We start from the raw sequence: 69964 nt of genomic DNA, 5'->3' as shown, positions 1-69964 counted from the left end.
CAGACGGTGCGAGCAACTTTCGGCGATTCCTCGTCGACATGACGCTGAAAACCGTCGCTGCGGATCCTTGCAGCGGCCTCGACAAGTTTGTCGACGAGCTCGACAACTTGCCGCTCCACGCTTCCGCGGCGCAGGTCGAGATGGAATTTGTTCCAAGCTCGACTTCTTCTGGTGTCGCGATAACTTCCCCTGGTTTGGACTTGTTCCAATTCAGGGATTCGCTGGGTCGGACTCAACCCGGCTTGCGCAAATCGGCCACTGATCTTCAGGAGGCCAATGCGCTTGGATCCCTCTGCATGTCAGAGAAGGATCTGGATCTGTTGCTCCGGGACGGAAACCCTGAAGCCACCGCATGTCGGGAGGCTTCGGGTTGTTTCGGCCCCGGTGATTTGGTGATGGTCTCCTCGCCAAAGGGACACATCGTGCATTGGAAGGGCATGAAGCTCTCCAATCTTCTCGAGGCAGAGAGCCGGCTTGTGGCTCACCTCGAGCCATTGCCTTTCCAGGAGGGCAGGCCGTTGGCCACCGTGGCGGAGGAGTCGACGGAACTAGTCGACGAAAGTTCTCATGAGCTTTCCTCCTGCCACGTGCTGATGGCCGAAGAAGGCGAGGACGGCGGGAATCTCCTCATCGACAACTTTGATGTGATATCCGACGATGAGATCACGGCCAATGCCGGTAACGAGAACGACGTCGATCGTGAGGCGCGGAGGGCCAGGAACAGGGCTCGAACAATCCGGCGGAGGAGAGCTAACGAGCGAAGGCGATCTATGCATCGCGAGCTCGACCCCGAGTTTGCTGCCGTAAGCGAGCGGGGCTTCAGGACCCCGGTGGCCAACATTGCCAGGGTCACAGCCATCCTCGAGTGCAGCCACGACCCGGAGGTACGTCAAGCACTCCTCTTTGCGCAGAGGGCTTGGATCCAGTTGGATCAGCATAATCCGGCGTCCATCATCCGGGAGGAGCGCGTGGACGAGAGTCGGAGCCAAGCCCGCAGTCGAACGACCGGCGGTCGTCCTCAAAATCAGATCAGCAACGACAACGCACGCGCGAGCCAGACCCCTGGCGGGAGGCAACAGCCATCGCAAGGGGGTCGTCCGCGACAGGCCAGTCGACGACCTCTTCCGGAGGACCTGCGCCAACACATTAATGATGGTCGCGACGCGCGCACTGTGATCTCCTCCAGGCGCAAGACTCGCGAAGAAGTCGAAGCTGAAGGTACTGATTGTAGTGATCGATTCCCTGCTTTCTCTACTCGTTTCAGCAGCTACAAGTACCCGGAGGGCTTCAAGCCGATCGGCATCACCAAGTATGACGGCAAGCAGGCTCCCCAGCAGTGGCTCCGTTGCTACTCCACGGCCATTGATGTCGCGGGGGGCTCAAATATCACCAAAGTCGTCTACTTCCCGATGGCTTTGGACCCTGCGTCGCTCACTTGGCTGGAGAGCCTCGGCAGCAACTCCATCGACTCCTAGGAACGACTTAAGAAGGTCTTCATCGACAATTTCCAGGGAGCAATTACCCGTGCAGGTACTCGGCACGATCTTGCCCAGTGCAAGCAAGAACGTAACGAGCTCCTACGGTCCTACACGCGTCGCTTCTTCGACGTCCGCGCCACCATCGTGAACATCTCGGAGGAGGACATCATCGACTGCTTCTACAACGGCATCACCGACCCGAGCATATACAGAGATTTCGGGCGGAACAGGCCGAAAACTGTTGCGGGCCTTCGTGATATGATGCACGATTGGTCCGAGCAGGAGGAGAAGATGCGGGAGCGGTTCCCGCGGCGCCATGATAGCAATCTGCGGCGCCCAAACGACAACCGCAGCGACAAAGGCCAGCGGGACTTTTCCGGACCACCCCGGAAACGAAAGCCAGATGATGTCATCGCGGCTATCGATCGTCCTTCGTGGGGCAAGAAGTCGACAACTCAGGAGGAGTTCGAGAAGCTCCTACAAAAGAAATGCCCGTGGCATCCAGGCGCCAACCACGCTGCCATCGACTGCTACCACCTTCGGAGGACGTTCAGCAACTCCGGTGGCGGCAGGAAGAACAAGAAGCCTGTTGACAAAGAACCCGAGGACGATGATCAGGAGGATCACGGGCGCAACCCGAAGTTTTAGGATGCGTCGAAGGTGGTCAACGTCATCTTCGGGGGGGACGAGGATTTCTGTTCCAGGCGGGATCAGAAGCTGCTCCTCCGAGAGATTATGTCCATCGAGCCGGCGGTACCACGACCACTCCGTTGGTCGGAGGTCCCCATCTCGTTCTCTCGTGATGACCAGTGGACGAGTTTTTCCGAACCCGGTAAGTTTCCCCTGGTTCTGGATCCTGTGGTGGCGGAGGTCAAGCTTACCAAGGTCTTGATCGATGGCGGGAGCGGGCTTAATCTCATCTTCGTCAGCACTTTGAAGAAGATGGGTCTGGATTTCAAGGATATGCTGGTACCCAGCAAGTCCCCTTTCTATGGCATCGTCCCAGGTAACGCGGCACATCCGCTCGATATGGTGGTCCTCCCGGTAACCTTCGGTACGCGGGAGAATTATCGTACTGAATTCATCAAGTTCGAAGTGGCTACTTTTGACTCTTCTTACCACGCAATACTGGGTCGACCGGCACTCGCCAAGTTCATGGCAGTGCCGCATTATGTCTATCTGCTTCTTAAGATGCCAGGACTCGGTGGCGTGCTCACCCTCCGCGGCGACTTGAAGAAGTCGTACGACTGCAACCAGGAGGCGATCCAGTACGCCTCGACTACTCGCGTGCCAGATGCTTCGGGAGAAGTACTCACGGCCGCGCAGCAGCTCTCCCAGACCGGGCTGGAGATTCCATCCAAGAAGGCCAACAAGTCGAGCATCCAGTCGACTGACGATGTGGCCCTCAAGACGATCCAGCTCCAGGAGGGAGATTCATCCAAGACCGCCATCATTGGTGCGGGCTTGGGTGACAAATAGGAACTCGCGCTCGTCAGCTTTCCTCGGGCTAACCGAGATATATTCGCGTGGAAACCAGCGGATATGCCAGGGGTGCCCAGGGAGTTGATCGAGCACGCCTTGAATGTACACCCGAAGGCTACGCCTAAGAAGCAACGCCTGCGGAGGTTTGCCCACGACAAGCGTGAGGCCATTAAACGGGAGATCGCTAAACTTCTCGTGGCTGGATTCATTAAAGAAGTAATCCATCCAGAGTGGGTAGCGAATCCCGTCCTTGTAAAGAAAAAGAATAATGAATGGAGAATGTGTGTCGACTACACCGATCTCAACAAGCATTGCCCAAAAGATCATTTTGGGCTGCCCCGCATTGACCAAGTCGTCGATTCGACGGCCGGGTGTGTCCTTCTTTGTTTTCTCGACTGTTACTCAGGGTATCATCAGATTGCGCTCAAGGAGGAGGACCAAATCAAGACTGCATTCATCACCCCGTACGGGACCTATGCCTACAAAACAATGTCCTTCGGGTTGAAAAATGCAGGGGCGACATATCAGCGAGCAATCCAGATGTGTTTCGCGGATCAGCTACATCGAAATGTCGAGGCTTATGTGGATGATGTGGTCATCAAGACCAGAGAGTCCGATAACTTGATCGCGGATTTGGAGGAGACATTCAGCAGTCTGCGCAGATTCCGGTGGAAACTGAATCCCACCAAATGCGTCTTCGGCGTACCTTCAGGGAAATTGCTCGGGTTCATCGTCAGCAACCGAGGCATTGAAGCCAACCCTGTGAAGATCACGGCCATCACTGATATGGAGGCTCCGGCCACAGTCAAGGATGTGCAAAAGTTAACAGGTTGCATGGTAGCTCTGAACATGTTCATCTCCCGGCTTGGGGAGAGAGGACTACCATTCTTCAAGCTCCTAAAACGACAGGATAAGTTTCAATGGACGGAGGAGGCCGAGCGAGCTTTACAAGATCTGAAACATCATCTGCAGTCACCTCCAATCCTCACAGCACCGTTGCCAGGGGAGGATCTACTACTTTACATTGCGGCAACAACTCATGTCGTCAGCAGTGCTATTGTAGTCGAGCGAGGCGAAGAAGGCCATGCGTTTGGAGTGCAGAGGCCTGTCTACTTCGTCAGCGAGGTCCTCTCCGAATCCAAGGTTCGGTATCCCGCTGTTCAAAAGCTTTTGTACGCTATCTTGATCACATCCAGAAAGCTGCGCCATTACTTCGACGAGTACAATATCACTGTGATCACGGACTTTCCGCTGGCGGATATTCTGCATAATCAAGATGCCACGGGACGCATATCCAAATGGGCAGTGGAACTGGGGGCTTTGTCAATAGACTTTAAGCCACGCACTGCAATCAAATCACAGGCCCTAGTCGACTTCATGGCTGAGTGGAGAGAGAATCAGGTCCCAACTCCAGTGGACAAGCCAGAGCATTGGACCATGTATTTCGACGGGTCCCTCAAGCTTGACGGCGGTGGTGCTGGGGTTCTGCTTATTTTCCCACGAGGTGAGCAGTTGAAGTACGTCCTTCAGATCCTGTGGGCGGTATCCAACAATGAAGCCGAGTACGAAGCTTTGCTTCACGGGCTTCATTTGGCGATATCACTAGGGATCAAGCGACTACTTGTATATGGCGACTCTCTTCTTGTTGTTCAGCAGGTCAACAAGGAATGGGATTGCAACAAGGAAACAATGGACGCTTACGTGCAGGAAGTACGCAAGTTGGAAAGCAAGTTCTCCGGCCTGGAAGTTCATCATGTATTGCGGGAGCAGAACGTCGGCGCGGACATCCTGTCTAAACTGGGGTCCACGCGCGCCCAGGTCCCGCCGGGAGTCTTCGTCCAGGAGCTCAACCAGCCATCGATCAAGTCTTCTTCGCAAGTAGCCATCGACACGGGTCCCCAACAACCCGACCGAGAGGTTATGGTGCTGGAGGAAGACTGGCGAGGGGCTTTCATCGACTTCATACGAGATCAACGGTTGCTAGCGGGAGTCAACGCCAGGAGCGCTCACACAGCTCGCGTCTTGCGAAGAAGCAAGGGTTTCGTCCTGGTCAACGACAAGCTCTATCGGCGAGGCGCCCGGTCAGGGGTTCTCATGAAGTGCGTAACCAAGGAAGATGGTTACGCCATACTGCGGGAGATCCACGACGGCGTCTGCGGTAATCATGCGGCTTCAAGAACGCTGGTGGGGAAAGCCTACCGAGCCGGCTTCTGGTGGCCCACCGCGGTGACCGACGTGGAGGATCTCGTGCGCAGGTGCCAAAACTGTCAATTCTTCGGCAAACAGACGCACGTTCCAGCTCACAGCCTCATCACCATACCGCCGTCCTGGCCTTTCGCTTGTTGGAGTCTTGACATGATTGGGCCCTTCACGACAGCACCAGGCGGTTTCACCCATGTTCTGGTGGCTATCGACAAGTTTACCAAGTGGATCGAGTACAAGCCGATAGCCAAGCTCACACCGGATCGGGTCGTCGACTTCATCTCAGATATTCTGCATCGTTTCGGCTTCCCCAACTCCATTATCACGGACTTGGGATCAAACTTCACGGCGAACCAGTTCTGGGAGTTCTGCGAGAATGCTTGCATCGATGTAAAATACGTCTCGGTTGCACACCCCAGAGCTAACGGACAAGTCGAACGGGCGAACGGCTTGATCATCGATGGCCTCAAGAAGAGACTCTATGATGAGAATAGCAAGAAGGGAGGAAAATGGGTGCACGAGTTACCACATGTCGTCTGGGGGCTCCGGACTCAGCCGTCCAAAGCCACAGGACAAACACCTTTCTTCCTCGTGTATGGATCTGAAGCTATCCTACCAGCCGATATCATGTGGAAGTCCCCAAGGGTTGAAATGTACAATGAAGGTGAGGCGGACGAGGCGCGGCAGTTCGAGCTCGACTCCGTGGAAGAAGCTCGCTGTACCACCCTTGTTCAGTCAGCCCGGTACCTGCAAGGGATCCGGCGATACCATGATCGCAGCGTCAGGGAGCGGTCATTCAGCGTCGGCGATTTGGTTTTGCGTCGCATTCAGGACGAGTCCGGCCTACATAAGCTCAATTCAAGATGGGAGGGTCTGTTCGTCGTCAAGCAGGTCACAAGGCCAGGGTCTTATCGACTACAATTCCCCGATGGTCGCGAGGTCCTGAACTCCTGGAAAGTTCAAAACCTGCGCAAGTTCTACCCTTAACTCGAGACCCGGTGATCGCTAATTCCCCGGGGGCTCCGAAGATTTTCTTTCCCCGAACGTATCTGAAGGCCGCGAGCCACATCACTCGGGTTGTACATGATGGCAGATGTTGCGTGCAAACACGTATACAGCCAAATCGACTTCTGTCGCCCATGACGCGGGGGCCACGGCCACGGTCATCTCCTTTCGGGTTCCGCAACGACTTTTGATGGTCGCACGCGACAGCAGTCGCACCTTTTCCAACGCAGTCGATCCGTTCGACTGGCCTACACTTAGTACGTTGGAACGGCTCACATACAGAGCTTTATCGACTACAATCTGAGCGGCTGCACTCAGAACAGTCTTGTTTTTGCCAACAGAACGGCAAACTCGCGGCGCTGCCCGCACCTGCTCCTCGCAAGCTTGATCCGTTTGTCCGGGTCCTACCTAGCCTGCGGAGTACGCTCACAGAAGGAGCACTCTCGACTACACCCCGAGGCCTCGAACTCGGGGTAGTCCCCTTCTCGCCCTATGCACAGCAACCCCGCAACGATGCTCGCGTGCTTCCCTAACAAGTCTAGACCCGCTCGATCGAGTTGTGGCTACTCTGTTAGACGAATTCTAGCTGCCCTTCAGGTCGTTGCACCCAAGGACACGTTTCCTACTTGAGTCTCGTACGCCTGGATCCCAATTCAGCTAAGACATGCAAACAAGTAGAGACGTCAAGGGAAGCATTTACATAAAATAATAATTAAGTGGTTCATACACCCTAATCCTGCAGTACATTGTGTACAATTTGTTCTGCTACGGGTTGGGCCTCTTGCAGGTACTCTTCAAACTGCTCGTCTGGGCAGTCCGCCGCCATCCCTTGCGCGAAGATGCTCAGCTGCGCGGTCGGCACGAAGGACTTGACGTACGCGAGCGCATTGCTCACGCACGCGACCGGAGCCTCTGACAGGAACTTGAGCACTTTCTTCGGGGCTTCGCGGAGACGCTCCAGCAGGGGTCGCGGGCTCGCATCGCCTTCTTCCGGTGGATCCACCAGGTCCACCAGCTCCTGGGCGGCTCCCCGGAGCTCCTCCAGCTCCTTGCGCTGCTGCTCGTCCTTCTCGCCCAGAGTTTTGACTTGCTGAAGGCAATCGACGAACTGGCGTTCAGTGTCGCCGATCACCTTCTGCAGCTTTTCGACTTCATCTGTACGTCGATACAGCATATTCTTCACGTCAGTAAGCAACTCCTCTTTGTGTTTCGTTATTCTCCTAAGCTCTGTGATAAGCGTACTTCAGCATCTAATGGGGAGCTACTGAGGGAAAGTACTCGAGGGGAGCGAGGGCCTACCTTGGTGCACCTTCTTCTCCGCCTTGAGCTGCTCTTGGTGTTTTGCTTGTTGCTCCTTGAGCTGTTGTTGGAGCTCGGAGTTGGCCTTCTCCATGTTTTTCAGGTCATTCTTGAGCAGCCAGGTCTCGCGAGTCCTTTCCTGCTTCAGCATATCAAGCTCTCGCTGCAGATAGCAATTCTTCGTCTTCTCCTCAGAGATGCGCTTGTCCAGAGCAGCTAGCTCCCGCGCGTCACTCACGACCGCGCGGAGTTTCTCCGACTTCTTCTGTGATTTGGTGATTGCATGCTGCACAAAAGGAGGAAAGTGAGTCATAAACAACTCGCCAAGGCGCACATCGGGTTCATCACCCGAGTCTTACCATGGAGAAGTCGTACAGCTCCTTGAAAGTACTCTTGAAGGTCTTCAGGTTCTCCGCCGACAGCAGAAGGTCATCCACCAGGTCGGCAGTGATGACGTTCCGGTGCCCGGGCCCGACCCTCAACACCTCACGGGGACTCCTCGAGGGCCCGGCGGCATCCCCTGGCGGCGGCGGCTGGACACCTGCAGGCATACGAAATGGTAAAAACACTACGCCCAGACCCCGGCAGCCAGACGCGGGCGGATAAGTGCCTACCTGCGGCTTCAGTATGAGCGGCGTCAGAGGCCTCGACTTGTTCCCCGCCACCGGGTCTGGCTTCCTCTAGTCGAGGCTCGGGAGGCGGCAAGTCAGGGAGCGCCACATCCACTTCAGGGGCCACCTCCGCGGGTATTGGCTCCTCAGGCGCCGGGGGCTCGGGGGCTGCAGCGGCCGAGGCAGGCGCCGCAGCCGTGCCTGGTTCGATCTGGAGTCTGACGGCGCTCGCAGCCCTGGTGACATCGACAACATTGTTACCCGAGCGGGCACGAGTAGGATTTTCAAGCGTTCGAAAGGAAACTTACAGTGTTGACTTCTTCTTGGCAGCCTTCTTAACCCGCCAGGCCCGGCGGGGGATGCCCGCTGCGGATGGCGGGGCCTGATCGGCCGATGGAGGGGTCCCCGCCACGGTGATTGTCACCGTCGCGGCGTCAGAGGGGCCTTCCTCCACCCCTTCAGGTTCAGTCCCGGGCGGCGGAGCAGGGAGACTGCAAGGGGATGCTGTCAGTACTCAGCACCATGGAAACTTTGGAACTGGCCACAACAGCAATTCCGTACCTGGAGGACTCGACTTCTTGAGCCTTGCGTTTGCGCACCTGGCGCTGGCCCTTCGGCACCAGTGGCAGAGCGCCGGCCAACTCCACGCTCTGATCGGAGAAGTTGTCCCCGCGCGGCTCCCCCACGGTCCCTTCGCTCGCCTGCGAGCCCACGCACTCAGTGGACTCGCTGCTGCCTTGAACCGCAGCATGGCGAGCCGCCTTGGTGGCAATGGCGGCAACAGGGCGCGGACCTCCCTCGGCTTCTTCCCCCGCCGACAAGTCCGCGCGTTCGGCGGACTCGTTGCGGCGTTGGGTCGCATCAAGGCGAGCCTTCTTGGCCGCCGTGACTGCAGAAGGAAGGAGGTGATACGCCCGGGGGAGGTCCGGCTGCGGCGGGTAGCTGCAGTACAGTTCCGAATGCCCCTGCAGAAAGCCCCTTAGTTCAGTACCGGCGCAGTAGTCGATTTCTTCAGCAAAAGAAGTCGAGTACTTACCGGCGGGGGCGGATGTTGCGCGGAGTACAGGGTGGGCATGTACGGCACAGTGTTCACGTCCAGCAGCACCCGCTGAACCCGCTGGAGCGCGACTTCGTCTGGCACCTCCTCTGTGCACATGCGAGAAGGGTCAGCAGGGCCGGTGTACTTGAAGCCCAGGCAACATCTCTGTTGGATGGGTTGGACGCGGCGCTTGTAAAAGGAGAACATGACGGAGGCGCCGGTCACCCCCTCCTTCTTTAGGGCATCGATGGCCTCCAGCAGTTCCTTGACTTGAATCATTTCCATGCCGGAGGGTTCAAGGTTCCATTCCCCCCTCACCACGGGCGGTTTGCTCGACTTCGTTGGCAGGGAGGGAGCATGGTTTTCGATGTAAAACCAGAGGTTTTTCCACCCAGGAAGGTTGGAGGGGAATCTATATGCCAGGTATCTTTCACCGGCCTGCTGTCGCAGTTGGATGCCGGCGCCCCCTACCACAGCGAGTTTTTTCGTGGTTGGCTGGGGCTTCATGCGAAAAAGGAAGCGGAATAGATCCCAGTGGGGTTCAATTCCGAGAAATGCTTCACAAAAGTGGATGAAAATGGAGATGTGGCAGATGGAATTCGGGTTAAGGTGATGGAGCTCAAGCCCGTAGTAGTAAAGAAGGCCGCGGAAGAAAGAACAAGTGGGGAGGGCCAATCCCCGTTCGGCAAAATGGTAGAATGTGACGATTTCGTCGACATTCTCCATGGGGAAAGGTTCACGGAAAGAGGGGCGCCAGTTGACGAGATTTTTCTCTTGCAGCAACCCCTCAGAAACAAGTTTTTTCAGATTGTTGAGGGAGCACTTACTGTGTGTCCACTCCGCGGTTGTTGGCTTCGCATCCTTCTTCATTTCCTTGATCTCTGACTTCTTGGACGTCATCTCCGATGCGCTGGCCACGAGATGCTCGGGGGCTGCGGGGAGAGGGGTGGGGAGGTCGGGGTGGGAATTTTTCCTGGGGGAAGGCGGCGGCGTTTGGCTCGGATTGGGGAATTTGGTGGCTCTTGATGGAATGCAGCTTGAAAGCGTGATTTTTTCCTACAGTTATCGCGGGGTTAAATAACCAGCGGAGTGGGGGAAAGTTACTGTTCTGAAGCTCAAGAGTCATTTCGTGGAATATTCCGAAGATGAGGGGTCATTTGGTGATCTGATTAGATTGAATATTTGATTAATCATTTTTTCAGGGCTAATTAGCCCGAAAAAAGGGGTTTTTCGAATCTTTGGTCTAATTACATCATTTGTACCATCGCTTTGGTCTCTCCTTAAACGTGTCTTTGTTTCGCCTGTATGCCACGATTTTTGGACCCTTATCTCCAATTTTGTGGGATTCGGATTCAAGGGTCGGGGGCTACGGGGTACGTGGCATCGACTACTTATTTTTTAAATTTCTTTGAAGGGTAAGGAAGGCTACAAACAAGTGAGACCCTCAGCCTGATTCTCCGATTCAACCTAAGGCTCGGGGGCTACTCCATATGGAGTGCGATTTTGCAATCGCACATCATATCAGAAATAAAATTCGGGGCATGAGCACCTCATAGCCTCGATGCAGATAAGCAAGTACTCGAAGAAGGACTTCAAGACGAATCGTCAGAAGAAGTCGAAGACAGCTTCGAAAGTACTCGATAAGCCTGCAGTACTCAGCTACGAAGAGCTCGGGGGCTTGTCAGACCCGGGGCCACCGGGCTGGGCATGTCACGAAGTTTAAGAGATTAAGCCCGTCTTATCTCTTATTCATTTTGTTTGTCTCTTGTTTATCCCGTTTAAATAGGAGATAGAGCTAACCAATGGGAAGAGGATCTACTCGAGATCAGTTCTGGTGTGATCCCGCGGAGGGGGTTGGTTAGCATCTTTGTAACTCTGACCTCTTGGATATATAAGGGAGGTCAGGGAACCCCCTCAAAACAGAAGATCATTAGGTCATTCTACACCAAAGAGAATACAAACCACCATACAGGACGTAGGGTGTTACGCTCCGCGTGGCCCGAACCTGTCTAAAGTCTTGTGTTCTTTGCACCTTCGAGTTCCTGATCTCGGCGTTCCCTCACCCAAAACTTACCACCTTGGGTATATCCCTCGGTGGGCAGCCGGTTAAATACCGACAGTAACTTTTCTTAAGCTAAGAGTTTCTTAAGCTCTGCGGTGAAGATTGTTTCAGAACACAAGACCAACTGCTAGAGAAAGTACTCGAGCGAGGAAAGAACTTGCCTTGATGCGCTTTTTTCTGCTCCTCGAACTGTTCTTGGAGCTCGGAGTTGAACTTCAAGATTACGGATGTTGTTCTTGAGTAGCCATGTTTCTCGTGTCCGCTCCTGCTTCAGCTTGTCGAGGTCTTTGCGAAGATCGATGTTCTTTCGGATTTCTTCCTCGATGCATCGATCCTTCGCTTGGAGCTCCCGGAAGCCACCCTCGACTGCCTTCAGCTTCTCAGATTTTTCTTGAGAGCGTCTGGCCACATCTTGTATAAGGGGGAAGACTGAGAAGACAAAACAACTCGACAAAGCATAATGGCAGAAGAGCAGTCATGCCTTACCAGGGTAAACCTGTACATCTCCTTGGAGATCTTCTGGAAATACCTCATGTTGTCGACCGAGAGGAGAGGATCATCCAACAGATCGTTGGTGACAATGTTCTCGAGTCCTCTCCCAGGCATCAATAGAGTTCCAGAGTTGCCAGAAGTACCCGCAGCCTCTTCAGTTGATGGCTGCGGGGCACATGCAAGTCAAAAAGCGTTCAATAAACAAAGCCTACGATCTAGGCAATTAGCCGCAGAGGGTCAGACACTTACCTGTGCCTTCTGCAGGAGTGGCATCGGCGGCCTCGACTTGCTCACCACCACCAGCACTGGATTCGATTTGCTGGGACTTGGGAGGTGGTGGGTCGGGTAGAGTCGCGTCCTTATTCCCCAGCGACAGCAGTTCTGCGCTTTCCACTTCATGTTGTCTGACTGGAAATGCGGTCCCGACAACCTTTCGGCGCTTGGGGTCGGGAGGAGGAGAAGAAGGATTGGGGATTCGGAAATTACTCGGCGGATTGAAGATTGGAAGCACGGGTTTTACCCTAAGTTACCGCAGGGTTAAATAACCTGCGGCCGAATACAGGTTTACTGTTCCGAAGTTGAAGAGTCATCACAAGGAATATTCGAAAGATGAGGGGTTATTTGGTGGATTTTTAGATAAATTATTTGATTAACCATTTTTCAGGGTTAATTTTCCTGAAGAAAGGGGTTTTTCGAATTCCAAATCTAATTTCTATCATCTGTACCATCAAACCAATTATTTCCCAAGGGAACATTTTTTCACTACATGCCACAACCATTGGATCCTTTTTTCCAAGCCTGAGAGATTTGGATTTAAGGCTTGGGGGCTGCGGGATACGTGGCATCGACTACTTATTTTTCAAATATATTCGAAGAGTAAACAAGGAAGATTCCAGACTAATGTGACCCTCAGCCTGATTCTTCGATTCAACCTAAGGCTCGGGGGCTACTCCATATGGAGTGCGATTTTCCATCGCACCCATACCAAAGAAGTAATTCGGAGCATAAGCACCTCATAGCTTCAATGCAGCCAAGGAAGTACTCGAAGAAAAACTTCAAGACAGAGCTTCAAAAGAAGCTGAAGACTACTTCAGAAGTACTCGAGGAGCCTGCAGTATTCAGCTACGAAGAGCTCGGGGGCTTGTCAGACCCGGGACTGTGTACATAACGTAGTTCATACAGGAATAGGGGATAGGACATGTCCTATACCTTATCTGTGTTGTACTCTACTCGCATGCGAAGTAGAAATAGTCGATACAGAAGGAAGCTACTCGAGTTGTACTCGAGTAAGATTCCTAAGCTAGTGTCGGACTAGGATTCATGTAACCCTATCCTTCCGGATATATAAGAGCGGGCAGGAACCCCCTCAAAACACATCAACACCCAAGGCAATACAAAACACCAAACAGGACGTAGGGTATTACGCACATCACGGTCCGAACCTGTCTAAACCTTGTGTTACTTGCACCTTCGAGTTCCTAATCTCGGCGACACCCTACCTAAAACTCACCACCTCGGGTATACCCCTCAGTGGGCAGGCGGTAAAACACCGATAGTGCACTCGCCATCTTGCCGATAATTTGGTTCACAAAGACCATAAGAAGGATAACTTCAAACTGCTTGAAGAGGTGTGTCATGCTGTAGAGGTGAAAATCTTTGAGGAGAAGCTTGAGGACTTGAAAGCAAAGACAAATGTTGTGGGTCGTGAATGGATTAGAGGGTTGATGCCTAAGGTGGAGAAATGGTCTCGGGCTCATGATACAGGTGGTTGGCGGCACTCATTTCAAACTAGCAGCATGGCTGAGATATTCAATGGTTTGCTAAAAGGCGTTCGTGGTTTGCATGTTATTGCCATAGCTACATACACCTTCTACAAGTGTGTTGAATGATTTATGGCCTTTCACACTGACGCCACGAGCTTGATGGCGCAAGGGCAACGTTGGGCACCAACTCAGGAAGATTTTCTAGCTAAAGCTAAGCTGAAAGCTAATGAGCAGGAGTATCGGTGCTTTGACCACATTACATCGGTGTTTTGACCACGTTACAGGGACTTACGAGATCTACAAGCCAGGGGGGGCAGATGAGGCTGGCGAGCTAACAGAGGGCCGCAAGCACAAGCTGGTGATCACCCAATTTACATGCACTTGCATGAGGCCGCAACGGTTCCATTTCCCTTGCTCACACATGGTAACTGCTTGTCAGGCGCGCCGTGTGGATTTAGAATAAAAAACTCCAACACACTTAAGTGTGCTGTCCTTACTGAACACTTGGTCTCTCGGATTTGAGCCATTCAGAGATGAGAAGGAGTGGCCACCGTATGATGGCCCCAAGTACGTGGTGGACTCGAGCACAAAGTGGCACAAGAGAGGTAGTCATAAGAGGTCAAGGTATAAGATGCAGATGGATAGGATTCCCGGCGCGTCCAGACGATCTAAAGCCAATCCATTTGTAGTAGATCTTGAGCATAGCCAATGCCGCACTTGCAATCGATATGGCCACAACTCGCGTAGATGCGGGCATCAAGGCCAGATGTGGTAATATGTACGCTAGCATTTTCTATATGTGGTACATGTGTTACTTCACCTCATCTTTATGTGTTATGCGCCATTTACTTTTGCACTCATTTCATATATTATGACGTACTAACCTTTTTGTGTTAATTAAAATGCAGGATGGCGGGGTACCGGTTGCTGAACTAGTTCTACGAGAAAGACCATAGGGCCAAGATCATCGAGGAGGCCCAGATATATTTTTTACAACTATTACAGCCACCTTCTCTTCATGTGCAAGTTCAAATATTTTGCTTATGTTTGCAGGTCCTTCTTCCTATTCGGACCCATGATGGGTCCCAGGTCATGGTGTACGATGAGCAGTACACCCCACTCCTTCGGCGCACTGGCCTGCATGTTGGTGTTTAACCACCATGCCCACCGAGTGATACCCCGAGGTGGTAGATTGTAGATGGGGTGTCGCTGAGATCAGGAACTTGAGGGTGCAAAGATCATGAAACTTTAGACAGGTTCGGGCTGCTGAGAGCGTAATACCCTACGTCCTGTGTTGTGGTTTGTATTGCCTTAGATGATGTATCTTTTGGAGAGGTTTCCTGCCCGCCCTTATATAGTCTGGGGGACAGGGTTACATGGAAGTCCTAGCCAAATACAAGCTTAGTAGTCCTACCCGAGTAGTACTCGGGTAGTTTCCTTCTGTCCAACTAGTTCTACTCCTATACAAGTAGTTACAACTGGTGTAAGGTGTAGACCATATCCCATCCCTTATCCTAGAATATGTACGTCATCCCTTATCCCTTATTCAAAAATCTCTTTTTTCGGAACGAGATCCTTGAAAAAATGGTTAAACAAATAACTTCCCTAAAGGAATCCTAAATTACCGCTCAAAACAATCTTATCCCGAGAAAATCTCTTCAGCTTCCGCATAGTGATACGCCGAGTTCTTTCCTGCGCCTAGCCCCGAGTATGAGAACTAGACGAGCCACCGAAAGCACACCGAGTGCCCTGTTGCACCTAGCCCCCGAGCACGGGAGCTAGACAAGCCACCGAAGGTACACCGAGTAGCGTGGGTACTGGCCGAGTCAGAGGAGATACACCACATGATCGGCGGCGCCAACCCTTAAGCCTAGGGCCTGGCCGTGTCAGACCCGGGCCCACGGGACTGTACACAAGGCATACATCTTACAGGATAAGGGGTGGAACTTGGCCCACGTCCTACACCGGTTGTAACTACTCGTAACGTAGTAGAACTAATCATACCGTAGTAGAACTAGTCAGAAACAGAAGGAGACTACCCGAAAAGTACTTGGGTAGGCCTCCTGAGCTCATATCTGACTAGAATTTTCATGTAACCCTGTCCCCCTAGACTATATAAGGACGGGTAGGGAACTAGTAAACGGAGCGTTACTGGAAGCATGGGAGCGAGGCCCCTTCAGTAACTTAGAGTACTAGTCAGGAACTAGAAAACAGAATGTTACTAGAAGTATGGGAGCGAGACCCCTTCAGTACCATAGAGTACTAGTCGGGAACTAGTAAACGGAGCATTACTGAAAGTATGGGAGCGAGGCCCCTTTGGTAATATAGAGTACTAGTCAGGAACTAGTAAACAAAACCTTACTGGAAGTATGAGAACGAGACCCCTTTAGTAACATAGAGTACTAATCGGGAACTAGTAAACGGAGCATTACTAAAAGTATGGGAGCGAGGCTCCTTCAATAACATAGAGTACTAGTCGAGAACTAGTAAACAGAGTGTTACTGGAAGTATTGGAGCAAGGCCCCTTCAGTAACATAGAGTACTAGTCAGGAACTAGTAAACGGAGCGTTACTGGAAGTATGGGAGCGAGGCCCCTTTAGTAACATAGAGTACTAGTCGGGAACTGTAAACAGAGCGTTAGTGGAAGTATGGGAGCGAGACCCCTTCAATAACATAGAGTACTAGTCGAAAACTAGTAAACAGAGCGTTACTGGAAGTATGGGAGCGAGACCCCTTGAGCAATATAGAGTACTTGTCGGGAACTAGTAAATGGAGCGTTACTGGAAGTATGGGAGCGAGACCCCTTCAGTAACATAGAGTACTAGTCGAGAACTAGTAAACAGAGCGTTACTGGAAGTATGGGAGTGAGGCCCATTCAGTAACAAAGAGTACTAGTCGGGAACTAGTAAACGGAGCGTTACTAGAAGTATGGGATAGATAATCATGTAGATGCTTTATTTGGCTAATTAATGGATTCCATTAGTCATTGCCGAAGAGGCGACCACTTTTGGTAGTCACATGGCTCGACTGTGATAGGGTTCCCTAAGCTTGGCCTTGAGGAAGTTGAATCATTTTCTTCTTTCCCAAGCCCATCCCCGCTGGCCCTATCCGTAGACCCCGAGTGTCGGTAAAAAGGGCCCGTGATATGAGGAATAGGTGATAAGAGATCGGCTGGAAAAAGGTTGCACTAATTAGACTAGATATTCATTGGGCATGTCTGAGATTAGTATAGCGAGGAAGTCATGATTAACCCGAATAATAAACATAAATGGTGACCCTAACTAAGTGATAAAAAGGGATGCTTTTAGGTTTACAGAACCCCTTGTTTCGAGATATAGTCCCAAAATAATGGTTGAACAAACCAAACACCTAAAAGATCCTCAGAAAACCTCCTTGAATTGAGTACTCAATTTATGAATTAAATCATTATTCGGTTAGTCCCATCGCCTTTCTTCGTAGCTCCCAGGGCCCTCCGAAGGGTATAACATTTGAAGGTGCAATGCTTGCTGTTCGGGTGCAATGGGCATCGCTTATGGAGAGCCTCCTCGAAGCGTTCCTTTGGGCTGAGGGTTTTCTTTCTTCGGGTTGGTTGTTTCCCCAACTTCTGGCTTGTGCTTTCGAGTTTTATCCAGGTAGTCGAGGGGGATATGATAGTTGGTAGGGCTGTAGGCCTCCACCTCATCACGCTCCTGCTGTTTGGCGAGCCAGCTATCGATGTTTAACCTCCAAGCCCACCGAGGGATACCCCGAGGTGGTAGATTGTAGGTGGGGTGTCACTGAGATCAAGAACTTGAGGGTACAAGGAATATGAAACTTTAGATGATGTGGTGGTTTATATTGTCTTAGATGATGTGTATTTTGGAGGGGGTCCCTGCCCACCCTTATATAGTCTAGGGGGACAGGGACATGGAAGTCCTAGCCAAATACAAGCTTAGGAGTCCTACTAAAGTACTACTCGGGTAGTTTTATTCTGTTCCAACTAGTTCTACTCCTGTACGAGTAGTTACAACTGGTGTAGGGTATGGGCCATGTCCCATCCCTTATCCTAAAATATGTACGCCATGTGCGCAGTCCCATCGCCGCCAACCTTCTTCGACATGGGTTGCCCACATTCAACCCCGCGGCACTCACTGCCCTCATCGATAGGTGAGTGTCAAACAAGAGTACCTTTGAATGGCAACTCCGGATGTATATCGAGAATGCAAATGAATCTAACATTGTTCCCACCTTTTCAGGTGGAGGCTTGAGATGCACAGTTTCCACCTACCGTGCGGGGAGATGATGATTACCTTGCAGGATGTCACCATGCTTTTGGGGTTGCCAATCCGGAGCGATCCGGTGATTGGCCCTGTGGTGTCTGAGGGATGGCGTGCTCATGTGGAGGAGTTTCTTGAGACTGCACTTCCAGAAGATGAGCCGGGTAGGAGCCGGCATGTTTCAGGAGTGCGTTTGTTGTGGCTGAGGGCCACCTTTGGCAGTTGTCCCAATGAAGCAGACGAAGCGATGGTCACGTTCCACTTCAGGGCTTGGGTGCTTCACATGTTCAGATCTGTTCTATTTTCGGACGACAACGGTGACTCCGCTTCGTGGATGTACATACACTACCTTAGAGACTAGGATGAGGCGTGGGGATACAGCTGGGGATCGGTGGTCCTTTGGCTTCCTTTACTGTCAGCTGCGCGAGGCATGCTGACGCCTCGCACCAACATCCACAATGTCGGGCTGCACCTTCCTCCTTCAGCTGTGCATGTGGAGCCGACTGCCGGTTGGCAGACCTAGGGTGGTTCAGTCTCAAAAGTGGTTCCCTATGGGTGTTGACGACTTCGCTCCGGCAGTGACATACCTTTGGGACAACATCACCTCTCCTTACGCCACCACACAGCGCACGTACGTCTAGTACAGCAATGAGCTTGACGTCCTAAGCCCATCGTCTGTGAGTTCTGATGCCTCATCTTATTTCTTGTTTTTTTATGTACTTGTTTTCCATGAACTTATTTTTCATGTCCATTTGTCCATCACCAACTTGTTCGTCCATTTTCTTTTGTGACAGGTCGTGTGGGAGCCATACTTGGACGAGCGGGTCCTTGCGATGCCTCTTATTGTGCTGTCGAGATGCGGACATGTGGAGACTTAGGTGCCCTTTGATTTTCTTCTACGCTGTTGAAATTCACTTGCCTCACACGGTGGCACGCCAGTTTGGGTTGGAGCAGAGTTGGCCGCCTAAGCCAGTTTCGACCTCCGCAACCATGCACCAGAATGTGTTTATATACTCGATTCTTTGCCTTCCTTTCGATACTATGCCTTACAATCGCAATTGTGCATGGATGCAGGTTTGATCAGGTTCACCAAAGGAAAGTCACTGACTTTGCTCACCACCATCGTCGCATGGTGGACTGGTGGTGGCGTTTGGATGGGACGGACAGATTTGATGGAGCCTAGCACACTAGAGCTAACTTCCGAGAGTCCTTGGCATGGTACAAGCTGCGCCAGAAGTGGACCGGAGACGACTACGCTGAAATTGCTTCATCAGATGATGAGGACACCATCTACGACACGTGTGCTAGAGAGGGTACCATAGTGGAGATCGCACCCATCCTCGACAGACAGGTAAGGCTCATCTACCTTGCATTGGATTAGTTCGTAATTACATGTGTTCTAACCACCAGTTAAATGTCTCGTACATGAAGGGATCCTCGGTTATGCAGTCCGTCCATGACATCGACAACAGGCTACGTTACCCAACTGGAAGCCCAGGAAACGAGGGATGTATGCGGGACTTGTTGGAGGTGTGAACTTTGAACTATTCCTCGTTGAGTCCCTTGTTTGGTGTTATGGCTCATTTGTTGCCGTCTCTTTGTTGTAGAAGCTGCAGAGGCGCCTTCGTCGAGCTGCTACTCATTGCGGATGCTGTTGTGTGCAAGCGGCGAACGTTGCTGTCCTGCCAGCACTCTCCAACCGCTCTAGGGCCTTCATAGGCTCGGCAGCAGTAGCATCATCCTCCCACAACCGCGCTCAAGAGTCGGCCGCTCACAGCTCATCACATACACTAACTTTCAGCACCGAGTCCGAGGACGACGATGACGACGGTGATGCGGAGGACGATGATGACCACCACCAGCAAAGATTGGTGCTTCGTAGCTAGCAGATGCTCCTAGAGAGAGCCAGCTAGCAGATGCTCCTCCAGGTAGCCAGCTGCAGCCTCACCGTTGTCGTCCCCCTGTTCGTCACACGCCAAGCATTGATGCACTTGGTGGTTGTAGGAGGCGCTCGAACAGGCAATGATGACTAGTTCTGTGTAGTCTTAGTGGCACTACATCTTCCAGTTCTGAAGTTGTGATGTAATGATTGAGACCTTATATGTATGAACGAGTGCTTGTGGACACTATGTTGTGGAACTTGTATGGTTGTCAAACTGATCTGCTATTTCTATCTCATTCATTACATTCAGTGATGTGCTGTTCTATCTTATGGTTGTCAAACTTGTGGACACTATGTTGTTGTGTTGTTGTGTTCTGCTTATTTCTACCGTTGACGGCGCTAAAGGCTATGGCGCCATGCTGTCCCAATATGGCGCTAAAGGCTACGACGACGTGGTGTGGAGGTACGGCGCCGTAGCCTTTAGCGCCATAGTGTGGAGGTACGTCGTCAAAGGCAATGGCGTCGTGCTATACATACGGCGCTAGATTTATAAATGGGTGATCGCATTATGATGCCTCTGCTGTCGAGCATTGGATGCTAGTGCTCCCTTACTTTATGATGCTGAGCTCATCCAATGCTACCGAGCATTGGATGCTACAACATTATGATGCCTCTGCCACCGAGCATTGGATGCTATTTCTCCCTTACTTTTTGACCGTCCATGGAAAGTTGTAAAAGATCCTTGCGCTCGCACACCGGACATTGAAATGACTAGTCACTACCTCGAATAGTGCGGTGCAGATGGCCACCTCGAATCGAGTATGAACCGTGTCTATGCACCATCTCAAATGTTCTATAAATAATGGCAGCACACATCCACCACACCACACAACCACACACCCCCGCCAACACACACGCACAACAGTCACCACACCTTCATAGTGACAATGTTGTCCTCAGGATCGACCTACATTCCAAGGAACAAGGTGAGAGCAACAGTGCCCGAAGGAATCCAGGTGCCTATGTGCTTCGGCGGTTCCTTGTGCAATCTCATGGAGTCCAAAGTTTTGGGTGATGACTTCGGCATGAGGTTTTTCATGTGCGAGAACTACGAGTACGACCCACCGAAGCTTCACGGCAAGGACAAACCAAAGGTACTACCTCAAACACTCTGGTTGTAACTTATGGATGCCGTACTGATTTCTAACTTGAGTTGGCCAAAGACTCCAACTCCTCTATGCGATTTCGTGCAGTGGTTGGACACCAAGCAGTCGCAGCTTGCTAAGGACCATGTTGAACACGAAGGAAAGTGAGCTAGGGAAAGGTGGCAGCAAATGTTGCAAGAGGAACAAAAAGAGGAGAAGCGCAAGAAAGAGCAAGAGGAGATCCGGAGAAGGATGGAGGAGATGGAACGCTAGGAGGTGGAGGAACGTGAAGCTGATAGGGAGAGGAAGCGAGAGAGGGCACATCGTGCAAAAGGAAGCAGGGCCCGATGCTATTAGGAAGGGCAAATATCCCGGTGCACTCAGTAAAGCACCACCATGTGATCCCGGCATTTTACATTCCCTAAGGCATGTTAGGTGTAGTTCCAACACAAGGCTACCGTGTTGCACATGCCACTGCACTTTGTTGTTTAAGTTTACCGCTTAGGGCAAAGGTCTTATGCATCATGCACCATAGTAGTAGAGACGCAATGGGCCGATGCTAGCTTATCATTACCTAACCAGCATTTGTATTTTGTAATGGAAGCCAGAAATTCATGGCCGTACCTACTTTAATATACACTTTTCAGAATAATAACAGGCCACAGATAACCTAATAGCGTCCGTAGCCTTTTCAGAAGATTCTGAAAAGGCTACTTATAGACTTTTTAGGAAGATGTGACTGCTCCATGCTCTAGTCTTTCGGAGCATAGCCTTTTTAGAGATAGCCTTTTCAGAGATAGCCTTTTTAGAGCATAGACTTTGCAGACAGATGTGACTTGTCCATGACACCACAGGACACAGCTTTGCAGGCGGACATGACTCCTCCATGACTCATATGCATGGCACACGGAGGTCATTAATGAATGACCTAGATATTTGTCCCTTCCCTGAGGAGACCATGGCCACTTTATCTATAAATTGGCCTCTCCCAACAAGATAGAGGAGCACCAGCAAAACAATGGCCGCACCAGGAGGGAGAGGGTGTAGGAGAAGGGAGGGAGGAGCGTCGCGTCCAGAACCAACCATCACTTGGCCAGGAACATTTGGGCCTGATGAGTATGAGCCACCTCTACCGTAGTTTCCTTTTAGCCATCAAGATGAGTTCGTTGACGGTGCGGAGCTAAGGCCGTATGATAACCGTAGGGATGTTTGGCCCAAGTGCCATCACAACAAGCTTTGCGTCATGCAGGTGTATGGCAGGTATGGAGATGGAGGGTGACGGTTCTTCGCATGTCCAATTGGTGAGGTCTGTATTGTTTCTCCTTTACTACCATTCTCGCTATCTATGTACATATGCTAACCAATGAATCATTATTTTTCATACTATGATGACGGGAACTGCCATACGCAAGATGGGTGGATCCCAACAATTTCTACCACAGGCAGGAGTACATCCAGTACTTGAAGTTCAAGATCGAAGATCTAGAGAAGGAGGAGGGCCTTGAAGACGATCTAAAACCAGTCGTACCATACCCACGGATTACTAGCCTCTCACAAGACCCACTCTGCCCGGATATTTGGTGCAAGTGCTCGTACCACATGAAGAAGAATCAACTGCCTCTGTCTCCACCTTCCTCGGATGGAGGTGATGGACCCTCCCAGTACTCTGGTGGAGGTGGAGGCGGAGGCTATGATAGAGCTGGACCGTCATAGTACTCTCAGAGCCATTACTACAAGACAACCCAGTTAGGTTGTATCCCGGCAATTTCAATTACCTAAGGCGTCTTAGGTTTAAAGTGGCTGCGTATGTCCACACAACAAGCTGCCGTACATGCCACTGTTTAGTTCGTAATAGATTGTTTACTTTAAAGGTTGATGGTTTCACCATGTTGCATAATCTATCATAGTCTATGCATCAAGTAGAGGGAAAGCCAATCTTCGGTCATGTAATTTCAAAGTCGGGGACGGCTAATGTAATTGTTCTTATTTTCATCAAGTCAATAAAATACTTCGTGCATGACGAGGATGCACCTGTCAGACCCGGGGCCACAGGACTATGTACATAACGTAGTTTGAAGAGGTTTAAGAGATTAAGTCCATCTTATCTCTTATTTATCTCGTTTATCTCTTATTTATCCCATTTAAATAGGAGATAGAGCTAACCGATGCAGAAGGAATCTACTCGAGATATGTTTTGGTACGATTTCTTAGCTGGTGTTGGTTAGTATCCTTGTAACCCTGGCCTCCCGGATATATAAGGGAGGACAGGGACCCTCTCAAAACAAGATCTCTTGATCATCCTACACCAAAGGCAATACAAACCACCATACAGGACGTAGGGTATTACGCACCTCACGGCCCGAACCTGTCTAAGTTTGGTGTTCCTTGCACCTTCGAGTTCCTGATCTCGGCGTCTCCTCACCTAAAACTTACCACCTTGGGTATATCCCTCGGTGGGCAGCCGGTTAAACACCGACAACTGGTGCGCCAGGTAGGGGATCGCGTCGAAGATCCACCGGCGAGCTCGATGGCATCTTTCCGATTCACCAGGTTAGTTCCCTCCCAGGGCATGACATTTGTTTTAGGCTCGTGGGTCTGCATCGCAGATGGTGTGGGCAATTTCCGGCGATTCCTCATCAACATGAAGCCAAAGACTCCCGTGACGGATCTCCGCAGTGACCTTGACAAGTTCATTGATGATCTCGATGACTTGTCGATCCATGCATCCGCTGCAAAGATCAAGGTGGAGTCAGCTCCAGGCCCGACTTCATCCGGCGCTGCGGCAACTTCCCTTGGGTTGGAATCTTTCCAATTTAAGGGTTCGCATAGCTGATCCCGACTCGGTTCACGTAATCCGGCTACTGATCTTCAGGAGGCCGACATCTTCGGGTCCCTCTCTGCGTTAGAGAAGGACCTGGATTCTTTGCTCCTACAAGGAGGGCCCGAAGCCACCACATGTCGGGGGGCTTCGGGTTGTTTAGGCACCAGTGATCTGATGATCACCTGTACACCGGAGGGGCGCTTCATACATTGGAGGGGCATAGAGCCCTCCGATCTACACGAGGCTGAGGATCGACTTGTAGCCCACCTCTAGCCTTTACCTTTCTAGGAGGGTAGGCCGTTGGCCACCATGGTGGAGGAGTCAACAGAGCTAGTCGACTCGAGCTCCGATGAGCTCGTCTTCCGCTAGGTGCTAATGGCAGAAGAAGGCGAGGATGATGGGGATCTTCCCATCATCGAATTTGATGCAGTCTCCGAAGATGAGGCCACAGCCAACGCCGGCGATGAGAACGACGCCGATCGTGAGGCGCGGAGGGCCAGGAACAGGGCCCTCACAATCCGGCGGCAGAGGGTCAATTAGCACAGGCGATCTATGCATCGCGAGCCTGATCTTGAGTTCGCCGCCATAAGCGAACGAGGCTTCAGGATGCTGGCGGCTAGCATCGCCAGGGTTATGGCCATACTCGAGCACAGTAATGATCCGAATGTGCATCAAGCACTTCTTTACGTGCAGAGGGTCTGGATCCAGCTGGATCAGCATAACCTGGCATCCACCATTAGGGAGGAGCGCGTGGGCGAGAGCCATAGCCTGGGTCACAGCTGAACGGCAGACGAACGTCCTCGACCTCAGCCCAGCCTCAACAACAACAACGCTCGTGGAAGCCAGGCCCCTAGCAGGAGGCAGCAGCCACCTCCAGGGGGTAACCCGCGACAGGCCAATCATCGACCTCCTCCAGAAGACCTGCGCTAGCACATCAACGAAGGCCGCGATGCGCGGTCCGTGACTCCAGGCGCAAGGTCCGCGAAGAAGTCGAAACTGAAGGTACTGACTATAGCGACCATTTCCCAGCTTTCTCCGCACGGTTCAGCAGCTACAAGTACCCTGAGGGCTTCAAGCCGATCGGCATCACCAAGTACGACGGCAAGCAGGCTCCTCAGCAGTGGTTACGTTGCTACTCCACAGCCATTGAGGTTGCAGGGGGCCCCAACATCACCAAGGTCGTCTACTTCCCGATGGCTTTGGACCCTGCGCTGCTCACGTGGCTGGAGAGCCTCAGCAACAACTCCATCGACTCCTGGGAGCGACTCAAGAAGGTCTCCATCGACAACTTAGCGGGAAATAGCTAAACTTCTCACGACTGGATTCATTAAAGAAGTAATCCATCCAGAGTGGGTAGCTAATCCCGTTCTTGTAAGAAAAAAGAATAATGAATGAAGAATGTGTGTTGACTACACCGATCTCAACAAGCACAGCCCAAAAGATCACTTTGGGCTGCCGCGCATTGACCAAGTTGTCGACTCGACAGCTGGTTGTGTCCTTCTTTGTTTCCTTGATTGTTATTCAGGATATCATCATATTGTGCTCAAGGAGGAGGACCAAATCAAGATAGCGTTCATCACCCCGTACGGGACATATGCCTACAAAACTATATCCTTCGGGTTAAAAACGCAGGAGCAACCTATCAGCGTGCGATCCAGATGTGCTTTGCAAATCAGCTGCATCGGAACATTGAGGCCTACGTGGATAATGTGGTCATCAAGACCAGGGATTCCGATGACTTGATTGCAGATTTGGAAGAAACGTTCAGCAGTCTGCGCGGGTTTCGGTGGAAGCTCAACCCAACCAAGTGCGTTTTTGGAGTACCTTCAGGGAAATTGCTCGGGTTCATCGTCAGCAACCGGGGCATTGAAGCCAACCCTGTAAAAATTTGGGTCATTACTGATATGGGGGCTCCGGCCACAATCAAGGATGTGCAAAAATTAACAGGTTGCATGGCAGCCCTGAACAGGTTCATCTCCCGACTTGGGGAGAGAGGACTACCCTTCTTCAAGCTCCTGAAACACCAAGATAAGTTCCAATGGACGGAGGAGGCTGAGCGGGCTCTGCAAGATCTGAAACATCACCTTCAGTCTCCTCAGATCCTTACAGCACCATTGCGGGGGCAAGATCTACTACTTTACATCGCGGCAACAACTCATGTTGTTAGTAGTGCTATTGTAGTCGAGCGAGGCGAGGAAGGCCATGCGTTTGGAGTGCAGCAGCCTGTATATTTCGTCAGCCAGGTACTCTCCGAATCCAAGGTACCATACCCGGCAGTCCAGAAACTTTTATACGCAATCCTAATCGCATCAAGAAAGCTGCGCCATTATTTCGATGAGTACAAGATCACTATGATTACGGATTTCCCGTTGGCGGATACTCTTCATAATCAAGATGCCAAGGGGCGTATATCAAAGTGGGCAGTGGAACTAGGGGCTTTGTCAATCGACTTCAAGCCACGCACTGCAATTAAATCTCAAGCCCTAGTCGATTTTATGGATGAATGGAGGGAGAATCAAGTTCCAACTCCAGTCGACAAGCCAGAGCACTGGACCATGTATTTTGATGGGTCCCTCAAGCTCGATGGCGATGGTGCCGGAGTTCTGCTTATTTCTCCATAGGGCAAACAATTGAAGTATGTCCTTCAGATCCTGTGGGAGGTATCCAACAATGAGGCCGAGTATGAAGCCTTGCTTCACGGGCTTCGTTTGGCGATATCACTAGGGATCAAGCGATTACTTGTGTATGGTGACTCTCTTCTTGTCGTTCAGCAAGTCAATAAAGAGTGGGACAGCAACAAGGAGATGATGGACGCCTATGTACAGGAAGTGCGCAAGTTGGAAAACAGATTTTCCGGCCTGGAGGTTCATCATGTGCTACGGGAGCACAATGTTGGCGCAAATATTTTGCCCAAGCTGGGGTCAACACGTGCTCAGGTTCCACCAGGAGTCTTTGTCCAGGAGCTCAAGCAGCCATCCATCAAGTCTTCACCACAGGTATCCACCGATGCGGGTCCTCAACAACCCGATCGGGAGGTTATGGCGCTGGGTGAGGACTGGAGAGAGACTTTTATCAACTTCATCCAGGATCAAAGGCTACCGGCAGGAATTGACGCAAGAAGCGCAGAGGCGGCACGTGTCATGCGCAGAAGTAAGGGTTTCGTTCTAGTTGACAGCAAGCTCTACCGGCGCGGTGCCCGGTCAGGCGTTCTCATGAAGTGCGTCACGAAGGAAGATGGCTATGACATACTGCGGGAGATACACGAAGGTGTTTGCAGCAACCACGCAGCTTCAAGGACGCTGGTGGGGAAAGCATACAGGGTCGGTTTCTGGTGGCCCACCGCAGTATCTGACGCGGAGGATCTGGTGCGTAGGTGCCAAAACTGTCAATACTTCGGCAAGCAGTCTCATGTTCCAGCCCACAGCCTCATCACCATACCGCCATCCTGGCCCTTTGCTTGCTGGGGACTTGATATGATTGGGCCCTTCACAACGGCGCCAGGCTGTTTCACCCATGTGTTGGTGGCTATCGACAAGTTTACCAAGTGGATCAAGTACAAGCCAATAGCCAAGCTCACACCAGATCGGGTTGTTGATTTCATCTCTGATATCTTGCACCGCTTCGGCTTCCCGAATACCATCATCACGGACTTGGGATCAAATTTCATAGCCAACCAGTTCTGGGAGTTCTGTGAGAATGCATGCATCGAGGTTAAATATGTCTCTGTTGCACACCCAAGGGCCAATGGACAAGTCGAAAGGGCGAATGGCATGATAATCGATGGCCTCAAGAAGAGAGTCTATGATGAAAATAGCAAGAAGGGAGGCAAATGGATAAATGAGCTGCCACATGTCGTCTAGGGGCTTCGGACTCAGTCGTCCAAAGCCACAGGACAAACTCCATTTTTTCTCATGTACGGATCTGAAGCTATCTTGCCGGCCGACATCATGTGGAAATCCCCAAGGGTTGAAATCTACAACGAAGGCGAGGTGGACGAGGCGAGGCAATTAGAGCTCCATTCTATTGAAGAGGCTCGCTGCACCACTCTTGTCCAGTTTGCTCGATACCTACAGGGGATCCGGCGATATCACGATCACAGCATGAAGGAATGATCATTCAGCATAGGCGACTTGGTCCTACGTCGCATCCAAGATGAGTCCGGCCTACACAAGCTCAACTCAAGGTGGGAAGGTCCGTTCATCGTCAAGCAGGTCACAAGACTAGGGTCATATCGACTAGAATATCCCGAGGGCCAAGATGTTCCGAATTCTTGGAACATTCAGAACCTGCGCAAGTTCTACCCATGAGACGATGTTCGGAGATAGCTGAGTCTCCGGGTGCTTAGGCTGTCTCTCTTTCTCGAATCAATTTGGAGGCTATGTGTCACAAGATTTGGGCTGTAAATCTCTCTGTGAACATACAGAGGCTACGGCCATGTGTACCATTTATATAAATCGACTTCCTGTCATGAATTTTACGGAGGCTACGGCCACGTTCATGTCTTATCGACTTCATGTTTTGACAGAAGCCTCGGCTCTATTCATACCTTCTACGACTCGACTTCCGCCGCGACCTTGGATGGTCGCTCGCGACAGTAATCGCATTTATTCCAACAAGATCGTTCCGTTCGACTGGTTTATACCCAGTTTGTTGGATGGGCTCGCATGAAGAGCTACCTCAACTACATCCTGAGTCATGGCACTCAGAGTAGTTTCATTTTTCACCAAAAACACGGCAGACCCACGGCGATGCCCGCGTTCGCACCCAACAGGTTCGATCCGCTTGTCTGGTCCCTGCCTAACTCGTGGAGCGCGCTCATATGAGGAGCGACCTTGACTACATCCAGAGTCATTGCACTCGAGGTAGCTTCATTTTTCTCTGCCTTGCGCACGGCAATCCCGCGATGATGCTCGCGTTCTTTCCTAACAGGTTAGACCTGCCCGATCAGGTTATGGCTAACTTGTTAGATGAGCTCCTACTTGGATCTATGACTACTTCCAGGGTCACTGCACCTGGGGTAGTGTCTACTACTTAGCCTCTAAGCCTGGATGCCATTTCAGCCAAGGCACACACAAGTGAAGACATCAAATAAAATATATACACAAGGGAATAAGTACTTATTTTTTACACCCTAATCTTGCAGCACACTTTGTACTATTTATTCTGCTACAAGTTGGGCTTCTTGGAGGTATTTGTTGAATTGGTCCTCGGTGCAATCCGCAGCCATTCCCTGAGCAAATATTTCTAGTTGCGCCTCCGGCAAAAAGGACTTTACGAAGGCGAGGGCGTGGCTGACACACTCGACCGGGGCTTCTGAGAGGAATTTGACCACCTTTTGCGAGGCCCCGCGAAGTCACTCTAGCAAGGGCCCACAGGCTTGCCTCACCTTCTTCTGGTGGATCCACCATGTCCACCAGCTCCTGGGCGGCCCCCCGGAGGTCCTCCAGCTCCTTTTGTTGTCGCTCATCCTTCTCGCCCAGCGTCTTGACTTGCTGAAGGCAGTCGACGAACTGTTGTTCAGTGTCGCCGATCACCTTTTGCAGCCTCTCGACGTCATCTGTACAGCGATACAGTAGGTTCTTCACGTCAGTAAGCAGCTCTTCTTTACACATTAAGATTTTTCTAAGTTCTATGGTGAAGAGTTTTTCAGAATCAAGGATAAATTGATAAATGCAAGTACTCGAGTGAAGCAAGGGCTTACCTTGGTGCGCTTTCTTTTGCTCTTTGAGCTGCTCCTGGTGCGCGTTCTTTTGTTCCTCGAGCGCCTTCTTTTGTTTCTCGAGTTGTTTTTGGAGCTCGGAGTTGGCTTTCTCGAGGTTTCGCAGGTCATTTTTCAGGAGCCATGTCTCTCGAGTCCTTTCGTGCTCCAACATCTCGAGCTTCCTCTCCAGATAGCCATTCTTTGTAATCTCCTCGGATATGCGTTTATCCAGGGTAGCAGGTTCTTGGTGACCACTCACAACTGTTTTCAGTTTTTCTAATTTCTTCTGCGAGTGAGTGATCACATTCTGCACAAAAGAGGAGATTGAGTCAAACTATTCGACAAAGCATACAAGCAGACAAGTACTTAGGTCTTACCATGGCAAAATCATACAGTTCCTTGTAAGCTTTCTTGAAGGTCTTTATATTGTCGGCCGTCAGCATTGGGTCATCCATCAGGTCGGTGTTGATGACATTCTTGTACCCGGGCCCAGCCTTCAGTATTTCACCAGGACTCCTTGATGTCCTGGCGGCTTCTTCAGGCGGTGGCTGCTGGGCGCCTGCAAGTTCAGACACTTTCAGTATGTAATGCCTGTATCTAGGCAGCTTGCCGTGGGCGGTCAGATGCTTACCTGTGCCATCTATAGGAGCGGCATCAGGGGTCTCGACTTGTTCCTCGCCACCAGCTCCGGTTTCGCCTTGTTGGAGCTCGAGAGGCGGCAAGTCGGGTAGCGTCGCGTCTGCCTCGGGGGCTGGCTCCGTGGGCGCTGACCCTCCTGGGGCTGATGGCTCGGGAGCAGGAGTCGCCGTAGCTGGCTCCGTGGCCGTCGACTCCCCTCGGGCTGATGGCTTAGGAGCGGGAGTAGCGGTGGCTGGTTTCAGCTTAAGCTTCACGGTGCTTGCCGCCCTAATGAAGTCGAGCCCGTTATCATACAAGTCGAAAAGAGCAGAATGTTTATTATGCAACCAGATGCAAACTTACAGTGCAGACTTCTTTATGATGGCCTTCTTCACCCGCAAGGCCCGTCGCGGGGTTTCTGTTGCTGGCGGCTAGGTTTCACCAGCTGGTGGCGCGGTCCCGGCCACGGCAATGGTAACAGCCGTGGTGGCAGATGGAGCCGATCCCTCCTCTTCGGGCTCGGTCCTGGGTGAAGAGGCGGAAGGACTGCAAATGGATGCTGTCAGCATGTAACAACACCTACGTTTAGCAATTCAATAAAGCAGCAAATCAATACCTGGAGGATTCGATTGCCTGTGCCTTCCGCTTGCGCACCACCCGACGACCCTGCGGTACCAAAGGCAGAGCTTCGGTCAACTCCACGGCTGGCCCGGAGGAGTTGTCCCTTCTCGCCTCTCCTTTAGCTTCCTTCTCCACCAGGGGGCTTTTGTCCTCCGTGGACTCGCTGCTGTGCAAAGTCGCAGCTACTCGAGTCCTCTTCGCTTCGGCAGCGGCACTAGGCAGCAGGTGGTCTGGCCGAGGGATGTCGGGCTGTGGTGGGTAGCTGCGATACAATTCTGTGTATCCCTGCAGAAGGTTCTCAGTTAGTAGTGGCATAACAGAAGTTGTTCCCAACAAAAAGTAGTCCAAAACTCACCGGTTTGGGCAGACTTCGTGCGGAAAATAATCCTGGGACGTAAGGCACGGCGTCCACATCCAGCAGCACCCGCTTGACTCGGAGGAGTGCGGCGTCGTCTGACAATTCCTCTGCGCACATGCAAGATGGGTCTTCAGCACCTGTGTACTCGTATCCAAGTTTGTGGCACTGTTGGATCGGCTGGACTCGGTGTTTGAAAAAGGAAAACATGACAGATGCGCCGGTCACTCCCATCAGCTTATGTGCCTCTATGGTGTCTAACAGTTCCTCGACTTGGTCCATGTCTCCTCTGGAAAGTTCAATATTCCACTCCGGCCTCACTACAGGTGGATTGTTTGATTTTTCTATGAGTTGGGGGGCATGGTTTTCGACATAAAACCAGTGGTTTTTCCACCCGGGAATGTTGGAGGGGAATTTGTATGATAGGTACTTGTCGCCGGCCTGCTGTCGCAGTTGGATGCCGGCGCCCCCTACAATGGAAGGATTCTTCGTGGTGGGCTGTGGTTTGACGCAGAAGAGGAAACGGAAAAGATCCTAGTGGGGTTTGATTCCAAGGAAGGCTTCACAGAAATGGATAAAAATTGAGATGTGGCAAATGGAGTTCGGGTTGAGATGATGGAGCTCAAGCCCATAGTAGTAAAGGAGGCCACGGAAAAAAGAGCAAGAGGGGAGGGCCAAACCCCATTCGGCAAAATGGTAAAATGTGATGATTTCGTCAATATTTTCCATGGGGAAAGGTTCGCGGAATGAGGGGCGCCAATTGACAAGATTCTTGTCTTGCAGCAATCCCTTAGAGACAAGTTTATTAAGATCATTGAGGGAACACTTACTGTGTGTCCACTCCCCGATCGTCGGCTGCGTCTCCTTCTTCTTTCCTTCTTTCTCTGATTTCTTGGGCGCCATCTCCAGATCCGCTCGCCACGAGTTGCTCGGGGGCTGCGGGGAGAGGGGCGGGGAGATCTGAGGGGTTGGGATTTCTCCGGGAGGATGACGGCGAAGTGCGGCTCTATTTTGGGGATTTTGGTGGCTTTTGGCAAATTGCATATTGGAGGCACAGTCTTTTCTCACTGTTACCGCGGGGTTAAATAACCAGCGGTTTGGGAAAAGTTTACTGTTTCGAAGTTGAAGAGTCGTTTTTAGGAATATTCCGAAGATGAGGGGTCATTTGGCGGATTGTTTGAATTAAATATTCAATTAATCATTTTTTAGGGTTAATTATCCTGAAGAGAGGGGTTTTTTGAATTTCATATCCAACTTCCATCATTTGTATCATCATGCTGGTAATTTACCATATGGACATTTTTTGCACTGCATGCCACGACTTTTGGATCCTTATCTCCAAATTTGGGGGGATTTGGATTCAAGGCTCGGGGGCTGCGGGATACGTGTTATTGACTACTTATTTTTTCTGAATTTTTTTGGAAAAGTAAGTAAGGAAGATTAAGACTAAAACGACCCTCAGCCTGATTCTCCTATTCAACCTAAGGCTCGGGGCTACTCCATATGGAGTGCGATTTTTCAAATCGCACACCATATTAGAAATATAATTCGGGGCTGAGCATCTCATAGCTTCGACGCAGCCAAGTAAGTACTCGAAGGAGAACTTCAAGATGGAGCTTCAAAAGAAGCCGAAGACTATTTCAAAAGTACTCAATAAGCCTGCAGTACTCAGCTACGAAGAGCTCGGGGGCTTGTCAGATCTGGGGCCACGAGACTGTGTACATAACGTAGTTTGAAGAGGTTTAAGAGATTAAGTCCGTCTTATCTCTTATTTATCTCATTTATCTCTTATTTATCCCGTTTAAGTAGGAGATAGAGCTAACCCATGCAGAAGGAATCTACTCTAGATATATTTTGGTACGATTCCTTAGCTGGTGTTGGTTAGTATCCTTATAACCTTGGCCTCCCGGATATATAAGGGAGGACAGGGACCCTCTCAAAACAAGATCTCTTGATCATCCTACACCAAAGTCAATACAAACCACCATACAGGACGTAGGGTATTACGCACCTCGCGGCCCGAACCTGTCTAAGTTTGGTGTTCCTTGCACCTTCGAGTTCCTGATCTCGGCGTCTTCTCACCTAAAACTTACCACCTTGGGTATATCCCTCGGTGGACAGCCGGTTAAACACCGAAAGCACCTACAACGCGTTAACACAACATAAAATTCAAACAGCAAAACAACTCAAACGAATGTGAAATACCACGTGAAATAATGAAAATAATTGATTACCACTATTTAATAGTTTGTAGCTACAAAAAAATTGAAAAAGTAAACCTTAGTTCAACACAAAAAATGAAGTGCAAACTACATACTTTGCAAAGGAACCAAGTTTAGAAAATTCAACAATATCCTGGACATATTCCAACTTCATAAACTTAGGAAGAAATATTGTTTTGCTTAAAGACTTAGAATTTTTCTCAGCCTGGCTTAGTAGCGACAAGTGGCTGAATTTGGAGTGCACTAAAAAAAATTTAAATAAACACTTTGACCAACAACTACACCACTAAGTAAAGAGATGCTTGGAGTACTAAATATGCTATTTGTTTTTCTGGAACGGATTGGCAAGCTATTTAAATTTACATTTAAAAATAGAAAATTGTTGTGTTTGGCAGGACGACGCCGCGTGCTTTGGTGTCATGGCCCCAGGACGGCACCGTGTCCATTGGCGCCATGCCTCCTCAGCTCGGTGTCGTGGCCTTTGGCGGCGTCCTTTTACCACCCTGCCATGGTGGCATCCATGTGATGGAAAATTACGGCGTGAAAGGTTACGGCCGCCGTGACATTTACCAACTGTGCCGTAACATTTGGCGCCGTATGGCGGGTCCAAAACTGCAAATTTTTCCGTGGGGGTCCAAATGTAAACATCTTTCAAAAAAAGGCTAAACTGTAAAAAAAAAACTCCCTCTTTCTGCTGCATGTTCCCATAATCCCATGGATTCGCATTCAGGCTTGAGAGTTAAAAAGGGGCCAGCCAAATTTGAATTCCAAAATCTCGTCGGAATTCACACCGAACCAACCAGTAGAAATAAGGAGTTTGGCTCGGATGCCCGATAGGTTGATGCGGTTGTCGTACATGACACATGAACACTGTGCGCCATGCTACATGTACATTGCCATCTCTTGTTCTTTTCTTCTCGGAGGGCTCCATCGCCGTCTTTTCACTCAGATGGGGACGAGCAGAGTGGCAGCTGGCAATGGCCCCGGACCAGGAGGCCTGAATTGAAGCGAAACGAGGCGGATGGGACTAAACCGCGCGCACCACAGGCGCACGCTGGCCTGGCCAAAGCCGCCTGCTCCGAAGACAAGCCATGAACCCCCTACTGGCTACTACACTGTAGATGTAGCCCTCTTTAGCTTGTCGTTTACCTTCACAAGTGAGCGCCCCCTGTTCAAGTTGAAGCCCCAACCCCAACGGAGGAGCAGCCAACAGAGAGATGGATAGAATCATATAACCTGGACCAGGAGAGGGGGCTATACCTTTTGCAAGTCCTTTTCTGTATTCTTTCACTTTACCGCAGGAGATCTCTGTCACTCTGACGGAGAGAGAGAGAGCGCATAGTGAGGTGAAAGAAGCGAAGAATTGAGGGCCTGTCGCCTGGCATGCGGCATCAGCAGGAGCCATCGCTGTCATGCATCTGCTCACACACTATTCCCTTCCCAAGGTAGAGAGTCGCTGGGAGGGGTGGGACTCCGACTGCGGAACGGCGCCGGAGGAAGAGGCGCCATGGTTCGTGATGGTTTCGAATCGAATCAAATATGGATGGAATCAGATCCGAATATCATCTTTTACTATATCTTAATTCGAATTCAAATACAAATGCAGATTTTATCTAATATGAATACAAAACAAATTGTTCAAATTCAGATTTAGATATCTTCTCGATTTGGAAATTGGAATATAGGGTCATCGCAAGTATCAATTTGCTTTATCAATAATTTTGTAGTAGATAAATTATTAGGGGCTATTGCGTTCGTGCACCTGCTTTGAAATCCAATTGTGATTCTGCTCTCGCTTTTGCTCCGTTTGTGGTTTTACCCTTACTTTTCGCTGCGAAGACTCCGCTTACCCCTACTCCGTGAAGAGCACGTAACGGTGTCAAATGACCTAGAAGAATACAAGTTTGCCCTTGCGAATATGCCCTTACTTTTATATTGAAACCATATGATTTGACCTATAAATCACATCAACAAAAACACAATAAGCTAATTCATCCAAAGAACTGAAGCTTATTCATCCTAGAATTACTCTTAAGACATTCAGAATGAAAAAAAATAATAAATTGCTCCTTTACCTAGTTTCCAAATCGACAACTGAATTGCCCCCCCTCCCCGGCCGGCATGTGCACCCATGGCTGGCCGGTGCAGCTGGTCTATACAAGCACGAACCCGTCCGCGACCGCCCGCACCTGGCCGCGCTGCGCTCGCCCAACTGGCCGGCACATGGCACCCGCCCGTGGGAGAAGGCACGCGCGCCTCGCGCGTGGCCGCACCGCACACACCTGACTGCGCCGCCTGCGGCGCCTGCGCCTGGGCTTCACACGGGGCCACGCCCCGCCGCTCACCGCTGGACCAGCGGGAATCGCCGTTGAGCTTGCTAGGGTTAGCCCGTGCATAGCAATAGAAGAGGAGAATGGGTCAGATACCGCACAGAGAGGGGATTGAAGGGATAAGGGGTATTTTTGTCTATTCGCCATATTACAAAGGGTTTTCTCTTTATTTTGAGGGGTTTATTTATTGATTCAACTAACAGAGTCAATAGTAGGGGTAAACGGAGGCTTCACAGTGAAAAATAGGGGTAAAATCACAAACAGAGCAAAAGCAAGGGCAAAATTATAATTGGATTTCAAAGTAGGGGCAAGAACACAATAATCCCAAATTATTGTACAAGTAGAAAGTAAAGGATTGGATACAATATTTGTACATAAAGATAGCTAATAAAAAATAGCACACATATCCATGTATAATTTTATAATTAAGTTTATCAAAATAATTAGAAGTAAATAAATATTTTAATAAAAATTAAATACTTAATATTTAAGACATATTAAAATGATTATCTTATTAAATAAATAATTAAATTAACATGTATACAACAATTTTATCATTATACAAATAAATTAAAATAATTAAATTTGTTTTATTATTAATAATAATATTAGAATTAGCATTATTAGTCATTTTTCATATGGATAGCTTTTAAATAATATAAATGGTGTACATAGTAATTAGTAATACACATTATTATTAGTTATTAAGTAATTAGTAATAGGGATAAGTTTAAGATAGTTTCACTAAGCAATTTTTCTTTGCGGGTCGGATATTCCATATTTATTTCAAATACGAATACGGATATGGAATCAAATAGAGAAAATTTTGAAAATCGGATCCTGATGCATTCATATTAAAATCTGATACAAATACGGATGACTCTATTAACATTTTTAGCAGATATGAATACGAATAATTTGGATCTTCAGCAATCCATATCCATCCTTAAGTTCACTGTCCTGGCGCCAAGTCACTTGACGCCACAGTAACAAAGTACGATGCCAAATTATATGGCGTCGGATTCTATGGGGCAGTGTATGATGCTAAAGATGTGGTGCCGTGACATTCAGCAACGGCACCAAAGGCTATGGCGCCGTAAGAAAGGTCCATTTTTAGAATTTTTTTCATCAAGGATCCAGATATAAAAAAATTTATAAAAAGAACTAAATTGAAAAAAATATACGACAGAGGGGATATGGAACATGTCTACCGGGGGTTTCTATCTGGATAACCATTGGTTTGAACAACGGGTAAAGAAAAGAAAAAAAGGAGGAAGAATGTCATTTATTTTATATAGTAATATAATCAGAAATATGTCACATTACAGTTTTGTCGGTCAAACTTTTTTTTTGCATTTGATCATCAATATGCGGAGAATTAAGCAGAACGATGCCACGAAAATAAGCGTTTGAAATTCATCATGAAAAGGTACTTCCATGGCATAGTTTCCTACAAATTACTACTCAAACTTTCGCCTCATAGACCAAGCAAATGTTCCAAAACGACTTGCTTTTGTGCATGACAGCATGAAGTTCTAAGGCATCACACGGATTCTAGCATTCTACCAATTGTTCCATTCCAGGGCAAAGCCGGGCCATGAGTAGACGAAGCGTGTATAGGCAATAGAAACGCATGATTTGATATCCGTGGAGATGGAGCCCTCCCACGTGACCATGGGCAGTCCTGAGATTTTAGAAGCCCGGGCGAACTTAAAAACCTGAGATCCTTCTGTTAATACTAATAGTAATGATGTTGCTGGTAAACACTTAATGTATATAGATATTCATACAAATAATCTCTTCAATCATCTATAAGTAGTTTAAAAATAGATTCATCATTCATGACTAATGTTATTTTTACTCTTAAAAATAATTGTTAATGGCTTCTCTATGATTTAAACTCGTCTCCTCGTCATTTTTTTCTTCCTTTTCTCACGGCCAGATGATGGATATTTTTCTAGATGACATGTTTGTGTGCTAAAAAATTAAAGAAAAAATTATCCAATTAGTCGAGTATGCACTAGATAAACCTCAATCAGTACCTAGTCCTAATTGGCTGAAAAGGACGCCCTTATCTACTCTCCTTGTCTCCATGTTGTGTTTTGTTGTGCCACAAATTAACTAAATAACATAGCAGGCTAGTTAGGATTGAATTGGTCAGTTGATCAGCAAAGGGGAAAGTCAGAGACGAGTGAGTGATGGAAATATGGTGGTCGTTGGTGATCTGATCGGTGATCCAGAGGTAAATATGAACTCATGGAGTCATGATCTCGCTGGCTGACGGAGGTACCTTGGTGAATCAACATCCCTGCATGATGGCGTTCGGGCGTCGGACGTCCGCGAGATGATGGCGGTTGTCTGTCGCGAACACACGAGCTCAGGATGTATGCGTGGCGGCGGCGGCGACCGACTCCCTCCTTCTCCACGAACCCAAAAACAGATGAAAAGATACACCCAACAAGGAATTCTGGAGTACTAGACGGGATTTGGGAAACCATGATTCACCTTCTATCCAGCCGGATGGCGTATATACGGTACCTGTATAGCTATACCTAGGCTACCCAGCCGGATGGCGTATATACGGTACCTGTACAGCTATACCTACCTAGGCTACCTTATGCACGTAGCTGCGAGGGGTCCCTAGGAGTCGGGGGCCCCGGCGCCCCTGCCCCCCCCCCCCCACCCCAACAAACACCCAAGGGCCGGACCCTGCACATGACGAAACCCATAAAGGCCCGGTTCTAACTCAGAAGGCACTCACCACTATTTAGGTTCTCTTTCTGAATGCCTTAGACCGTCTCCAACAGTACACGTATCCGACCCCCGAAGCCTTTTTTCCGCTGCCCACATCCCTGTTCACCGTTCCAACGATACCCCCATCCAACAACGCATTCTCGGGGGTGTCCATCCCGACCCCGAATCCTACGGGACGCGCTCGAGCTCCGATTCCAACTGCCGCTAGTTGTATCCCCTCCGTCTCCCTCTCTCCCGTTGCGAGCGCGAGAGGCGGATCAAGTGGAGAAGGCCGCCGCTGTTGTGCAAGCACAGTGGAAGCAAAGACCGCCGCCAGATCTGCCGGGCGTTCCACCGGTCGTATCCCCTCCGTCTCCCCCTCTCCTGTTGCGAGCGCGAGAGGCAAACCGCTGCTGTAGTGGGAGACTGGATCAAGTGGAGAAGGCCGCCGCCGTTGTGCAAGCGCAGTGGAAGCGAAGACCGCCGCCGGATCTGCCGGCCGTTCCAGGAGTACGAAGCTCAGGCGCCCACTAGAAGCTGAAGAGGCAGCGGTGCGCGAGGTCTTCCTCACCCCCGTCGGCCGGGTCTTCGTCTACTCCGGCGCTGCGACATCCCCGGTAATCTCACCCCCGGCGCTGCGACAATACTTCTGCTGCAGATTAATTTCCTGCTGTCCAATTTCAAATTAGTGCAAACCCTAGATCGATTCGGTCATGTTCACTTGTACTAGGAATTTGTAGCCCAGATTGAAGCAGTTTAACTATCTCAGTGCAAAATTCCGTGACAGTGTTCTGCAGCAAAATTCTTTGCCTGTCAGTATTGGAAGAAATGCTCAGTGCTCAAAGATAAGGTTTCGGACAACAAATTCTAATCTATAAGCATTTAAGCTTTTGTATTTTGCATCAGTATAGCCTTTCTCTCAAGAAAATATACAGATTTTCGAGGCACCCAGGGCTGTCAATATTGCAGTGCATTTGTTGTATTGTTTATGGTTAGTGTATGGTTTATTTTGTATCCGTATAAGTTCTTTGGGTCATATGTTTCTTTGGGTCAGTAGTGTTGTTCTCATGACTCATGGTGAAGACCTTTAGGACTGAGCTTCTTTATCCTGCAACTTTTTACATACGCAAAACTGATATGATGTTAATGTTCAATCACTTTTGTCCTTGCCTTCTTTATGTTTGGTACGCACAACATGCATGTTTAAGTTGGTAATAGTAAGTTAATAGCTTTTGACTCAACATGTTTTTTTCCTTTGGCATTGAGGTAACTGCATTCTTTGACTTTGTTGCATGTCTTGTTTAGCTGGAGTAGAATTCTAGCTTCTTTAATAGCATGTCTTGTTTTTAGTAGCTGGCTGGCTGGTTTAGGCAAGTGGAATTGCCACAAAGTTATACCCTCTCGCTTCTATCGTTGCTTGCATTATGCATAGGTGAGAATGAAGTGGTTGGATTTGCTGGGAATTAGGGATTGTAGAAAGGGGAGATCCAAATGCATCGATAGAGCTACGTATAGAGCTACGTTTATCATGTTTGATTTCATTTTACACAGCCCGTTGCCCCTCCTGTTTGCTTAGAAGAGGCAGGGATCCTTTCAGTATTCATCGTGTTTGTTTCTGCTCATTTTTTTTTGCTAATGTTTACGTTACAAGTTACATTGATTGTATGGTAGTTCAGTTTCGTTTGCTCCCATTTCAAATAATCTATAACCCAGTGGGATGTGAAACTTTTGAGGTGCAATTGGTTTGTGAACTCAAAACAAATCTATTAATATAAAATTTGAACCTATTCCTCAACAGTGGATAGGTGCCTTATGTATTGTTTGCAAACTATTGGTGATGCTGAAGAGTTCATGTATTGGTTTTTTTCAGATCAATGGATAACACTTGGGATCACATTGATGATGGTACCCAACATGGATTCACTGGCCCAAGCTTCCAGCAATGCAGCCAGTACGTTGGTAGTCAAATGCATGAACTGCAGCAGCAACAGCCTTTCTTTGAAGTTGAGGTAATTTGTATGTTGATTTGTGTTAATTTAATAGCAGAGCCTATCATGCGGGATGCTTATGTATATATTGGTGATAGGGTAATACACAAAATCAGATTTCTCAGGCTACAAACAATCAGAATTCTCAATTACGTACCGGGAAGAAAGGAAAAAAGAAAAGGCAGAGTCCAACTAAGGAGCAGAGCGAACCCAAGGGTGCCGCTCGGACAGCAAACTACAAACAAGCTGAAGATGAGGTAATTTGTTCTGCATACCTCAATGTCTCAAGAGATGCAGTAGTGGGTGTTAACCAGCCGTACAAGACCTATTGGGAAAGAATTACGGAGTACTATAACATGAATAGAGGCATTTATGGGGAACGCAGTCATAACTCACTGCAACACAGATGGGGTGAAATATCAAAATCCACATCAAAGTTTTGTGGTTTCTACGCTGAGGTTGAAAGGAAGAACCAAAGCGGAAAATGTGAGGATGACAAGGTATTTATGATTGGAAACTTATGTGTTATTTCTGATTCTATGTCTATGTGAATCTTTATTTCATCCTGTTTTTTGCTAGATAAAGGATGCACTCCAGCTTTACCAAGGTGTCATGGAAGAATCTTTTAAATTTATTCACTGCTGGTTAATTTTGAAGAGAGAGCAGAAATGGAATGAGTTTCTGGCAGAGAAGATGGTTCCAAAAACAAAACAAGCTCCATCTGCTGCACAAGTTGATCCAAACCAGACTCCTTCAAGTGTGCCTCAATTTACTGAAGAGAACTTTGTTCGACCAATGGGCAGGGACAGTTCAAAGAAATTAAGGGCTGCCAACTCAGCTGCAAGCTCAACAGGGTGCCTTGAAGTGCTTCAAAAGATTCACAGTGATAGAGCCAAGTATGACGCACGACAAGAGGAACTTGTGATGGATGAGTCAAGAGAAATTGCTGAGAGGTACGAGCGGAAGCTGAAAATACAAGAGGAGACAATGAAAATCCATTCGGAGTCTGTGAGCATTCAGAAGGAGTTGCTGTCCAAGCAGGTGGCTATTCAACAGCAAATGTTGGAGCTGCAAGAGAAAGAGCGTACGGATCGAGTGATGATGGCTGACCTAGAAAAATTTTCACCCTGGGTGCGCGAGTTTTACATACAGGAGCAAAAGGAGATAGCAGCAAAGAGGAGGATGCAGGGAGGCCAGTCATGTAGTGCCCATTCTGCTGAGAAATGATCAGTCTTGTATGTTGTGGGTGTGGAACACTTTGTAATTTTTTTTTCATGTCTGGAACAATTGTTTAGAACAACTCTCTTGTGCTTGTGTTGTGTGCATTAGTGCTTGTCATATTGTGAACCTAATTGACATTAAAGAAAAAGGAGCTTCTGCTCATATGTATGTGCTTGTGTTTTGGGCATGAGTCCCACAAAAAGGAGATTCTGTGTAATTCATACGATGCAAGCAACCACATCAAGAGGGCAGCGTTCAGGATGTGGGAGACCCCTTCTGTTAAGTCCATCGGCTGTCCAACACCTGTTGCGTGCAACCAACCACATGAAGAATTTGCACTCCAACCACATGCAATTCTGTACTAGCCAAAACTATATGCTGTTTCAGCACTTCTCAGCACCTTCCAGTTCGTTGTTAGAATTGGTCCTTGTCCTGTGTCCTCAGTACTAAATATGCCCTGCATTTTTTCAATCTCTAAATAAATCAAGCTCAAAATATGCCCAGCATTTGAAGTTACAATGGTTGGCATTATTGATTAAGTTTGTCAGTTGATGCCCCCCAATAAATATGCCTTCTGTCATCAGTACTTCATGTGATCAGTGACAAGGCAGGTCAAAATGAACAAAATGCAAAGAACAGGTAGAAAATCAAAGTTGTAGATTGAAAAGTACATATGACCTCCCTGAACCACTTCATGTGTCGTCAGTACTTAAATCAAAATAAGACTATCCCATAGAACATATCAGCCAACAAAATGGTGATGCTGTCCATAGTACATCTATATACTACTACGATGGCTGCAGTCCACTATGATTCCATAGGTGCTCAACCAAGTCCTCTTTCAAGTTGACATTTGCAGACCTGCATTTGATACGTTTGTGATTTTGTATTAGAGTTTGAATCTCAGGAACATCCCTTGTATTTGATATCCTTGGTTGTGTCCACCCTTCGTACTCTTGTACGGGCAATCCTGGTCCACCCTCGTACTTGGTCCCCATGTTATGCAAGATGATGCAGCATAAAATAATGTATTTCATGTCTTCCGGACACCACATCCTAGCAGGGCCTTTGACGATATGGTATTTACCTGTGAGAGTTCCGAACCCCCTTTCAACCTCTTTCCTATAACTTGCTTGCATAGTTGTGAAGTGCTGCTGCTTGTTGTTCACAGGAATCGGGATACCACTTATAAGAGTGGCCCATGGAGGATATATTCCATCAGCGAGGTAGTATCCCAAATCATAATCATGGCCATTAACTGTGTAGTGTACCGGAGGTCCACGTCCACTTGAAATTGAGTCAAATACATGAGATCTATTAAGAACATTGATGTCATTGCACGAGCCTGGCATCCCAAAAAATGCATGCCAAATCCATAGATCGTAACTGGTCACGGCCTCCAAGATAATGGTTGGTTTTTTGTAGTGCCCCCTATATTGACCATGCCATGCCGTCAGACATTTCTCCCACTCCCAATGCATGCAGTCTATGCTGCCAAGCATACCTGGGAAACCCCTTTGCCGACCAACACTTAGCAATCGAGCAATATCATGAAAGTTAGGTTCCCTAAGGTACTCCGGTCCATAGAGTTCGACAATAGTACGAGTGAACCAGTTAATGGTCTCAAGTATGGTGCTCTCACCCATGCGTATGTACTCATCAAGCGAGTCTGCTGCACCTCCATATGCTAGCATCCTCACCGCAGCAGTTATCTTCTGGATTGAGTGCAAGCCTGGCTGCCCGGTTGCGTCGTGGCGTAGCTTGAAGTAGTCATTTGCAGCCTCGACATCTCGACATATATCTTTGAACATACGAATAGTCATACGAAACCTGAAAAACAAAACAAGTGAATACAACTATATACAAAGATATGGAGCAAACCAGGGAACCGAAAATTTAAGCACCTGCGCTGGAAGTAGTACTCCGGATAAACTGGGTTATCTACGAAGTAGTCGTTCATTAATCGAACGTACCCACTGTACCGGTCCCTAGGGATCACCCTTCTACCAATTACTGAACCTCAGTGCGGTTCTTCCTCCTCATCACAGGCAAAGTGCGTCACCACAGTCAAGGTAATCAGGTCAAGCTCTGTTTTACGCTGCTCATGAATCCTCCGTAGCCGCTTCAATCGACGTTGCAACATTCTCCCCAAACCCTAGCCCCCAATGGGGATAAATTGTCAGCTATTTGGGATTGAAATTGAACCCAATAAACAAGACCTTGCACTGCTACAATGGAACATATCGGGATGGATGTGGAAAGGGGGTACCTGCGCCAAGCAACGCCAGTCGCCGGGAAGACAGCTCGCCGGAGTACGGGACTGTACAGGGAGAAACTTCGGGCCTGACCTCAGCGCAGAGGTGGCGTGGTCATCGCGGGCGTGGACCTCTGATCGAGCGACGAGCTCCCACCCGGGCTAAACCCAGCGGACGGTGGCGCACAGCCGCGTCTCGGCCTCGGGCCTCCCCGTTTCGTCCCTGCTTCCAACACGCCTCGATCCAGATCCAGATCCCGCGTCCAGGCAATCCCTTGCGGTCTCCCCCCGAGACTATTCCATACATGCGGTAGAGGCGCCCGCCGCCTCGTCCTCGACTCCCTCGTCGTCCTCGCTCGTCCGCCGCTTGGGGTGCAGACTCCGGTTCCTAGGTGAGGAATCCCTAGCTTCGCGTGTACGGGTTGAGGAGCTGGCGAAGGTCGCCGGATCACGGGCGTGGACCTCACTGCAGGAGCTGGCGTCAAGGTCGCCGGGTCGCCGGCGCTGGAGCACGCCGTCGCCTTCGCCTCGACGCGGGAAAGAATGGCGGGAACAGACGCGGGAAATAGTGGCGACGGGTGGATGGGAGCTCGTTTACCAGACACGGCTGGACGGGAGGCTCGTAAACGGGAAAAAAATTATCTACATCCGGCTGCAGAGAAGCGGCACTGCAGCCTGTTCGTGACACGCGTCCAGTCCACGCATCTTAAAGCAACGGAGCTCCCAGGCCCATTAACCTCGGCTCGGCTCAAAGAAACAGTTTATTCGTACGGCTCGTTTTCTCGTTTATGCAGAACAGAAAGACACAATCACGGAATAGAAACTAGGGGCCTAGGGCAGAAAAAAAAACAACAACGCAGCGCCGCCGCCGCGATCGTTGCCTCTCCTGCGTTGCTTCGCAGCCATCCGCACCTCCTCCGTCAAGATAAAGGTAATGTATTCTCAGTTCAGAAGTAGCAGCTCTCACACATGTTTTAATTAGTGTAATCATCGAGCACCGTGAATCCATGACCACCATGGCAGGAAAAGGACACGAGCACATGGCAGGACAAGAGGACGTGGCAACACAACCTGGGCTTCCTTCTGCACATGAAAATACCGCAGTAATAATTGAGGATCACGAAGCCAACGAGCAGCGGTTACAATCTCTTATGCTCCCTTTCGCATGTGAAGACTCTGCAACCATTGGTGATCATAGAGCCACTGATCAGCAGAAAACACAGGTAGATTTATCTATTTGTTTGATAATATTTTGTTAATTTACAATTTGTTCATTCTTGATATGCGCAAATATTTAGTACTTATTATACGTGGAAAAGCAGACACTGCACACAACATCATTGACTATTGGTGAAAATGCTCAAGGCGATGACAACACAATCCCTGAATCAATGGCATGTCAGGTAACATGATTATGCATAATATTTAAGATAAACACATTAATTTGTATTGTGATAATATGACTTTGCTTACGACACATTTTACAATAGGCTAATGAGCATGGGCCAACTGTGATTGTTCCTGAAGTTGGAATGTCTTTTGAGTCCGGAGAAAGTGCATATGAGATGTACAACACATATGCCGGTATGGTTGGGTTCAGTATCAGAAAACATGACACAAAGCGTAGAGCGGATAAAACAATGTCATCAAAAGTGATAGTTTGCAGCCAACAAGGGCATGGAGATGCTAGTTCATCAAAGGGCAGTTCAAGGACAGGTTGCAATGCTCGTGTTTTGTTCAGTATAAGCAGAGAGGGAATTTGGACAGTGCAACATGTTGAGCTTGAACATAATCATTATATGGCTAGTCCACGTAAGACACACATGTTGAGATCCCAGCGGCGGGTTATGGAAGCTGATAGAAAACTCATTAGTCAAATACGAGAAGCCGGGATGAAGCCGTCACAAGTGTACGAATTTATGAAACAATTCTATGGTCGTGCTGAAAATGTTCCATTCTTGAAGATTGATTGCTGTAATGAAATTGGTCGCGAACGGAAGAAGTATTTAGAATGCAATGACGCACAAACTTTGTTGGAATACTTGAAGAACAAGCAGATGGAGGATCCCACATTTTTTTTATGCCATTGAAATAAACAAAGAAAATGGACGGATAACCAATTTTTTTTGGGCTGATGGTCAGTCTATTATGGATTACAAATGCTTTGGTGATGCTGTGTCATTTGACACTACATTTCAAACAAACAAATTTGAAATGCCTTTTGCTCCACTACTTGGAACCAACCACCACAAGCAGACAATCATTTTTGGTGCAGCATTGTTATTTGATGAAACTATTCCCTCATTTATCTGGCTCTTTGAAACTTTTTTGACAGCAATGTCGGGTAAGCACCCAAGCACTATTTTCACTGATCAGGATGCAGCCATGGTAGGAGCAATTGCTTATGTATTCCCAAATACAAGTCATCGTCTTTGTCTGTGGCACATTTATCTTAATGCTGCAAAATATCTTCACAACTCTACTATGAGCTCAAAATACATGAGGTTCAGGAGCTCCAAAAACATATTGATGGAGGCCATCTCAAAATATTAGTTGTGATAGTGTTTAAATATTTTGGTCAGCTGCTCCATCGGCATTAGACATACTAATACAACAACCTGTTTATAGCACAATGTCTATCGATTGTCCTCTTCAGTTTGCTTCCAGGGGCAGTTTCAACGTGAATCTGGGGGGAAAGATTAAAAAAAGAAAAAACTCAATCACAACAGAGCTACACACTTCTGCCAATTTCATGCAAGAATCAAGATTTTGAATGGAGACCAAAGAAAGAACGTACTGACTTAGCTTGATTCCTTAAGTCAGTTCGGAGGTGACTCCGGCCAGCTGCCGGCGGCGTGCGCGACCACCACGAGGGCAGGCCGTTCGGGACGGGATGCCGCAACCGCAGGAGCTAGGAGGTGGGAGAGGACTCGGCAGTTACCGCCGTAGGCGTCGTCCGCAGGCAGCGCGGTAGTCGGAGCCTCGGAGATTAGATGCGAGATGCGGCTCCGACGGCCATGGCTTGGTCTCTTCCGATCCGACCAAGCACCAGCCACTGGAACAGGAAACGAGCCGAAGCCGTACAAATAAACTGTTTCTTTGAGCCGAGCCGAGGTTAATGGGCCTGGAAGCTCCGTTGCTTTAAGATGCGTAGGCTGGACACGTGTCGCGAATCGGCATCAGGCTGCAGTGCCGCTTCTCTGCAGCCGGATGTAGAGAATTTTTTTCCCGTAAACGAAACCGGAAGTGGAGGGCCCCACCAATTTCGCTGTGCAGATAGGAAGTCCGATACACGTTACGGTTGGAGACGGTCTTATGCCCGTAAAAAATCCTGCACTACCTACCCAGCCCAATGAGATTCAAAGCCAGCACAACAAAAAGCAACAGAAATGTGATGTGAAGTTGTCAAACGTGCAGCTGATAAAGGCAGAAGAGAATCTATCACGTACTGTCCTTTCGGTTGCGCAAAAGAACCCCCATGATCTGCACGCAGACTAGGAGAAGCACACACTAGCAATCTATTACTATTATCTACTGTGCCATTCACCTTTATTCATCAGCTTTTGTTTCTCCAACTAACGTAGCTCGTACCAAAGTTACCTCCGTCAAAAGATGGCCACTAGAATATGTGACAAAACAACATGTGAAAGCAGAAGACCCACTAGTGTGATTGACGGGAACCCAGAGGGGGCTCACCATGTTCTGATTTCAGTGAGCAAAATAGTCAAAAGGATACTGCAGCGTAGGTTCACCAGGACCAGTGGCCAAATGCAGGTCCAATAGGATCAGTAACACAAAAGGAGTTCACACACTTGTCATCTTTATGGACAAAACATCAATAGTACAATCTGACTTGCATATAATCAAATTTCATTAGAGCAGGTGCTTTGTTCGCATCAGCGGGACAATCATCTGTGTACTCTGATATTAGTAACATTGGTCTTAATGTCAGTAGTGTCGTTACCCTATTTCGGTTTTAAAGAATATAAATCGTATGAAAGAACACGATTCTGCACTCCCCTTCGATTCTACAACTTCATATGCACTAGTCTGTCATATGCTCCAATCTGATATAATTGAGATGCCGTGTAGAGGTTAGTGTTTCACAGGTCCTGATGATGGCATGGAGTAACACTCCTTTGAGTTCTTTGGCAAGTTAAACTGTGCTCTTTTCTCAGGAAAGTCCGGTTGTCGCTGGTATACAACTGAAGCAGCATGGATCAGGATGCCGGCAGTCAGGCCCCAGATTATGTAATTCTCATTTCCTTTGTCGTACGTGAAGTGATGAAGTGTGAATGGCTGCCCCATCCATTCTAGCTCATCAGATGTCCGGTTCTCATCCTGCGCCATTTACCACAGATAGACCACAGGATAAATGGCATGGGTATAATACGACATATCAAGTAAAATGAAACAAGTTCCTCTTCTCTGCCTTTGCAAATAAGTGCTAATTTTATATGACAGCCTATCATAGCTTGCTGTTTTGGCAAGTAAAACATGCAAATCACCACAGAACAGTGTATCACAGCAGTGCGGTAGCACATGCAGTTAACATGCTTTTATCAGTAAACTAGTCATTTTTGTGGTAAATAGAAAATCCAACTGCACAATAAATTGCCATGTTAAATAGAAATGCTACATGATAAATCCTACACAGTCATAGTTAGCATATAAGAACATAAATGATACTAACCTTGAGGAACATCTCCAGAGGAACATCAAAAATTTCATCCACCTCAGCAACATTAAGAACAGGTTTAAATGCTTGTATGTCTGAAAGTATGCCAACAACAGGAACAACTACCAGAAGATGCTGCCAAAGACATGCAGAATATTTATAATGTAAAAATAGAATAACAGAATTTGTGCATAGCCTATTACTTAAAGTCCTAAACAGTGAGGCACAATATTTTTTGGGGGGTTTCCATTATTTGCCACATCAAGTACTGCACTTCAGAATTTGCCATTCCATGCGTCACTGACATTTAGGACCTGAGACCACATGTCAGCGAGCAAGAGGAGGAAAAATCCTGAAATGCACTTTTTGGGGAGACAAATTCTATACGCATGTGTTGCAGTGAAACAAAAGGGAACTCCTAGCCTACTTGATTAGTCATTTTACAACATCACATTCAGTAGCTGAATTTAGGAGTCTAGCTTCTGCTCTATATCTGAATGATATGGATAGACATAAGTGGTGGGACATTTCCTATGAATTTTACATTAACTCCATCCTCATGTGAGAGGTACCACAATAATCTTAATAGACATTTTGCACATAATGTTCACAGACCAATTTTACACACGAAATCTGAAACAAAGAATTGACATATTGATAATAAGGTGAACTTCCATACTGCAATCAAATCCTAAATAAGACACCAAGACTAAGAAAATGGTCATGTGTAATGACTGTATAGTTCCTTAAAAAAGACAATTTGGGACATTTTAACCAGCTGCATAGTCATAGCAATGGCAGCACAACTGTATTGACATCATATCACAAAATCAATTTTCCAGTTTTGTGATAAGTACAAAAATTGCTATGCAACTAATTAAATAGACCTTATGATGGTAATCCAAGACTGCAAGAATAAAAAAAATGACTTCTTATGTGATGTGGAACGATTGTTATCCCAGAGTAAGAAAAATAATTGTTTAACAAATGTGATCTGCTATTAGATTTTTCTCAGATCCTGAGTGAAATTGGTTTAGCTGCACACATGTATTTGATTCCTGAACAACAAAAAGGGAAAGGCTGCTATTCCATTGATGCACTGACATGTTACCAATTGTGAGAAAATATTCCATAGTGCTTTAAGTGAGAATGAAAGGAACTGTACTTTGGACAAGAAGTGTTCAAGATATGTAACAATGGTAACCAGGGCTGGATCAAGCCCAATCTCCTCTTTTGACTCCCTTAATGCTGTTGCTGCATCATCAGCATCGCGCTCCTCAGCCTTTCCACCTGGTAATGCAACTTCCCCTGAAAATTCCAATGGAGATAACAAATCCTAAATAAATGGATAAAATGGTCATCATCTTCATCGTAAACCTAATCAAATCTTCACCTACAATTTTGCATGGTATTCATAGTAAGTTATACTCAGATGAATATAGTTAAGCTACACATGGATCAGCTAACTTCCATGAGTTGATATTAGCAAGGCAAGCTCTCTAAGGTAAACGAAACATAGGACGAAACCACTCATGTCCGAGACAAAACAAGAAGTTTGGGTCCATTTGGAATCTAGGTTGGCTGTGCCTGGAATTAATGTGGCCTCAGCTTATTTCATTTCAGGGAGAAACATGTTAATTACAACTCCTGAACTAAAGTCTCTCCTAAGCCAGGCAAATACAGCCACCTAGGACAATGCCACTGCTGCAATTTCTTTATTGATCAATCTTGTATCACTTAATTAATATGATGTGCCTGAAACAACTATTGCCAACATGAGATGTGAAAACAAAAGCCAAAACTTATTTGGTACCTTAGTCGTTTTTTCCCTCTATTCCTAATCATTAACTACTAATACCATTAGGATTGAAACTTCAATCCACAGATCCCAGGTATAATATGTTTTTTTCTCTCGAATACAGGTGCATCCTGTTTTAGCTTTCTAATTTTGTGCTATGTCATGACAAGTATTGAATAATTTGATATCAAATGTGCTTCAAGTGGAAGATGTGCATAGTTGAGCATGCAACTTCTTGGTCTATTCCTAGGGTGCTAGTGAGTGAAAATTCCTTATCCTCAAAAACATCCCAATAAACATCAAACCTTTGGCCATGTAATGCATTGAGAAGGATCATCTGTATGGCATTATGTTGAGATTATGTATTAGCAAGTTATAAGATATCAGAACTTTTTTCATTATACTACTGGACTATTGAACTTCTAGCTTTAGCTGGTCAAAGATTACTTATTTGGCAAACATTCAGTATAGTGACCAAAATTTGGGATCCTGAGGTACACTGATGTAGTAAGTTTTAAAGTTTCTATTCATTAAGTTTTAAAGTTTTTCTATGTATATGCTGTCTAATTTCTTTCCTTGGCATTGGATCAGCTTTGTGATATTTGTGTGGTTCTGGTATTTTACTCAGTGGTTCAAAAGTTACCAGATACCCAAACCACAGCCAGAACGTGTCAGCCCTTTTTTATTTGCGGGGTGCATAAGCTTAGCCCTGGTAGATTGCAATTACAACAATTAAGCACCTTGAGCACCCTATATTTAGTATTTATCTTGTCTGTCACCTCTAAACATGCACCAATGCACTAGGATTCAAGTAATCAAGCATCAGTACGGACTGTTGACTCCCCCAAAAGAAATGTACTGCTCAGGTAGCTAATGTAAATGGCGGATCCAGGGCCAGGGCTGCCCGTGCTCTAGCCCAGGTTCTTGTCCTAAAAATCCATGGAAGCTTGCTTAACTTTATTTAGGAACATAATAGTACAAAGGGATTTTAGGCATATTTGAACTAGCTCAATCGTAGGCCGCAGCTCCCAAATCAGAGACAACATAGAATCCTTCCATCCTAATGCTATATGTGAAAACAAACACCCCTATCGTTTATGAATTACAATAAATGATCACTAACAATTTTGAAAGTCCTGTGCAATCAGCACACTGAAGACTCAGATCCATCGAACACTGAAGTAGGACACGATCCTAAAAGAGCAGCATCACACGCACTGAGCTTGGGGGGGGGGGGGGGGGGGGGGTGGGCGGGTGGCCTAAATCCGAACCCAATGCGTACACCGGCGAAAATTAGCCCCCAAAAGACACTACTGTCTACAAACACTGCGCTAAGACTAAACTCTGTGACGGAGAAGATGGGAAGCTTAGCGAGGCGCTCACCGGAGTGCGTGGAGAGGGAGGAGGAGCGCTTGGTGAGTATGACGCGGAGCTCGCCGGCGGCGCTCCGGAAGAGGCAGACCAGCACGGCGGCCCTCCGCGGCCGGAACAGCTCGCCGGCGCCGGCGCCGGGAGCGGGGGCCACCGCGTCGGAGGGCTCGTACGGGGAGGGAGCCGGCCGGTGGAGCCTCAGGCGGCGGACGAGCGCCTCCATCTCCGCGCAGGAAGCCTCCTCCCCGTCCATGGCGGCGGGCGCCGGGATCAGAGGATTTGCCAAGCTGCTGGTGCCTTGGTGGGAGCGGCGTCGGCGGAGGGATTGCCGGTTTGGTTTGGTTTGGCCAAGACCACGCGGTGTGGTGTGTCAGAGTTTTTACTAGTAACAATTTTGTCGTTCAAAAAAAATTACTAACAATTTTGCTTTATTGTTAGGGTGGGTTTGGATGTTGATATTGGAGAGCTTGGCATTGAAGATTGGCATTGAAGGTTCAGTACCAATTCAACTATGGTATTGAAATGATCCCAATTTGAATTCTATTGTTTGGTGGCTACTGCATTTTCTTTCGGAATCGTTAGAAGCAGTCAAATTCAATTCACGGTTGGACGTGCAAATGGAAGATATTGGAATTTTCTTATCTATCCTCCACCATCCGACCCTCTGCTCGACGCGCCGCTCAACTTTGAGCTCCTGCCGCCGCCGCTCATCCTTGAGCTCCAGATCCGCCATCCATGGAGCATAGGGAGGGCGGCGCGGCCCGCCGGTGGAGGTAGGGGGAAGGCGCGCGCTCACCGGTGGAGTGAGGAGAGGGCGGCATGCCTCACCGGCGGAGGGAGGAGAAGGCGGCGTGTACTCACCGGCAGAGGGAGGAAAGGGCGGCGCGGCTCACCGGCGGAGGGAGGAGGAGGGCGGCCCGGCCTACCGACGAAGGGAGGGAGAGGGGAGGGCGACGGGGCAGCTCAAGCGGAAGGAAGAGATGAGAGAGACGTGAGGGACAGAAAGAACCAATGCCAGCGAATACGGAGGGGTCCAGCTCGGCATTGAGGATGAGGGGGAAAGGGTGAAACGAATACCATTTGATATTGGTGTTGATTTTCAATGACATCCAAAGAACTGGTATTCGGAGCTGCCAATGCCAATTTTAAATTCCAAACCTGAATATCTATATCCAATCGTAGTGTTACATTTTATAGAACAGTATAAATGCACAGTTCATTAAATATATTTGAGAGACCAGGTCGGCAAATGAAATTACTGAAATAAATTCAGAAAAAAACACGATCAATTATATTTGTGACCAAAATCTGAATAGAAAAGTTACGTTCAGTTATATTTTGACCATTTTAGATTATAATTACGTGTTGAGGTACACTTTCAATTTCTGTACCTTCTCGATTGAACCGGCGAAAGGCAAAAAAAGAAGTAGTTTTCTTTCTTTCTTAATTGAAAGATGAAAGCAATACTAGATGGTCACCCGCTTTACTTCCTCAGACGGCAGGCAAGCTACCCCTTTGATCCTTATTATCAAAAACGATGTGCATTAACATTCCAAATTTTAAAGCTTGATCGCATAATTCACGTTTGCAACGGATAATGCACACCCCTTGCTTTCACCTCGCAGTATTAGAACTACCATGTTGTTCATATCTACATGCAGACTAGGAGAGGCACTATCAAATCTAGTGATCTGTCATTTTTTTTTGTTCCTTTGCTCTTCTATGTGCACCTTTCAGTTATGTTGGCCATTCCAAAATAACCATGCTTCATGTTGGACTTTGGTCGTTAGATATTTGAATTTTATGACACAGCATCATGAAGAATCAGTGTGGAGAACGAGCGCTAGCTTGGTCGGTCGTGTTGCTAGTGTGCGAACGGCTGGGCGCGAGTTTGATCCCTGGATTGCTCGCGTTTCTCACCGGGGCATGTCCCCATATTAAATTTTGTTGCCTCTCACGCGTGGGGCCACAAAGGGACTGCGACGCGCCCATCATATACGGAGTCCTCCGATGATCTCAAAAAGGACGCGGTTCTGGTCTGTGTGTAGTTGTAGGTTTGTTTGCACATGTGTGTAGGGTGGGTGTGCGTGCATGGATGAACAAATGCTACAGCTGTACCTAGAAAAGAAAAAAAAATGAAGAATCAGTGTGATGGGAACTTGGAAGACACCATGTTCTGGTTGTATTGAGCCTACAAAGGAAAAAACTAAAAAAGGCAGAGTTCAAGATGGCCATTTGCAGAAACAACATAATCAGGAGAATGAAAGTAGTTCAAAACCTTCTTATCTTTATAGAACAAATGAACAATGCATTAAGCAGAACAATTTGATATATACATACAATTCATTTGCATCAGAGCTGAGTGTTTGATCTCATCAGCAGTATCTAAATGGACCATTGACGACTATAAAGTACTTTTAGCATTGTTCTAATTGTAAATGTTACTATTGTGTCAAGCAAAAGATTGTGCAAAGAATCTAAATTATAATGACACCATATGATTTGGACTCCCCTTGGATTCTCTAACCATTTCTTGCAGTGAAATCTCCTATACCCCCCCAGTAGTCTATACTACAGACAGCGTCATAGAGACTAGTGTTTGGCAAGCCCTGCCAGCATTGAAGAGCAATCCTTTGTGTACTTTGGCAAGTTGAAATGTGCTCTTCGCTCAGGAAAGTCTGGCGATCGCTCGTATACAACTGAAGCAGCATGGATAAGGATGCGGGCTGTCAGACCCCAGATTAAGTACTTGTGATCCTCTTTTACATAAGTGAAGTAATGAACTGTGAATGTCTGCCCCATCTTTTCCCGTTCCTCTGATGTCCTGTTCTCATCCTGTGCCATTCAACTCAATCGGGTCAGGGGATAAAAGGGTCCATGGTACCAATGAAAATGAAGCAGATCTCTCGGTACTTGCAATTATTGATTTAATATGTCAGCCTATCACAGTTCACACTTCTGGAAATATTTTGATATATATTCTATAAATTGCAGCAGTATTGTTAGCACATGCTGTTACCATAATTTTTCTGATAAATTGCAGAAGGCTGTTACATTTAGCATCGATAAATCTTAGCATCACAAGAATACAAAGTAGCTAACCTTGAGGAACATCTCCAGGGGTACATCAAATATTTCGTCCACCTCAGCAACATTAAGAACAGGTATAAACGCTTGTATGTCTGAAAGTATGCCAATAACAGGAACAACTACCAGAAGATGCTGCCAAGGACAAAGAATACCTTCAGCGATTGATCCCAAGCTTAAATAGTAATACTAGGTACAAGTTTATCACTCCAGAGAAGGAAAAATGTATTTGAACAAAGGGATCCCCGAGTCCTGACTTACTGATAGGGTCATACCCATTTTACTTTAACAGCATGGGAAAGAATTACTCCCTCCCTCCCTACAGTAATGTTAAGGCAAACCTCTATACTGTAACCAATTCCTAAACAAGAGCACCAAGACTAAGAAAATGATCATGGCACCACTGCTTAAGAAGTAATGACATGGAGCACCATCTGAATAAGCTGAATAGTTTCCACATGAAATGGCAAAACAAATTCGTCCTAATCATATCACAAAATCATTTTATATCTCAGATTAGTAAAGCACTTGATATGCATGTCATCCAATAGAATTCATGATGATTGTGATCCAAGATACTGAAGGATAATAATATTAATTTCTGTGGGATGCAGAATGATTGCTACCCCAAACAGGGGCGGAGCTAGACAACAAGACCACTGGGGTCATTTCCCTTTGCACGCTGGGGACATCAACACATATGAACAGTAGTTTCTACAGGATTGATGGAATTTTATCAGGGTCAGCTGACCCAATAACTATGCCTAGCTCCACTCCTGATCCAAAGTTTTAAAAATGATTATTGAATATAAATTGGCAATAAAGAACTCTTGAAAAAAATAATTCAAGACTCTATGCATTATCCATTTATCCTTGAGACATCTGTAAAGAATCATGAGGGAAGTTGGTTTAGTTGCACATGTGTGTTTGGCTGCAAAGTCCAAACAACCAAAGGATAAAGCTTCATACTCTTCCACTGATGCATTAAGACAGTGTACCCATTGTGGTAGAACTTTTCTTGGGGGTTCAAGTCAGAACAAAAGGCATGGCACCTTGGATAAGAAGTGTTCAAGAGATGCAACAACTGTGACAAGAGATGGATCAAGCCCAATCTCCTCTTTTGACTCCCTTAATGCTGTTGCTGCATCATCTGCATCACCCTCCTCGGCCTTTCCTCCTGGCAACGAAACTTCACCTGCAATCCCAGATGGAGGAAACAAAATCATAATCAAATGCATAGAAATGGTCATCATAAATTTAACCAAGAATTCACCTACTATGTTCTTCATATTTCTGTAGCTTGTAGGAACTGATTTGAGCTAAGAAAGCTCTCTATGGCAAACAGAAAGATAGGAAAATTTGCTCATATTTTGAGATGGAAATTGCACTCCACTTTGTAAGCTTGATTCTACAATTGTAGAAGCTATTGTATTGCAAGAAAAATCTAAACACAGCAGCAAGCTAGGTTGCCTGAACTTATGTGGCAACTAAACTTAATTTACATCAAGGGACAAACCCAAGGTTTTTTATTTGAATAATCAAAAACCCAAGTTGTTATTAGTTGTAATTCGGGAGACGGAGGCTTGTTCTGGCTCGTTACTAGAGTTAGCAGGACAATGAGGGCGCCCTAGGGTAATGCCATGCAGTTATTTATACTGTCAATTAGATTTTCTATTTGAAACACTACTGAAAGATCCCGAAGTTCTCACATGGTTAATATCTACTACATTCTCCTAATTTTTTGGCTCATTTTCTGTCGAGAAATTCGCATAGCCGCATGACTGAAACGGGTACTTTACCTAAAGGAGAGGAAAAGGAAGCGAGCTAACTCGTCGACCATTGAAACAATTCCGGCGGACAAAACATCGGGCATAGGAAGACTCGGATCAACCGCACCCAGTCGAACCCACACGCGAAGGCAAAGGACGGAAGAAGGGCAAGCAAGGAAGCGAGCGAGACGCTCACCGGAATGGGTGGAGAGCGTGGACGAGCGCTTGGTGAGGATGACGCGGAGCTCGCCGGCGGCGCCCCGGAAAAGGCATACGAGCACGGCGGCCCTCCGCGGCCGGAATAGCTCGCCGCCGCCGCCGGCCGCGGGGGACGCCGCCGGTGCAGGGTCGTACGGGGATGGCCCTGCCTGGTGGAGCCTCAGCCTCCGGATGAGCGCGTCCATTTCCGCGCCGGCGCCGGACCCCTCCCCCGCCATGGCCGAGATCGGGGGGAGTTGGTGGGAGCGGCGGAGGGGTTTGGTTTCGTTTCGTTTCGTCACGTGGCTGATTGGTTTTGATGGCGACATTTTGCTACCACGTTTGAATTGGATAGGTTTGTCTAAACAAACATTAGCGTTTGACTTGTACCAGTTTAACCGCTGTTCAAAATCAAATTTCATAGCTTTACTACCCAATGCCAAGTTCCAAGAGAAACAATCGATAACGCTAGGGTAACGTTTGTATAAGAATGAAACGTACACACCAAAAAGTTGCAGGTCATGTATCACTGGGTGTTGTCACGAGAATCTCTTCATCTTCAGAAGAACAAAGCCTCTGCGCCACTTGAAGCAACATTCTTAACATCTCATATATTTCATCCATGCTTGGGTGCGACCTATCCTCTGCATTGAAAGAATGCACCTCATTTTTCACCTCAATCCAGCTCCATCCAGGAACTTTGCTTATTCCCCTATTCTTCATTACCTTCTGAACTGTTGCCCTGTCACCCCACATACCAAGACCAGAAAACATGCTGGAGAGAAGAACATAGGTGGAGTGCTGTCGAGGATCTTCCACAAGCAAATAGCTTGCCACATCGCTTGCTAGTTCCATATTCCCATGGATTTTGCAAGCACCTAAAAGTGTCATCCAAACCATGGCATCTGGTTGAAATGGCATAGAGTCAATAAGCTCTTTTGCTTTGTCAAGCTGCCCAGCCCTCCCATAGAGGTCAACACCACATGCATAGTGCTCCATTCGAAGAGGAATTCCATACATAGTTTCCATCGTATTGATAATTTCTGACCCTTCATCGACAAGACCGGCATGGCTGTAGGCGGTAATCAGGCCAACGAAGGTAACATGATCCAAAGGAACCCTAAGTTGCAGCATTTCATTGAAGAGGTTGGTCACAAACTGTGCCTGTCCATGTTGTGCATAGCCAAACATCATAGAGTTCCAGGGCACTGAACTACTCTTATCTGCCTCTTCAAAAGACTTTCTTGCATCGCCAAGCATTCCACTCTTAGAATACATGAAGATCAGTGAGCCTGAAACGAAGTCATTAGAAGCAAAACCAGATTGGATGACTAAACTGTGTATTTGTCTACCTAGCTGAAGCACAGCAAGGTCTGAGCAGGATCGCAGAGCAGCAGAGAATGCAAACTCATCTGTTCTAATATTCTCTGACCGCATGCATCTGAAGAATCTCAAAGCATCAGCACTCAAACCATGTTGTGAATATCCAGTTAACATAGAGTTCCAGGAGACTGTGTCCTTAAGCGCCAATGGATTAAAGCACTTACATGCATCTTCCATCATACAGTTCTCAGTGAACCTAGTGTACATGGCAATAAGAGCATTGCAAACATGTGTGACTGCTTCCAACCCAATCTTCATCACCAATCCATGTATTCCCCTCCCTCGGTGATCATCACGCCCGTGCTCTGAACACACACTTATGATACTTGTGAAGCTATACATGTCAGGCCGGACTCCACTCTCTTGCATCATCCTGACAAAGAATCTCATTGCCTCTTCATCCATCCCATGGTAAGCATAGGCTCCAAGCATAGAATTCCATGATATCAAATCCTTACTCTCAATTCCATCAAATATCCTTCTTGAGTCTGCAAGGGCCCCACACTGCGAATATGCAGTGATTGCTGCATTCGACACAACCAAACCCAACGCTGATCCATACTTCATAATCTTCCCGTGCAACTCTTGCATTAAGAAACACCAGCTCGGACCTTCGACTACAACGAGCAACGTGGCGAATGTCGCTTCATCTGGGGCCAGCCCCTCCCTCTCCATCTCAGCAAACAGCGCCATTGCTTGTGCAAGATTCCCAGACTCCGAGTACCCAGCAATGAGTGCGTTCCAAGAGACAGTATTCCGCTGCGGCATTCCATCGAACACGCGGCGAGCATCGCTCAAGCAGCGACATTTCGCGTACATGTCGACCAACGCGCTAGCGGGGATGACGCTGTCGGCGAGGCCAGACTTGACGGCAAACGACTGCAGCTGGGCGCCGAGCGCGGGGCGGCGCGCGGCGGCGGCGGAGCGGAGCGCGGAGCCGAGGGCGAAGGTGCTGGCTGCGAGGCCCCGCGCGTGCATGGCCCGGAGCAGGCGCCATGCGTCCGGGTGCGCGCCAGCGGAGACGTGCGCGGCGAGGAGGGAGTTCCAGGAGACCGCGTCTGGGAGGGGGATCTCGTCGAACACCCGGCGCGTGGTGGCCAGGCCGGAGCCGGAGCCGGAGCCGGAGTACGCGGTGAGGAGCTGGTTCCAGGGCGTGGGGAAGGAGATGCCGGACTTGAGGAGGGCCGCGTGGGACTTGGCCGCGGCAAGGGTGAGGTGGCGATGCTGGCGGCGCATGCGCAACGTCAGGCGTCAGCGGAGGCGACGGCGACGCCTGCGCGGGCATTTGCTCACCTATCTATACAGTAACAATCCCGGCGGGCTCGGCGCCCGCGCAGCCTGCACGCGTCACCCGCAAATCCGTCGCTCGTTCGATTCTCATCGGGTGGCTTGACGCGGAGAGTGAATCGAGCGCTGCTCCATCCTTACCGGTTGTGTCATTGCGCCTGCTGGGCTGAGCGGGTGCCTCGCTGTTGCTGCGCCTGCCTTTCGTCGTACGGGTGCGCGCCTCCTCGTCATGACACTTTCGTTGAAGTCACCTTCCAAATTTTGTGCTTGGCCGCGCGCAAAACACTAGTTTGCGAAGGTGGAGCCGCGGCTGGCCACACCGGTGGGTGCCGGTCCCACCTGTCATTGAGGGAAAATAGCAAACGTATAATTTTCAGAAGAGCAAGAGCTTAATTAATACAAATTTGTTTCGGTTGATGTTTTCATCAGTTGTTGTAATAACTAACGTCTGCATTTAGAGTATATTACACCCACCGTACAATAGTGGTGGGTGCATATTGGTCCAACAGCTTTACAATAGCTCAATCCAGTACCATAACTTGGTAATTGGTGCATTAACAGTTTGTAAATAGCTCAATTTAGTACGAGTAAATAGTTCAATCTAGCACGATAACGTGATAAACTTTTTATATGCCTTTTGTCTTATCAGCAAGGTTCATCATTTGTTCTTATGTTTGAAAAGCGCAATACGGTTTTATTCATTATAAAATATATTATATATAGAGGGAATTTATGGCAAGTTGGCGACTAACTACTGTCGGTTCAAGAGTTGACCAACACAAATCTATTTCCGTTTGGTCGATCGTTAGGTCGGGCACGGAAGTCAACACGTACAAAAGTTGCTTCCCGTAATGAAGGTGCATCCTCACTAGGGCGGCAAGCCACAAATGTAATATAAAGCTAGCTTCATTGCTCTGCCGCAAGTTAAGGAGGCTAGTAGTAGCTAGCAAGCAAGGCCGGATTTAGCATTCAGCCATGGCGGGCATGGTGGTGACTGCTTCCATGGGAGTAATGAACTCGCTCCTGAAGAAGCTCACCGCCCTTCTGGGGGATGAGTACAAGCTGCTCAAAGGCGCGAGGGACGAGGTGGCCTCCCTGAGGGACGAGATGAGCAGCATGGGCGCCCTGCTCGCCAGGATGGACGGCATGGAGGCGCTCGACGCGCAGCAGGCGGAGTGGAGGCGCAAGGTGCGGGAGATGTCCTACGACATGGAGGACTGCGTCGACCTCTTCATGCGCCGCTTCGGCGATGGGGCCGGCGGCGGCAACAGCAAGGCCGTTGGCGGGCTCGTTGCGCAGCTCAGGATGCTGTGGTCACGGCACAACCTCGCCAGGAAGATCCAGAAGCTGAAGGCCCGTGTGGAGGACGAGAGCCGTCGGCGTGGCAGGTACAGGCTGCTTGACGACCACGCCGCCCGGGGGAATCAGCAACCTTCTGCATCTCCTGTTACCATGGATCCGAGGATCTCGGCGCTGTACGAGGAGGCGACTGCCCTCGTGGGCATCGATGCCTCCCTGCGCAAGGCCATCGGGTGGCTGACTGATGAGGAAGAAGGGGAAGGAGCACGGAGGCAGCAGCTTCGAGTGGTGTCCATCGTCGGGTTCGGTGGCATAGGCAAGTCAACTCTTGCAAGAAGAGCGTACAATGAAACCCGAGGCCAATTCGACTGCTCAGCTTTCGTGTCCGTGTCTCGTAGCCCAAATACGAAGAGGATTTTTGCAGACATACTATCAGGAGTCGGGTCTCAGTGCGATGTCTCCACGGACTCTGAGCATCAACTCATCGACAAGCTTAGAGAACATCTCCAAGACAAGAGGTATGGCATACAGATTCTTTTTTCTTCCACTCCGTTTCTTTCTCACTGCTGGCGTTTGGACTTTAACTAAGTTTATGAAAAGTGTGGATTGTGCCAGCATGCAAAAAAGCTAAAACAAATCCTTACATGCCATCGGGCGCGGAGCAGGGCCGGCCCGACACCTAGACGTCTGGTGCCACTCTATGGGCTTGTTTCGCTAGCTGGACCAGATTCTAATACAACACCATGCTACAGAATGGAGATTGTGGGCCGACGCCTAGAGTCATAGCCCTAGTGGGCCCAGACCTTCCTTCGCCGCTGCATTTGCAAGTTATTGCTTAAACTTAAGAGCATTCTCACGTCATGCATCTCGGTTGAGGTGCAGGAGAGAAACTTTGAAATCCATTCCAGACCTACGACTAACGTAGCGCTAGCAAGCTAATTTTTTTAACTGTTCATCGATTTAAATATTAATTCGACTGGCGATGTCGCCGGCCATTGGAGGAGGCCTTAGCCGACGCGACACATCACAGCACAGCCGGCGCCGCTAGCACCTAGCGCAAAGCATGCAGCAACAGATAACAGGAAGCACCTTCTTCACTCCTCGCCCACGACAAATAGCACATTCCCATTGCAGTTTGCAAGTTAAGCAAGCTTGCAGCCTGCAAGGTAATTAACTAATTCGCATTTTATTTGGTACCTTCCAAATTGGTAGGCAATTAGGCGTACTAGGGATCTGTAATTTAGGTTTGCAGCTTGTATCGTAGAAATCAGAATTGTACTGATGTAGCTTTCTACTTGCAGCAATCGTTTTGTAATCTTATTTGAAGTATAAGTCATTGATGCAAGTTTCATAAGTAGGATTAGAAGATGTTTGAAACCGTCTGACTTTCCCCCCTCTAACTAAAATACAACAGACAGCTCGTTTACAAAAAGGATGTTTGAAAGTACTTTATTAAGTTTTTTTATATTAAAAAAATTTACCTTGTTCGACCACCCTAAGTTCAAATCCTAGATTAGCCACTGACAGTGCTTATCTTATTTCATCGTGATAAAACCCATCTCTTCTCCCTCGTTATAAATGCTTTGCCATATCATCACATTTGTCGATGTGTTATATTTAGTTAGAATGAAATCCGGAACTGAGAATGACCTAAATCCTATTGAAAACACATGAGAGATTATAAGTATATATCCTAGATAGTTTATAGGAGTGAACTCAAGCTATCCTTCTTAAAGGGTAGCATTGATTTGATGCACTATATATAGTCGATCATGAAAAAAACAAGACAAGCTGTTCAGTGTATATCTTCACCAGCCCGCGTACCCTTGACCAATGGCGTGAGAAGAGAGCTCCTAGCTACTCAACAATGACACATAACATCAGTCTGAAAAGCATGCACATAGCATGCCTGCGGTCTGATTTTAGAAGCTGGAAATTCAGGTATTGGTTGGCAAGAAACTAAACCATGAATTCGTTTATGATAAATAACTTCGATCGTAATTCGGTGGGTTCATAATGTATTGTCATATTGATCAGAAATGAATCGACTGAGCCCTATTATTCTCTCTCTTAACCTATTTGTCAGGTACCTCATTGTGATTGATGACATTTGGAGTGAAAACGCATGGAAGATAATCAGCTGTGCTTTCGTGGAGAACTACCGTAGAAGCAGAGTCATAACAACCACACGCCACCAAAATGTAGCTTCAGCGTGCTTGCACACCCGTAATTTTCACGGGCATGTTCACAGGGTCGAGCCGCTAAATAATGAAGACTCAAGAAGACTGTTCTTCAGAAGAGTTTTCAACTCTGAGGATTGCCCTGAGGATTTTCAAACTACTTCAGAGCAGATTCTAAAGAAGTGTGGAGGCGTGCCTTTGGCCATAATTAGCCTTGCGAGCACGTTGGCTTGCCAGAATAATGTCATGGTGATAGAGACATGGGAGAAGATGTTGAACTCTCTATGCTATAGGCTGGAAACAAGTCCTAGCCTAGAGTGGATGAGGCATGTCCTGGACCTTAGCTACAAGGATCTTTGCCCAAATCTAAGAGCATGCATGCTCTACCTTGGTATATTTCCAGAAGATTGGGTAATCAGTAAGGATGATTTGGTGAGGAGATGGATTGCCGAAGGTTTTGTTTGTGATGCGTATGGACATGTTCCGGAGGAGATTGCGGAAGGCTATTTTATTGAACTCATCAACCGGAGCATTATCCAAGTAGCTGAGTTCAACGAGTACAACGAAGCCATATCCTGTCGGGTGCATGACATAATGCTTGATTTCATCATATCCAAGGCCACGGAGGACAACTTCTTTGCTATAGTGGGCACCGCTGATCAGCAGCACATCAGGACCGGGAATCCGTCCATTCGTAGAGTCAGCTTTCGCATCGACCACATGGAATGCGACCGGGTGATCTCAAACCTGGATCTAAGCGGGGCTCGGACCCTTGACCTTTGGGCGTGCGCTTACTGCCGGCCTTGTCTCTCCAGTCTGTCTTTCTCACTCTTGAGAGTTCTGCACCTTGATGTCTCTCACTGGAGCAACGATAGCCTCTTGTTATCATGCAAAATCAGGTACGATTGCTTGGGGCGCAGTCCTCCTCCTCCAACTAACGAAAGCATGTTCTGTGATTTGACAATCATATCCAAGTTCCATCTGCTGAAGTATTTGAAGATCACAAGCTCCAAACTGTCAGCTATTTTCGGGACTGTGCGCATGAAGTGCAGGTTGCCAGAACAGATCCGAACTTTGCGGTATTTGCGGACACTGGACATAGATGCTAATCTACGTGGTCAATTTCCTGAAGATGTTTGTGAGGCAGCGTCCTTGTCAGCTATAATCGTTTCCGACAGTTGGGCACCAAAGCTGCCCCATGGCATCGGCAGACTGAAAGCCCTGCGCGTTCTAAAAGGTTTCTCAGTGTGGAGCAGCTCGGTGGAGGACATCCGGGGCCTTGGCGAGCTGAGCAACCTCTGGGAGCTTGAGCTTTGCGTCGATATGGTGCAAGGGGAGCCCGAGGCGGTTGCCCTGGCAGACGCCCTCTGCAAGCTCAGCAGCTGGGATAACCTCCGATCCCTTGTTTTGGACTATAGCGGTTCGTCCAACATCGTGGAGCTCCTGACTCCTCCACGCCGTCTCCGGAGGCTCAAGGTCCGCCATGCCTTCTTCCCCATGGTCCCGGACTGGACCCCGCTGCTCAGCAGGCTCGCATTCCTGGACTTTCGTGTCGGAATGCTCTCCTCAAGTGGCCTCGACGCCCTCGCGAGGCTGCCATGCCTCGTCCACCTCGCACTGGATGTCGACCAAGTCCTCCTCCGGCAAGGAAAGCTCGCCATCCGCAGCGCAGCGTTCCCGTGTCTCAGGAAATTCTGTTTCAGTTACAGGGTGCCATGCGACCTCGTGTTTGAGCCCGGTTCCATGCCCAATCTGCATACCTTGGACATGAGATTTGACGCCCAAACGGTGGCAGTGGCTACGCCGTCTGGGTTCATGCTTGTCAGGATTGAACACTTGCGGTTCCTCGCCGGGATTGAGCACTTGCAGAGCCTCATATCATTCACGGCACGTATCTACAGGGGATGGAGCTTGGATGATGTGATATTTAGGCTTTGCAACAAGCCGCCGATGAACGCCAGCCACATTGGCTCGCCGCAAGAGCTTGAGAAGTGGATCCTGCACGTCTACGCAGAGGACATTCTGAGGCTTGCACTCTCGAGGCATCCGGGCCATCCTTCGGTTCAAATTAAGTACGAGTAGCAGTGTAGGCAATGTCTGGGTACGCAACTCAATATGCTAGCCCCTGGCTGGCTGCTTGCCTTTTGTCTTCGTTTTCCTTTTGGTTCCTTGACGTCAAAATTTTGCAAGTATATTTATGGAAGGATGACGTTTTAAAGAGGCCGATGGATAGTCCTGCGAGGAGCCGATGGAGAGTCCTCAAGGAGGCCGATGTGGTGTTTTGGTAAAAGGAGTCAGAGACCCGGTCAAAGCCGACGTGAATTCTCGGTTAAAGATGGGGAAGACTACGGTACGATTCGGACTAGGACGATGACAGATTCTACAGAAGTCTGATTTTCTTTTAAAAGCTTTATAATATGGTAGTGTTTCTTTCTTTTTCTTCAAGTTTAGTAGTTTAGTGTGTCGTAATCATCTAGGAGTCTTTAGTTTCAAGATCTTGTAAGGCTGTATTGTTCAACCTTTTGCTAGTTCTTAATAGATTTCATAATTTATCATATCTTGATTAAATTTCTATTGACTCGGTTTATTGAAGATTGCATTCTTTATCTGATAGCCGATTGGATCTTGATCTAGATACTCTTAATAAATACTAATAAGAATATTCATCATAATAATTAGATTCATCGGCTAATTTTATTTAATCTATCACCCTGCTGTCAGCGTTATCTCCGTTAGATCCAATCTTAGATCCAATCTGACCGACAGTGATGTTAGGTTAAGTTTTATCGGCTAGATGCATTTCTTTATGGCGAGTATAATCTTAGCCTTATTTATTGCTAATGAATCGGCTCTATAGCCGATGGCCTGCTTCTAGTACCGACTTCACGGGCGATACGTTTTTAGGAACTCTTCGAAATACCAGCCAATGCGCTCCTGGTTATTTACTAATTAAATTTTTTTTCTTATCAATAACAGGTCAAATTGACTGGCACGCCCCGAATCTCGATAGTAGGATCTGCACTGAAGATAAGCAGAGCTCTCGGGCCTTAGCGTGTCAGGCTCCGTGGAAATCACGGTCCGATTTTTACGGGCAAGAGGTTCTCGGAAGGATCCGACCAAGTCTTTTATCGTCAGGACTGGGTCTCTTAGCAGAAGGAAAAAGCTCATTTGGAGATCAGCTTCGTGACCACGGGAGGGGAGTTGGTGGAGTCCAAGTGTCTTCAGTGAAGAGATACCATCTATATCTATATATTGTTATACTCTCGGATGTAACATTTTAATTCTACAATGAGACTACGTTGATTTTGGTCCTTAATTTATTACCTAGCCATGTAGGTGTTCTTCGTTTTCGCTAAAGGGCCGGGATTGCATATTTTTAAATAACTTTTATCGGACCAGTACACTTGTTATCCATTGATTAACATCCAGTTAATGTCCCGCCAAATCTAATGGTCCCATAAAATTATTTCAACTTGCAGAAAGTTGAGGCCATACTTAAGAATTGTGGTTATGAAGTTGTAACAGCACTGCAAGATGGGCTTGTCAAAACATGATGTCAAGCATAACATTCTTAATCGCATACTGTCTTATAACCATCTTGTTTGCCGTAGCATGAGCACTTCATAATCCATTCTGTTTGCTGATGATTTATTTCCCAGGATTGCATTTTAAAAACGATACTTTAGGACTGAATTTGTCGAATGTAACGTTTTTCAATCAGAAATGCCGAACTACTAAAAAAAAGTTCCAGAGATGAGCACAGCAAACAGGACCTAAGTGATACTTGGAATCCGAGCTCATCGCTTTCTATGGTATAGAAAAAAGAAAAGCACCAGAGAAAATCAAACAATTGAGGATGAGGGATACAATACAATGCCTTATGAGCCACCGTGCACCCGGACGCATGACCCATTTTACAGTTGGAGATGGAATGAAGCCGAATGACTGGCAAACACCTCCAGAGAATTGGCACCAAAGACCGACCGGCATGCCAGGCTCAAAACATGTGCCTTCACTGAAGAACTCCATAATGGAACAGATAAAATCTCTGATGACGTCACAACCACAGGTGATTAGAGGGATTCACCTTGCTTTATGACACGTACAACATGCACAAATCAAAGAGGAGAGCAAGGCAATATCATCTGGCTCTCATCAGCAAACAGGGAATAACTAGCCAAACTAAAACTGCATACGACATGCCAGTTTGTTGGTTCATATCAGGCGTTCCCTACCAAATACTACATCTGCAAAGGAAACACAGATTCTAATGTGATTTCTTTGCTTGGTTACTTCTATACCAAAAAATATTCAAAGTGCAGACAAACTAAAACATAAGTGGGACTGCAATCCAAATTGTAAACCTCTGTTATGTGGAAGTTGAAACACCCAACTTTGCAAGGAACACAATTTCAGAAGCTGTCCTGGAGAAGGTTTGAAAAATGTGATAATTCACAAACATGCCAGAAGTCATGGACAAGGTCCAAAAAATGTAATAATTCACAAACATGCCCGAACCTGTGTTGGAGAAGGTTTGAAAATGTAACAATTCACAAACATGCCAGAAGCTGTCTTCAAGAAGGTTCGGTAAATGCAACAATTCACAAACATGCCATGCCAAAACGTTCATCATGTCTCGAGAATTGGTTTGATTAGTGTATCAGGCTGACAAACAATAGTTCAGGGAAAAGGTTGGTAGGAAAGGAAGAAGAGTTTTTCAAACACAAGACCTTTGACGCTTTCAGAAAAGAATTAAGAAATGAATCCCTGCCAAAACAATCTGTAGTTTGGATCCCTCAAGTCAGTGCCCGCTTCATGGGCACCGTAGATGAACATCTAGACACCAAAGTAACAATGTACATGTATGCAACAATGGATCCAGTACCTTAGTTTCGTTTGGTCAAAGGGCATAATGGGTAGTCATAATGCCACATGCCACAAAATGTTAACAAAGGGTGGGGGGGGGGGGGGTGGAGCATATCATGGTTCTAACTTCTAAGATAACGGAAGAGGCAAATAATATTACTGTGGTGATGGTGAATGAATGGACTACGTCTACGTGGGGAGGATGGTGGCATGTGAATGGATAATCCATCCGTCCATCAGCCTATGATGATTTCTAGTAGTCTTGCAATGAGGGATGGTGTGGACAAAATGAGCGTGGACAGCAATGAAGAGAAAAGAGGTCATAATACTCAATTGAAACAATTGCATGAGAAATGTCCACAAAGATCTAGCATGTCTTCTGTCGGGTAAGGCCGGTGAGCCAATACTCATCCTGATTTTACCCAAACATGATAGACAACAAAGTGAATGCATGCAGAAATTATAATTGATCTTATATGCATAACAAATGGAAAGCTGGACAGAAAACAACTTAAATTTCCTTTAAACAAAAGAAAATCATCAAATAAGAAAGTACATGCAGATAGATGATTGATTTTCTAGCTATCTATTATTGTTATTTGATAATTTATATCGATGTATTTTAATATGTTACATGTCTAGTAACTGTAAGAATAATCTCTTTAGGCTTCAAATGCTTAGTCGTTCACAGAAAGAACCCACAGAAAAGAAAACATTAGAAGTGATTTAATCAATCAGTATTAAAGGGCAATTAACAGGAACCTAAGTAATTCGTCAACTCCAGTACTGTATTGCAATTCATGATCATAAGAAAGCATGGAACCAACAAAAATCGAACAATTGAGGACAAGGAGAAGACAGTGCCTTTGTACCCAGGTAGAGCACGGCAGAATCATCCTGCTACTTCACAGCACAGCTTGTCCTGGCTCCATAAGCTTCCAGTACTTCAGGTATCACTTCCTGGTATCTACTGACATACCTCTCCACAAATTTCTTCTCCGATATAGTCAGATGGGCCATCCTTATGCCCTTCTTGAGAACACCCTTGGACACCAGAATGTCCAGCACCTTGTACCTGGGCAGCACCCGCTTCTCATAGCTGAAGGAAAGAACAGTCGGGCACGATGACACATACTCAGGGTCCCAGCCAAGCTTCTCAGAGAGGAAGCGCATGAGCTGCCTGACCTTATCGTCGGACACTGACATGCAGTAGGGGTGCTTGGTGAATGCCCGCCTGATCTGCTCCTCAGTCCACCCCAGGCTGAGGTAGTTCTCCATCCTGCGGTCCCATTTCGACTGGTAGATTTTGGCGAACACCCCAAAGGCGTAGGGGAAGATGCCAGAGTCCGGGCTCACTCCGAAATCCTTCATGGCAGCCAAGCCCTCGTCAAAGCGGGTGGACCTGTGCACCAGCGCCCTGGGGTGCGTGATAACGAGCTTGACGAGGACTTCCTCCGTGACGCCGTGGTCGCGGAGCGCCTGGAGCTTGGGGAGCAGCATGACCTCGAGGTTCTCATAGATGAGCTCGATGGACTGCTTGACGGCGGCGAGCACGTTTTGGTCGGAGCCGAGGAGGTCCCTGAGGAGGCGTTGGTTGGGGCGGAGGCGGCCGTCGAGCCCCGCGGTGAGGAAGCGGTTGGGGCTGGCGAGGACGAAGCGGCGGACCTCGGCGGGTGAGAGGCCGAGCTCGTGGAGGTAGAAGTCGAACCTGGCGCCGATGGTGGTCGAGGCGAGGACGGCGGGGATGGCGGCGACGAGGCGCGCGATGGAGGCGGGGGGCATGCCGAGGGTGTCGCGGAGGAGCGCGAGCACGGCGTGCGCGTTCTTGGTGGAGCGGAGGCGCACGCGCTCGGCGGCCTTGGCGGCGTCGGCCTCCGCCAGGCCGCACGAGTGGCGGAGGAAGTGGACCGTGAGGGAGGCCGGGTCGCCTCCCCCTGCCCCGCGCCTCGCGGAGGAAGCGCCGTCGGCTGCGGCGAGGTCGGAGGCGGCGCGGGAGGTCGGGGCTCCGCCGCCTATGAGGCGTTCGACGAAATGCCCGAAAGGTGAGGAGGCGGCGGCAGCTGCATCCGTCCGGCCCTCGTGCGAGACGCGGCCGAGGAGCTGCCCGAGGAAGGCGCGGGCCTCAGGGAGGCGCCGGCGAAGCATCTGGTGGCAGCGGGTCGGAGGAGGAGGGGAGGTTTGGCCAGTCCTGTGCTCACCCCCTCGCTCCGGCGGCACGAGGTGGAGTCGCGGGTGGTGGTTTGGGGACTGGACTGGGCGTGCGGCAATGAGGCGGCGCGGTTCGAAAATGTCCGGCGGCCTTGATGTGCTGAGAACCGGGCCCGCCAAGGGCGAAATATTTGTTGGGCTTTCGTACCAAGCCTAGTTCACTTTCCTGGCCCAGCCTACGGAAAAGGCCCAAAGGAACTGGCTTCTCCGTCCTGCAAATTTCCAAATCCTTCCGAGGTTTATATACACGCACACATACC

General features: G+C 48.2%; 6 protein-coding genes and 1 long non-coding RNA gene across 8 annotated transcripts; 3 read left to right on the top strand and 4 right to left on the bottom strand.

The window, feature by feature from the left end:
• The first annotated feature begins 40357 nt into the window (after positions 1-40357).
• Positions 40358-41332, top strand: LOC112898218. The gene is made up of 3 exons (XM_025966587.1): positions 40358-40362; positions 40512-40605; positions 40685-41332. Exons 1-3 carry the CDS (start codon positions 40358-40360, stop codon positions 41330-41332), a joined length of 747 nt encoding a protein of 248 aa, XP_025822372.1.
• A 3349-nt stretch (positions 41333-44681) lies between these two features.
• LOC112896513 lies at positions 44682-45094 on the top strand. Its single transcript, XR_003229490.1, has 3 exons — positions 44682-44803; positions 44903-44983; positions 45071-45094. It is a non-coding gene; the product is annotated as an uncharacterized LOC112896513 (long non-coding RNA).
• A 2325-nt stretch (positions 45095-47419) lies between these two features.
• On the bottom strand, positions 47420-51789 carry LOC112897548 (nudix hydrolase 15, mitochondrial-like). 2 transcript variants are annotated; one of them, XM_025965867.1, is made up of 4 exons: positions 51440-51789; positions 49424-49566; positions 48274-48315; positions 47420-47921 (listed from the first exon to the last, which is right to left on the bottom strand). In XM_025965867.1, exons 1-4 carry the CDS (start codon positions 51678-51680, stop codon positions 47676-47678), a joined length of 672 nt encoding a protein of 223 aa, XP_025821652.1. In that variant the 5' UTR covers positions 51681-51789; the 3' UTR covers positions 47420-47675. The 2 variants fall into 2 exon arrangements, with proteins under 2 accessions (XP_025821652.1, XP_025821651.1); XM_025965866.1 differs by having other exon boundaries at positions 48274-48393; positions 51440-51788.
• A 1905-nt stretch (positions 51790-53694) lies between these two features.
• LOC112896274 (nudix hydrolase 15, mitochondrial-like) lies at positions 53695-56794 on the bottom strand. Its single transcript, XM_025964199.1, has 4 exons — positions 56480-56794; positions 55567-55709; positions 54530-54649; positions 53695-54262 (listed from the first exon to the last, which is right to left on the bottom strand). The coding sequence occupies exons 1-4, from the start codon at positions 56718-56720 to the stop codon at positions 54020-54022; spliced, it is 747 nt and encodes a 248-aa protein (XP_025819984.1). The 5' UTR covers positions 56721-56794; the 3' UTR covers positions 53695-54019.
• Positions 56795-56886: 92 nt separating this feature from the next.
• Positions 56887-59230, bottom strand: LOC112897407 (putative pentatricopeptide repeat-containing protein At3g25970). The gene has a single exon (XM_025965698.1). The coding sequence runs from the start codon at positions 59098-59100 to the stop codon at positions 57001-57003; it is 2100 nt and encodes a 699-aa protein (XP_025821483.1). The 5' UTR covers positions 59101-59230; the 3' UTR covers positions 56887-57000.
• An 865-nt stretch (positions 59231-60095) lies between these two features.
• LOC112898217 (putative disease resistance RPP13-like protein 3) lies at positions 60096-63568 on the top strand. Its single transcript, XM_025966586.1, has 3 exons — positions 60096-60968; positions 62537-63365; positions 63530-63568. The coding sequence occupies exons 1-3, from the start codon at positions 60127-60129 to the stop codon at positions 63566-63568; spliced, it is 1710 nt and encodes a 569-aa protein (XP_025822371.1). The 5' UTR covers positions 60096-60126.
• Positions 63569-68204: 4636 nt separating this feature from the next.
• Positions 68205-69753, bottom strand: LOC112897154. The gene has a single exon (XM_025965371.1). The coding sequence runs from the start codon at positions 69639-69641 to the stop codon at positions 68397-68399; it is 1245 nt and encodes a 414-aa protein (XP_025821156.1). The 5' UTR covers positions 69642-69753; the 3' UTR covers positions 68205-68396.
• Between the last annotated feature and the right edge of the window lie 211 nt (positions 69754-69964).

This window comes from Panicum hallii, chromosome 6, assembly GCF_002211085.1.
Source record: "Panicum hallii strain FIL2 chromosome 6, PHallii_v3.1, whole genome shotgun sequence".
Lineage (NCBI taxonomy): Eukaryota > Viridiplantae > Streptophyta > Magnoliopsida > Poales > Poaceae > Panicum > Panicum hallii.
Note: the sequence above shows the minus strand (reverse complement) of the source record. Positions and strands in the feature narration are given on the sequence as shown.

Bases quoted from the DNA above. Each gene is read 5' to 3' on its own strand.
- LOC112898218 (XM_025966587.1), top strand. The intron at 40,606-40,684 runs GTATTTATGATT...GTTTTTTGCTAG, and splicing joins GAAAATGTGAGGATGACAAG to ATAAAGGATGCACTCCAGCT.
- LOC112897548 (XM_025965866.1), bottom strand. From the start codon at position 51,680: ATGGACGGGGAGGAGGCTTCCTGCGCGGAGATGGAGGCGCTCGTCCGC. The intron at 49,567-51,439 runs GTGAGCGCCTCG...TGGAATTTTCAG, and splicing joins CTCCCTCTCCACGCACTCCG to GGGAAGTTGCATTACCAGGT. The intron at 48,394-49,423 runs GTACAGTTCCTT...TGTCTTTGGCAG, and splicing joins TTGAACACTTCTTGTCCAAA to CATCTTCTGGTAGTTGTTCC.
- LOC112896274 (XM_025964199.1), bottom strand. From the start codon at position 56,720: ATGGCGGGGGAGGGGTCCGGCGCCGGCGCGGAAATGGACGCGCTCATC. The intron at 55,710-56,479 runs GTGAGCGTCTCG...CTGGGATTGCAG, and splicing joins CACGCTCTCCACCCATTCCG to GTGAAGTTTCGTTGCCAGGA. The intron at 54,263-54,529 runs GTTAGCTACTTT...TGAATGGCACAG, and splicing joins CCCTGGAGATGTTCCTCAAG to GATGAGAACAGGACATCAGA.
- LOC112897407 (XM_025965698.1), bottom strand. From the start codon at position 59,100: ATGCGCCGCCAGCATCGCCACCTCACCCTTGCCGCGGCCAAGTCCCAC.
- LOC112898217 (XM_025966586.1), top strand. From the start codon at position 60,127: ATGGCGGGCATGGTGGTGACTGCTTCCATGGGAGTAATGAACTCGCTC. The intron at 60,969-62,536 runs GTATGGCATACA...CCTATTTGTCAG, and splicing joins GAACATCTCCAAGACAAGAG to GTACCTCATTGTGATTGATG. The intron at 63,366-63,529 runs GTGATCTCAAAC...ATGCAAAATCAG, and splicing joins ACCACATGGAATGCGACCGG to GTACGATTGCTTGGGGCGCA.
- LOC112897154 (XM_025965371.1), bottom strand. From the start codon at position 69,641: ATGCTTCGCCGGCGCCTCCCTGAGGCCCGCGCCTTCCTCGGGCAGCTC.